This window comes from Pleurodeles waltl, chromosome 4_2, assembly GCF_031143425.1.
Source record: "Pleurodeles waltl isolate 20211129_DDA chromosome 4_2, aPleWal1.hap1.20221129, whole genome shotgun sequence".
In the NCBI taxonomy this organism is placed as follows: domain Eukaryota; kingdom Metazoa; phylum Chordata; class Amphibia; order Caudata; family Salamandridae; genus Pleurodeles; species Pleurodeles waltl.
The window spans coordinates 29204574-29276662 of record NC_090443.1 but is presented as its reverse complement, the minus strand read 5'-3'; the positions used below and the strand labels follow the sequence as shown (position 1 = coordinate 29276662).

General features: G+C 44.3%; 1 protein-coding gene across 2 annotated transcripts; it reads right to left on the bottom strand.

Moving 5' to 3' along the window:
- Positions 1–30235: 30235 nt before the first annotated feature.
- On the bottom strand, positions 30236–56162 carry RHEBL1 (RHEB like 1). Of its 2 annotated transcripts, none has more exons than XM_069230484.1 (8): positions 55924–56162; positions 53077–53148; positions 52549–52616; positions 50230–50312; positions 40206–40262; positions 39793–39840; positions 39621–39705; positions 30236–31528 (listed from the first exon to the last, which is right to left on the bottom strand). In XM_069230484.1, exons 1-8 carry the CDS (start codon positions 55967–55969, stop codon positions 31436–31438), a joined length of 552 nt encoding a protein of 183 aa, XP_069086585.1. In that variant the 5' UTR covers positions 55970–56162; the 3' UTR covers positions 30236–31435. The 2 variants fall into 2 exon arrangements, with proteins under 2 accessions (XP_069086585.1, XP_069086586.1); XM_069230485.1 differs by lacking the exon at positions 55924–56162 and adding an exon at positions 55860–55887.
- Between the last annotated feature and the right edge of the window lie 15927 nt (positions 56163–72089).

The following is a 72089-nucleotide window of genomic DNA, read 5'->3' as shown; positions in this document are numbered from 1 at the left end:
AAGGGACTGAAAGTCTAGCATAGGGTAGGGGTCCTTGTCCTTTTTGGGCAGCAGAAAGTAGAGGTTATAACAACCACGACCTACTTCTGGCACCCTTGCCCTAGAGAGCCGTAAACTCCTCACAGAGAAGTGCCAGGTGATCCTCTGTCATCCGATCGCAGGATGGTGGCAAGGAGGGAGGGGTAGTCTTGAAGGGAAGGTAGTAACCCCTTCTGACTATTTGCAAAACCTACCTGTCTGACATGATGGACTGCCAGAGGGGCAGGTGATGGCGAATCACGTGCCTGACTAGTCCCTGGTTTGGAAGAGTCAGACTAGGAAGGTTTGGAGGCTGCTGCGGGGGGTGGAGTGGCTAGACCGCTGGCTCCGTGATCCACTAGAACATTGGACCCCACGTCCTCAGTCACACAGACCCTGGGTAGCACGTACGGCACCGTGGCTGGAGGGGAACATATGTGGTTGGGCGCTCCTTCCGTAGCTACAAAAGGGGCAAAAAAGCAGCTGAGGGGGGCGAGGGGAAGCTTCGAGGCCCAAGGACCTGACTGTAGCCTGGGTCTCCTTAAAGTGCTCAAGCATCAAGCCTGCTTTGTCTCCGAAGAGATGGGTACCGTCAAAGAGCATATCCATAAGGGTAGATTGGACATCCCCCGAAAAGCCAGATGTCCTCAACCACGTGCAGCACCCTAAGGCCACCGTTGATGCAGCCGATCGTTCCAGTCGTATCCAGCCCACATCGTATTGTGTACTTTTCTGCATCGCTCCTATCAGCAACAGCTTGGGAGAAACTGTCCTAGGTCTCCTCTGGGACCCTGTGGAACACCTGCACAACATGTCCCATAAGGTATGGGTGTAACGGTCCAAAAGCTGTGCGGTGTTCACGAACCGCAATGCCAGGCTGGAGGAAGAAACATATTCTTCCCAAGCTGATCCGGCCCCTTGGATTTGTTAGTGTTATGGCATGAATCATGCTTGGGATCACTATGACCGGACCTATGTTCTCTGTAGGGTGTGTGCCTGCGTGCACACCCTTATCTTTCCCACTGCACAGGGCTTCTTCTGCAGCGTGCATCAAGGGAAAGTCTTCTGCAGCGCATCAAGGAAAAGACTTCCCGAGCTTTTAAAATCAGTAGTAGAAAGGAAGCTTTCTCTTGGTGCGCATGATACAGAGACAATTAAATGGTGCGCACACACACAGGGAAAGTATGTGACGTCAGGCCAGAGCTGCCGAATTTGAAACTGGGAACTCTGTGTGAGTCCTGACATCTAATTAACATACTGTGTTTCTGGGCAAATCAATGAATGTTCATATCCCCCAAAAAATGTCATCTCAATTTGTGCAATGTAACTAGTAAACCGCTCCAATGCCCTTGAGCCAAGTTTGTGCTTTATAAGCTACAAAAATAAAAAGAGGGAGCATTTTGAAGGACTTGAAAGAAAGATTTTAAGGGGCAGGCGATTAGAGGGGAGAGGTATGCGTGAACACAGGCCGTGTTGACACACAACATCAGGTTGGGGGTGCCACCTCTTAACTGAGTAACCAAAAATTATACTTGTGAGTTTTCTCTACAACATAACGTTCTATAGGCCACAACAGGACAGATGTTTGACTGAAACAAAGATGTATCCACATGGTGACACTTCTCAGATGAGGCTAGGACACACCAAGAATTTGCCAGTCATATTTTGAGAACGCACACCCACTCCTCCCCCACACACACTCTGGCGGTCATTCCGACCTTGGCGGGCGGCGGAGGCCGCCCGCCAAAGTCCCGCCGTCAGGTTACTGTTCCGCGGTCGAAAGACCGCGGCGGTAATTCTGACTTTCCCGCTGGGCTGGCGGGCGGTCGCCTTCAGACCGCCCGCCAGCCCAGCGGGAAAGAGGCTTCCACGATGAAGCCGGCTCGGAATCGAGCCGGCGGAGTGGAAGCTGTGCGACGGGTGCAGTTGCACCCGTCGCGTATTTCACTGCGCAGCAGACAGTGAAATACATGTAGGGGCCCTCTTACGGGGGCCCCTGCAATGCCCATGCCAGTGGCATGGGCACTGCAGGGGCCCCCAGGGGCCCCGCGACCCCCCCTACCGCCATCCGGATCCCGGCGGTCGGACCGCCGGGATCTGGATGGCGGTAGGGGGGGTCGGAATCCCCGCGGCGGTGCAGCAAGCTGCGCCGCCGTGGAGGATTCAATGGGGCGGCGGTACACTGGCGGGAGCCCGCCAGTGGTGCCGGTCCGACCGCGGCTTTACCGCCGCGGTCGGAATCCCCATTGGAGCACCGCCGGCCTGTCGGCGGTGCTCCCGCGGTCCTCCGCCCTGGCGGTCTTTGACCGCCAGGGTCAGAATGACCCCCTCTGTCTCTTACTCCATGTCACCCACACCACCTCCTCACCTAAAGCCTATATTTCAGCCTTGTGTGGCCCATCAACCTGGGGGCTCAAATTTAAGTTGGCAGCTAATCTTGCAAATTATTTCCTGTCCCAGAGGGAAAAAGGGCCTGCAGTAAGGCGCTCCCTCCTGCTTCACATTGGTGATAGTAAGCAATGTCTGAAACACCATGTGCACAATGCAGTGACAACTATGGTGTTCTAGTGGCTACACTGAGTAGCATTTTAGCCCTAAACTCAATAATAATAATGGTTATTTTGTGCCCTGGCAGGCTAAACGGTCTTACAAATCAGGATAAAAAAAAAACCAAAACTTACAAGCACAGGCAAACCACTGAATCTGGGAAAGCTACCATAGTGCAAGGAAGCAGAGGAGGCCCCTAGCTAATGTCTGAACTGTAAAATACAGCATAAATCAGGATTCAGGTGGTCGTGAAGGCCACTGGGCCCCCGTGGGGATGTTGTTTGTTGTCCAGAGTTGGTGCAACACACATTCAGTCTGCTCTGTCTTCGCTGGATACAGCAAAAGAACCCTCGGGCACTAAAGATTAAATTCCGCTGAAATCATCACATACCTATGATGATTGGTGTAAAGAACAAGATAATTAGGGTGTAGGGAATGCAAAGTCTGAATGTGGTTACTGTGGGAGTGAGTTCCCTACCCTGGATCTTACCAAATCAGGTGCCATGAGTATCTTTGTTTTGGGAAGTAAGTCACCCTGCCAGGATGCTCCAAACATTCATCTTGGCATTGTCTTCACTGGGGTCATGCCTAAACAGGAACACCTAAATGCACAAAATGGTGAAAAAAGAAACTAAAGAGTATTCCTTGAGATCAAATGACCTTGATGCAGAGAAGATCTTCAACATCTCTCTAACGTAGAAGGAAGGAAAAAAAGAGAAGGTCTCCAATGCCTCTCAGCATTAATCTTTAATATAAACTAGAAACAGACTGGAGGGACTACTATTGTTTAAAATAAAAATGGATTGTTATAGTGAAAAATATATAAACATTACAAACAGAAAACCCGACTTAGTGCAATAAGGAAAATGTTACTTATCCTGTGAGGATATATACATAACCTGTAGTGCTGTACATTCAAATGATCTGCATACTCCTGCAATCTCGTGTTGGACCCAGATGTTTGCAAGTTGTTTTTCTTTCAAGAAACTCCTTTGAGTCACCAGAGGCACTGTGACTCCTCCCTTAGTTGGTAATGTGCATGACCACTGACTCCATGTTAAATTGTTTCGTTTTTTTTCCACCTTCAAGTACGGACATATACTACGAGGTTTGACATGTGTTGTCAGACCTGTTTTTGGGCCAAATGGTACTTTTCGATTCAGATTCTTGGGGGAAAAACCTTTGTCATCTGCGTTTTCGCTGATGACAACCTCTGGAGACCAACTTAGTATCCACTTCCAACCGTTAGGGCCTTAGCCCTCTTCGGGGCTGAAATCTCCTTGTCTTTGGCAATTCCTTGTAAATAATGCACTCATGGTGATGGAACAGTCACCCTTTCGATACTGTTCTCAGTGCCATGCCAAATACCATGGCCTGATCACCAGAAGGTGCCTAACCATCTGCTCAAAGAAAACCCTCTCGTATTGATGCAGGGATGTGGAATTCCTATAGCCCGACGCCCAGGACATATTGTTTCGGGTCAAGGACAAGAAGTATTTTTTGTTTATTTTGCCCTTGGGACAAGTAGGCCCAGCTCCCTGCAGCACAAACTCTATGGCTGCCAGTTTACAGGGATCAGGAAAGAGCACTGTCTGCAATTAAGGTAATATTTGTGTCCATTTGTTAATGATGTTCAAACTTATATTTATGGTTCACTAATGCAAGGTCTTTATTATTAGGGTGAGCACTCTAAGAAAATGTTGTCAGCTCGGACTGCACTAGTGACAGTGGTCGCAGCATAAAATGCATACATACATATGCAACGTTTGATAGGCTATGTATAATGCTCCCAGCATGCTCTCTGGTTTGATGCAAATATTTGCAGGAGTTTGAAAGCAAGGTTGGTCATTCTTTACTTTAAAAATAAAATGTTCACGAAAAACTGCAACTAGGAAAACAAATGTTTTGCTAAAACAACTGGGAAATTTGTGTACCGCTTCTTTGAAGCATCGTTCAGTAAAATGTTGATGCATGCAAGTATTTCCAGAAAAATATTCAGAATGGAAAGATCAGGGTAACCAGTTCTAAAAAGGATTATGGGAAACATGAAAATAAACAAGCATTGGCAAAATAATAGATCTGACATTGGTGATTAGCCTTTTGGTTTTGTCAGTGAGTGTCTAGTTTTGACTTGATTATTGTGAATATTTATTGTTGTGGGATCTGGCAGGACCTCACTATTCATAACAAACATTGGCAAAAACAAAAAATATTTTTGGTCTCAAAAAGCACACCTTGCTACAGTAGTTCAGGCCACTGAACAAATCGACTTTATGTGCCAATATGCTCCTTGTGAAAGAGTAGAATTATGTCACTCAAACTGAACACAGCCAATAAATAGAGAAAGAGATTTTAATAAAAACAAAAAGTCTTGGATAACCATTTAGGGGTCCAGATCTTAAAGAAAATCACAAAAGTGCACACAGTATGTGTTCTTGCATTCGCACAGATTTACAGCACTCATGAATTCACATGTATTTACAGAAGTAGGCCAAGAAAACATATGCCTAGAAAATATATGTGAACTGTGTTTTAGCACGAGCAAATATGCATGTGTTTCCCTCCAACCACTTTTTCCAAACCCAGGAAGTAGTTTTACTTCTGCCCAGGAGTACATTTCCAACATTTCCCTGTATGGGAAATGATTACTGAAGAGTTGGTGAAAATCCCTAAAACATGCACATTATCGGGCTTTCACAGATTCAAAAGGGCATTCCAACCCTAGAACTATTGCTTACCCCCCCATCTCCAGCATCGGGATGTAGATATGCTGAAAGGTGCCAAAATAAAGGAACTACTAGTATTCAAACCCTACAATAGTATGAGCCCTGGCATAATCAAAGAGGCTATTATCGGAGCTCTTAAATAATAAAATTGCTGTCACAATTTGTTGCTGCACTACATGGCACCCAAGGGACAAGTGGATTTGTTTTACAGGACAAGTAGATTTATGAAGCAACCTGTCCCATGAACAAGTAGATATTTTATAAAATTCAACACCCCTGCGATGGAAAAAAAAGGTTGACCCATTGGAAAATGCTGCATCCAGCCTCTGACAACAACCCCAACATCTTCTGAGAGCAGGCCCTGCTTGATGTCGAGGAGGATCAGGATGCTGGCCTTTGAACATCCCACCCCATCAGTCGCTGCTCATTTCAGAGGCAACTCAGACCAGGAGTAGAACAATAACATGTGTATCTACAGCAACATATGCTATAAACAAGTTAGGGATGAGCAACTGGAACCTTATCAACAGTGCAGTGCTGTTCGATGGTGGACAAATTCATTTACTAGAAGAGTTTTCTCTTACATAATTAAGGAAAAGCATCACCAGGCGGGGAGCTCAAATAAATCACATTCAAATCAATTCACCCAACCTGTAGTGTCTCTGCCATGGACCCAAATGTTGGCAAATGTGCAGTTACAGCTATGTCCTTGAAAATATATTTTCTCAGGGGCCATGCACTAGTTCTAGCCTTTTATGACATACCTTTGTTATGGGACACAATGTGTTTTCCTATTCCTGGTAATGTTGGCTAACTTTATGAGCCAAGAGAAAACAGCATCAACCCGTATCTGAGCAGATCAAGGATGTTTAGTGGCAAACTGTGGCCATCAGTCAAAGGGGATAAAGATAATAATAGGATCTGTGATCCTGAGGCACAGTAGGCAGTGGGTCAGGGAGTGCGGGACTAAGCCAGAGATATAGAAAAAAGAACAAACTATTCTGCAACTATCTTGTTGGCCTTTTACCTATAGGTAACATTATATAAATATAATGCACACACCTTAAATAAAAATAAAAGTTAAACTAACCTTAGGGAAATGTATTGGTCTAGTAGGAAAACTCAGGTGTTTGTGTATGTAAACCGTTGGTCACTGATTCAAATCCAGGTTGGTGTAGCAAGTTGGCTCTGTATGTACTATTTCAAAGTAAGAAATAGTGTGCACAGAGTCCAAGGGTTCCCCTTAGAGGTAAGATAGTGGCAAAAAGAGATAATTCTAATGCTCTATTTTGTGGTAGTGTGGTCGAGCAGTAGGCTTATCAGAGGGTAGTGTTAAGCATTTGTTGTACACACACAGGCAATAAATGAGGAACACACACTCAAAGACAAATTCCAGGCCAATAGGTTTTTATATTGAAAAATATATTCTCTTAGTTTATTTTAAGAACCACAGGTTCAAGATTTACAAGTAATACTTCAAATGAAAGGTATTTCACTTAGGTACTCTAGGAACTTTGAATGAACACAATATCACGTACAGTTTTTGTAAAAAAGGCAATAAGCGATCTTAAAAGTGGACACAGTGCAAAAATCAACAGTTCCTGGGGGAGGTAAGTAAAGGTTAGTTTTGCAGGTAAGTAAAACACTTACAAGTCTCAAAGTTGGGGCATAGGTAGCCCCCCGCTGGGGGTTCAAGGCAACCCCAAAGTTACCACACCAGCAGCTCAGGGCCAGTCAGGTGCAGAGGTCGAAGAGGTGCCCAAAACACAGGCTTCAATGGAGAACAGGGGTGCCCCGGTTCCAGTCTGCCTGCAGGTAAGTATCCGCGTCCTCGGGGGGCAGACCAGGGGGGTTTTGTAGGGCACCGGGGGGGGGGGGCGGGGGAACACAAGAAGGCACAGAAAGTACACCCTCAGCGGCACAGGGGCGGCCGGGCACAGTATGCAAACAGGCAGCGGGTTCTAGATAGGAAGTAATGGAGGGACCAGGGGGTTACTTCAGCGATGCAGGTAGGCACAGGGGGGGCTCCTCGGGGTAGCCACCACCTGGGCTAGGCAGAGGGTTGTCTGGGGGTTGCTCCTGCACTGGAGTTCAGTTCCTTCAGGTCCTGGGGGCTGCGGGTGCAGTGTTGGTTCCAGGCGTCAGGTCTGTTACAGGCAGTCGCGGTCAGGGGGAGCCTCTGGATTTACTCTGCAGGCGTTGCTGTGGGGGTCGTCTCTGGCTACTCACGGGCTCGCAGTCGCTGGGGAGTCCTCCCTGAAGTGTTGGTTTTCCACAGGTCAAGCCGGGGGCGTCGGGTGCAGAGTGGCAAGTCTCACGCTTCTGGCGGGAAATGTGAAGTCTTTAAAGTTGTTTCTTTGTTGCAAGAAAGTTGCAGGTTGTTGAACAGTGCCACTGTTCACGGGAGTTTCTTGGTCCTTGGTTGCAGGGCAGTCCTCTGAGGCTTCAGAGGTCGCTGGTCCCTGTTGGATGCGTCGCTGTTGCAGTTTTCTTCAAAGCTGGAGACAGGCCGGTAGGGCTGGGGCCAAAGCAGTTGTCGTCTCCGTCTTCACTGCAGGGCTTCAGGCAGCAGTCCTTCTTCTTGTTAAGGTTGCAGGAATCTAGTTTCCTAGGTTCTGGGGAGCCCCTAAATACTGAATTTAGGGGTGTGTTTAGGTCTGAGAGGGCAGTAGACAATGGCTACTGTCCTTGAGGGTGGCTACACCCTCTTTGTGCCTCCTCCCTGTGGGGAGATGGGCACATCCCTAATCCGATTGGGGGAATCCTCCACTCACAAGATGGAGGATTAAAAGTAAGGGTCACCTCAGCTCAGGACACCTTAGGGGCTGTCCTGACTGGTGGGTGGCTCCTCCTTGTTTTTCTAATTATCTCCTCCATCCTTGCTACTAAAGGTAGGGGCAGTTGCCGGAGGGGCGGGCATCTCCACTAGCTGGGATGCCCTGTGGCGCTGTAACAAAAAGGGTGAGCCTTTGAGGCTCACTGACAGGTGTTACAGTTCCTGCCGGGGGAGGTGAGAAGCACCTCCACCCAGTAGGCTTTGTTCCTGGCCACAGAGTGACAAAGGCACTCTCCCCATGTTTGCCAACAACATGTCTGGTGTGTGGCAGGCTGGCTGGAACTGGTCAGCCTATACTGGGAGTTGGGTATGTTTTCAGGGGGCATCTATAAGATGCCCTCTTGGTGTATTTTACAATAAATTGCACACTGGCATCAGTGTGCATTTATTGTGCTGAGAAGTTTGATACCAAACTTCCCAGTTTTCAGTGTAGCCATTATGGAACTGTGGAGTTTGTCTGACAAACTCCCAGACCATATACTCTTATGGCTACCCTGCACTTACAATGTCTAAGGTTTTGCTTAGACACTGTAGGGGCATAGTGTTCATGCACATATGCCCTCACCTGTGGTATAGTGCACCCTGCCTTAGGGCTGTAAGGCCGGCTAGAGGGGTGACTTACCTATGCCACAGGCAGTGTGCGGTTGGCATGGCACTCTGAGGGGAGTGCCATGTCGACTTTGTCATTTTCTCCCCATCAGCACACACAAGCTGTGAGGCAGTGTGCATGTGCTGAGTGAGGGGTCCCCAGGGTGGCATAAGACATGCTGCAGCCCTTAGAGACCTTCCCTGGCATCAGGGCCCTTGGTACCAGGGGTACCAGTTACAAGGGACTTACCTGAGTGCCAGGGTTGTGCCAATTGTGGAGACAAAGGTAAAGTTTAGGGAAAGAACACTGGTGCTGGGGCCTGGTTAGCAGGGTCCCAGCACACTTTCAAGTCATAACTTGGCATCAGCAAAGGCAAAAAGTCAGGGGGTAACCATGCCAAGGAGGCATTTCCTTACGAACTAGAAATAGTGGCATGTGAATTTATAGTAATGGGAAGTGCCAGCCTATGAAAGAATGCATGGTCAATAAGTAGGTCATTAGATTAAAACATGTTATACACACCCAATAAGGCAGGCTGCTACAGTGTGAAAAAGGCAGTACACCACAAGACAGGCTGCACACAGTATATTTGACTGATGCAAAAAGTGGAAAAAGAGCTTGTTTAAGTTCTTACAGGACTGTCACCAGGATGCTTCAAATGATTTTAGATACCCTGGCTCCCAAGCAACCCATTAGATTTGCTGATTAACCGACTGCACACATTTTCATTTCTTTCAGGTAGCAAGGCACACTGAAGAGGCTTATTTTTCATTAAGCTGTCTGTACGTTTCTCCCTTCGTGGTACCAAAGACTCCCTTCTTCCTATTGAGCCCAAGGCAATTCAAGACTGGCTTTAACCATTTAGTAACAGTTGATTTTTTAACAAAATGTATTTGAACTTCCCTTGGTAATATTAAAAAAACACTGGGGAACATATTTCCCAAAAGATCTTGCTCACTTCATCCTCTGCCTGTGACGTTATGGGACAGTAAATCAAATTATATTTAACAAGAAACTACTTACCTGTGACAATAAATTTCCAGCCTGAAACTATCCTAGACTCTCATGCAATGCAATGCATTACTCCACCAACCAAGTAATTGGGTTCAGAAGTGTATTTGCCTGTAACAAAATTTTACCATTGGGCATAGACCGTAGGATGTCATAACTCACTATGGCATTTGTTTACAAGACCAATGCCCCATTATGTTACCACCATTTTTAAATTCTTCTATTTTTTATACCTGCCTACAAATGTGCTTTAAGCGGTCTGTTGTTGAAGACCTATTGTGGACAATACCAACACCTCCAGTGGCTTTGGGCCATTCCATTTTTTAACCACAGGTGAGCTTACTTGTAAGTCACATTTGGTAACTTTTTATTAGAACATTAAAATGTTTAGAGCTCCACCGAAGGCACTTGAGTGACTGGGAGCCAATAACAGCCAGTATATATCTCTTGTTCCAACATTCCAATGTTTGTCTTCCGGTCTCTCCTTTTTATTTCGAATATTCCACACTCTGTGAATAAAATGATTTAATCATTCTGCCTTGGGCTATACCTATTTTTTGAAGGCCTTTACCCTGTTTATAAGCCTTTGGTACAGCAGGTGTAGGGCCTATAACAACCAGTATAGCCCTCAGCTGTTTTCCTACCTCTTCTTGGTTTTGTCCCTCTCCTGGAGCATAGCTTCTATACCACCCTCTTGATTAGATGACTTGTATCCTTTCATCGCTTACACTCAGGGAATAACTTTTTTTTAGCACTCCTCTTCATTTCTCCTCCGATCGGCGCTGGAAGCTGAGCTTACAGCACGGAGGGGCAGGCCTCTGATGAGGTCAGCACGTGATCACGCGCTGACGTCATCAGACACCAAGGGGGAGTGGGGGGCAGGTGGTTTGGTGGGGTGGGGGTGGAAGGGGAAGCGATTCCCCTTCCATTTCTGCCCAGGGAAGGGGTTTGGGGTGCCAGGCCCCTAAGAGGAGCGCTAATGCTTCCCCCATGGGCCCATATCTGGACGGAACGGTTACGTCCTGGGCACCCAAGCGATGCTGCTCAGGACGTAACCGTCACGTCCAGAGCACCCAAGGGGTTAAACCTCACACAGTTACTCTGTATGTGTACAAGCGGATGTATTGTTTCCTAAAAGAAGTAAAGAAAGTAATATTTTCTTGAAGGCCAAAAGTTGCCACGAACGATATAGGTTTAAAAAATATGTTGGTGGGATGTTCTAAGCATCTCCCAAACTCAAAAAACACGAGAACAATTTTCTGTTGCAATTTCTGTCTGTTTCACCAGAAAGTAACTATTAAAAGTAGGAAAAATATGAACAAATTATACTGAAAACACACAGACGTAGATTATTAATATTTCACACGTAATAAAGTGTGATTAAATACATATAAATGCGTCCAGAGCTAGGATCGACTTAGGCGCACGATTCATGTGAACATAAACAAATAATCATTGTTTTCACAAATACCTTTTTCGCCCCTTATGAAGTTTATATTCACTAAAGATCTGCTCTACTCATGCACATAATTCACAACCCGGAAAGTAGACAATACTACCAAATCACGCTGTATGTGCGTTTTATAGATGCTCTACTTGCCAATCTGTATAACATGCTTTATGTAACCATTACTTTTTATGGTCGAGCGCAAAGTGCTCTGTCCCTGGTGTAATCTCTCTGTGTGCTTTTAACCACGCCCATGTCAAAACTATCAGTTTGGTTGGTTCGTGGGCTTGCCTTTTGAAATTAGCTTGATTTGATTAGTGAAAGGCATTTTCCGGTGTTTAGCCTGCCTGGAGCTCACCGGCCAACTACTGAAAACATACGAGGCTCCATCTTTATTTTGTATGCAGCACGATCTCGCTGAGCAGTAGTAGATGACATCGACCCGGTTACATGGATAATTGCACTTTTGCCAATATGTTTCACTGCGAGCAAACTTCTGTTTCCTCTTGTGTGCTTGCTTTGCGATTATGTCGGCTCGCTTATGGGAAACTGTTTTACTTTTTAGTTTATGTGGCAAGAAAAGTCTGTCAGCAGTTTTCAACGCTAATAGCTTTAACTTGAGTGAACGTGAGACTCACTGCATTGCAAATGCTTGTTTTAAATGTTGCCTTTCTTATCAATCTCATTTGCTTGCTTCGGAGATAACGACGTTCCTCACATTTCTGGTTTCCTCCGGAGCACAGCTTTGTTACCATGCTTTTGACTGAATGACTGGTATGCTTTCACTTCCTACATTGAGGGAACTTTTTTTTTCAGCACTCTCGCAGTTGTATGATGCTTACTTAAATTGTGCCCATGCTCTCTGTATTGCTGCCATCATCCAGTACCTCAGGGCCGGACTGGGAACCAAAAGCAGCACTGGCAAATTTTGTCGGAATAGTTCCCATACTGCAAATAGTGAGTGTGAGCAGCGAGCGAGACTAACAACTGTTAAAGGGGAGGCATCACTCTCAAAAGCTTTGGGAAAAACACTGCAAGTATGGTGCATTGTACAACACATTTTTCATTATCGAACTTAGTCCAATCATTGAATGAATGGACAGATACTAGAGATGGGCTGCATGGCACAATTCATGAATAGTTAAATGGTGGATGAATTAAAGAAAAATATGGATGAAAATTAATAAAGATGTTTAGCTATGGGGAGAAAATTATCGCAAAACACTTATCAAAGACGGGTGCTCTGGTTCTCATTTTATCTTCCACATTAAAACATCACCCTCTCTCAAACACTGCATAGCCTTGATTTAACAGTGCACCTAAAAAAAATTAACTGAAAGCATTAAGCTTTGATCTAAAACGGGAGAGAAAATGAGATAACCATATGAGGGCTCCTGAAGCACAGCTTGTTACGCCCAGCAACATCACCAAACCTCACAAGCAGTGCTATCCTGCCCGCCCACCAGGAAAACACCTGTGCCCAGTACCGCCAGCCCAGGCCTGTACCCACTTCTCCGCTGCTGCATACGTCCCACTAGATTTTTTTCCCTTTTTCACCACCCGAACACCTCACGTTTCTCTCTCCCCAGTGCGCTGGTCGCTTGAAGACATTTACTTTATGTTATGACACATTACACCATTGCAGCGTTGGTAAAGATTTGCAGTAAACCACCTTTTTTGCTCACCATGTGTGTTTCTACTGATGAATGCCATAACATCAGGATGCATGCTTATTTAGTCTTTTCATCTGTCCAGTACCTGTGCTACTGAATGCCTGTTTGTGCTTTATGTACAAATCACGGATTGATCTAATTTCCACTTACACAACAGGCATTACTTCTATATCCCACATCCTTATCCCAGTCATTACTATTAAGATGATTCCCACCTCATGACAGGAAAAACAAGTCAAGAAGTAGGAGAAACTGAGCCTAGTACCCGCTCATCCTAGGAGTGTCAATAAAGGCCTTGACTACCCCTAGTTCCTCCTGTTTTCTTTTTCCAGTCTCATGACCAGAAACCAGGATATAGGATGAGGTCTGTGCTGGGCTCAGATCTCCATTGAGACGCCATACTCAGATCCTGCTATGCCAGGCACAGCGGGATATATAGGAGCACAATGCATGGTTGGGGCGCCCTGAGGGAAAGCTGTTGGATTCCTGTGGCTCTGAGGCCCCATTGGAAATAGGCTCTCTCTGAAGGACCTCCCAAAGTTTTTTGCCTTTCTTCTCCTCTTTTTATGACCTCATTTTTGTTGGCCTTAGGACTCTGGACACTTTACCACTGCTAATCAGTGCTAAAGTGTATGCACTCTCTCCCTAAAAACATAGTAACATTTGCTAATACCCAATTGGCATATTTAATTTACTTCTAAGTCCCTAGTAAAGAACAATACATGTGCCCAGGGCCTGTAAATTAAATGATACTAGTGGGCCTGCAGCACCAATTGTGCCATCCACACCAGTAGCCCCTTAACCATGTCTCAGGCCTGCCATTGCAAGGTCTGTGTGTGCAGTTTCACTGCCAATTCGACTTGGCATTTAAAACTACTTGCCAAGCCTTAAACTCTCCCTTTTCTACATATGTCACCTCTAATGTAGACCCTAGGTAACCCATAGGGCAGGGTGCTATGTAAGTAAAAGGCAGGACATGTACCTATGTGTTTTACATATCCTGATAGTGAAAAGCTCATAAATTCGTTTTCCAATACTGTGAGGCCTGCTCCTCTCAGACTAGCATTAGAAATGCCCTCATATGCTTTTAAGTGGTAAATTCGGATCTGGAAAGATTAACCCTATCATGCTTAGTACAGCCAGAATGGTAAAAGAAAATTCTGCTTACTGGTGAGGTTGGATTTGATATTGCTATTTTAGATACGCCACTTTTAGAAAGAGGGCATGTCTCTGCACTTTTTGCCATCTGTGCCTTCCAGCTCTGTCTCCAATCCACGTCTAGGTTGCGCTGGCTGACAGCTCCCCTTGTGCATTCCACCCAGACAGCTATAAACACAGGACCCTCAGTAACATCTGCATACTGAATGGGTCTCCCTGAGCAGGAAGGGTGGAGGGGCTCTCTCTTACACTTCAAAGGCCATGACCTGCCCTCACACAAAGGACTGATAAACGTCCCCTACAGGGATCCTGGCAGACAGGACTGGGCTGAAAGGGGAACTTCTGCATTTCAAACCCACTCTTTGAAGTTTCCCCCACTTTAAAGGCACTTTTGAGTATATAAACTGAATCTGACCCTCACCAAATCAGACACTTTTGGACCTACACCTGGACTCTGTCAGAGACTGCCTGGCTGCCCAAAGGACTCATCTGGACTGCTTTGCTGAAGGACTGCTCTCCTGCTTGCTGCTCTGCTGCGCCTGACTCTGCTGGAAGGACTCTGCCTCCCTCCTAAAGTGCTCTCTACAGGCTTGGGTTGAGTTTGCCTCCTGTTTCTGAACTCTAAGGGCCAACAAAGACTTCACGCTTCAGGAAATCCTTGTGTCTGAAAATCAACCATCGCCTGCCTCACAGCTGAAATTTTGCCACAAGGCATACCGGATCGACACAGCGCCTGCTCCTATCAGCGCATCAAAGATTTTCAATGCACTGTCCCTTGGCGTATGAATATCCCCGCATCGCAGTGAGGAACCAAGGCTGCGCTCCTGGAAATTGACACATCACCTTGGAGCATGGAAAGAAACAACACATCCTCTGTGCCATGCCGAGAAAATCAGACGCATCACCTTATTTTTCCAATGCAGCTCCTCCTCTGATGCTCCCATGCATCGTTATTTTTGACGCATCCCAGGTACTGTGTGTCACAAAGGTATAACCACTGATTAAGGATTGAGACACATTTAATCCTTTAAAAAGTGATATCTTGACTTGTACATATTGGATTTATGTAGTTTTGATCTTATTTTATTCAGATACATATTATCTATTTTTCTAGACATGCGTGGTGTATTTTTGTGGTGTTTTCACTGAGTTACTGTAGGAGTTATTACACAAATACTTTACATATTGCCTTCTAGAGTTAAGCCTGCCTGCCTGCCTGCCTGCTCTGTGCCAAGCTGCCAGAGGTTGAGCCCAGGATAATTTGGGTTGTGTTGTCAGTTATCCTGATTTTTACTGTGGTCCCTATTTGGACATGGTGCATACCTCTGCCAACAAGAGACCCAATTTCTAAAAGTCCCTGTTGACTGTTGACTCAGGAGGTTGCCAGTTAGCAGGCATGAGCGGGGAGTTCCTTACCAGTGTACAGATGGTAATAGCCTTCTTCTCTGGAGATATCCTTTTGGGCCGACCACAGATGTTTTTTCAGATTCATTGCTTTTTAGACATGCACTGGTGTGAAACTTGTGTTGTCTCAGCACATGCACAGGTTACTTCCTGACTCGGCAGCATTTAAGCATTTGCTGAAACAGGTAAGGTACGTTTTTTTTCTTTCTCTTACTGTTTATCTGTAAGACAGGGAAAACACTAGGAAAGTGAAGCACTTGATGAGTTCACAGTTCTTATGAATCTCTGTCCAGATTTCCTTCTCCTATTTCACAGATCTGGGAATCTTCACAAGGGGCAGAAGGGTGAGAAATTTAAAGAAAGTTAAGAAGATTCTTTGGGAGGATTTCTCTTCAGCAATATCTAAAGATAAGTCCAGGAAAAAGACTGACTTACCTGACAATTCTCCAGACTCCCAGGATGAAGAACCTGTTTCCTTGGCAGAACAAACAGTCAAACACATTGGTATAGAACTCCTCCCTGAAATTGTATCAGGATTCAGTTCAATGTGGACTTTTCAGTAAAGGAGACTCCTTTATCTACTGAACCTTTTTTTATGTCAATTTCTCAAGTCAAGTGCTCCTTCCTTGCCTCTACATCAACGTGCCCTAGATGATATTCTATGTGAATGGAAGGATCTGAATAAGATTGTGGCTCATTTCATGTCAAATTTACAGTGGTTTGAGAAAAATTGACAAAAAGTCCCTGAGGCAGTTTCGGTTGATTCCTTGGTGGCCAGATCTTCCATTGCTGAAGAGAATATGCTAAAGGACTCTACTGACAAGAGTACATTCTGCTTTCAAGAAAGCCTATGCTGGGTCTAATATGACCAAGCAGGGGTGTATGGAGTCTATACTGCTTAGAGCCTTATCTCTGGTTTTAAGGAATTGTTTAACACCATTCAAGATGGTACGGAATATATAGAACTTCTAGAGACCCTAAAGAAACAGACGGAATTTGTCTCTGACATCTCCTATGATGTAGTTAGAGCAGCAGCTCTTTCAAAAGCTGCAATTGTGGCAGCCAGCAGCAGTATCTTTCTAAGAGATGTGCAAACTGCTTCAGCACAGAGGAACACAGCCTTGCGTCTTCTGTTTGAAAGTCTCGAACTATTTGGTGCAGAACTGGAAGTTAGACTCCGTAAGATTTTTAAGGAGAAGCATTTCTGTTCTTTCAGACAGTCACTGCCTACTTCTTCATCAAGCCCTTATACTTCTAGATATTCATTCAGACAACCTTCAGTGAGACAATCTATTTCCTTCTCTTTTTCCAGAAAGTAAATAAGGAAGAATTTCAAAAGTCAATCTGAACAGAAGTCATCTTTTTCTCCCAAATATTCTTAGAGGTCCTGGCTATGCCTGACATGCCACAGAGTGTTAGGTTAGGTGACAGATAAAACATTTCCTTCCTGCATGGGTAATGGGTAAAATCCATTTCAGTCTTTGGGTACAACTAATAATGCAAACTCTATCTGGTCTCCTTCTGTGACTAACACCTAATTCATCTGGGACCATTCCTAGACCAAGACCTCAAGACTGTTTGAAATGGAAAGCCATGAAATGTATTCCTAGATTCTCAAAGAAGCCATTATTAAAGTACCAAGAATCAAAAGGGCAAGGGAATTTACTCAAGGATCTTTCCAGACCAAAAGTCAATGGGAGGTTCAGATTAATAATAGATCTCAGGGACAAGAACAAGAGGACCAAAGCAATCCATTTCAAGATGAAAACAATGAATTGTTCCTCTAATTCAATCAGGAGCATATTTGATCACCCTAGATCTAATGGACACCCATTTTCACACACCTATATCAATGTACCATCAGAGGTTTCTAAGATTTGCCATTTTTGCAAAATATTACTAATTTCAAGTCTTGCCCCTTGGGATCCAATCTGCCCAGTTCTTTTAAAAAAAAAAAAAAAAAATGGTTTTCTTAAGCTCTCAATTACATCTTCACGGCTTGACTGTTTTCCCACACCTGGACGATTGGCTTCTGACAGTTCCATTGAAGGAAAGAGCTTTGGAAGGATCCAGGATAATGATACATTGTCTATCTTGGCATTAATTGGTGATGAATGTTGAAAAGTGTCATCCATTTACACAAAGAACCGCATTGGAAACCTTCTTCAATGACTTTCCAAACACTAATACCATTGACTCCTCACACTAGTGAACAACTTCAGTGGTGGCTAAAGATAGAATCTCTGCAGAGAGGATTTTTTCTTTCTCCACCTCCTCCACTAACTGTGATAGAGGTGAAAGCTTACTGGGATGGGAAGCCACTCTACAACATTGTTTAAGGAAAGTGGAATCTACAGACCTTTAACTGGAGAGAATTAATGGCCATATGGAAAGCACGGATTCATTTTCAGACAACTCTTCAGAACCATCCTGTTCTAATCCAGACCGGTAACCAGGTGGTGATGTACTATGTCAAAAGACCTTGGGAACAGTATCAAGATCCTCCTCCCTTTACTCTGTTGCTATCAAAATATGAGCCTGGTGGTCAGAGCAGCATTTCTTTCTCTAACTGCCAAATATATAAAAGGGAAGGGCAACATTGCCGCAGACTTCCTCAGTTGGATATTCTTATCCTCCCAAGAACTATGTTTAACCAGTCTGTATTTCAGGAGATTTGCCTCAGATCTTGGACTCCTCATATTGATCGTTTTGCCTTGCCTTATAATGCACAACTGGAGAGCTTCTGCTCTTGATTTCCAACACTGGTTACTTGGGGGAGTGGATGTTCTGTCTATTTCTTGACCTCCTCAGCTATATGCTCTTCCGTACTGCTCCTTTAATACCTCATCTTCTAACAAATATACACAGGGAGGTGACAGACATACTTGTGGTGGTGCCTTACTGTCCAGAAGATTATGATTACCTCTTCTCTCCATGCTGATAACTCCACATGGGAAAATTCCTTTGCCCAAAGACAGAACCGGAGATGGGAGTACTCTTCCACTTTGAAAGCTGTCTCAGTTGGAAAGGAAACTGAAAGGATGGAGTGGGTTACTGAATAAAGATATTCCTGCTCATCTAGCCTCTTCAGTTAAAACAGTCTAGACATCCTTCCACTATGAAGGAGTATTCTAAACATTGGAAACAGATTAAATCTTGACATTCGGATTATGAAATTACTGTGGCTCTTCAGTTTCTGTATGATGGGTTACACAAAGGGCTCTGTTCAACGCTGACAGCACAGTGGACAGTAGCCAGAATCTTTAGAGAACCATCTTCTCACAATATAAGGTTTAGGCTTTTAGACTTCTAAAGAGTTTTTTTGTTATCTAGATCTACAGTTCCTTCTTTTTTCCTGCTTGGGGTTTAAGTCATGTTCTTCAGGCTCTTCAAAAGTTCCCTTCTGAACCCCTCCGATCTAGTTTCGGGCCTTAAACATTGCATTTCTGGTTGCCATCACCTCCACACAGCAGGTTGGGTGCTCTCCTGTGCAAGGCAGTATCCACAAAATTAAAATAGCCCCCGCTTGTGCCATACCATAAATCATAGAGGACAAAAAGCAAGCATCTCTGACCCCGAATAAAGTTCCCTTCAGTTTTTCATTCTCCCTACATTCATTCATTTATCCATCTTTTACCCCTTTTATCTATTAATCAATTTGTCCAACAGACACTAACCTTTCCATTCACCCATCCTTTCACCCCCTACATGTAAACAGCTTTCCTTTCATTCAGTTACATATCAATACCTCTATGTATGCATCCTTTCAGCCACCCACCCTTTTACTCTTCTCTAGGTGTCTGTTCTTCATCCTTTGATGCATTCAGCCTTTTACTATTCCATCCACCCTTTCACCCCTCCATCCATTGCCACACTTCGTTTCACCCTTCCATGGAACCTTTTCTTCCTTATTCCAATCATATCTCCTTCATTTCTCCATATGTTCCTTCTTGCTACCCAATTTTTGCCTTTCACCTTTCTTTTGCTTTGCTTTCTCTTATGCTCTATTTTTTGTCTTTTTCTGTAATTTCGCCTATCGTCATCACTTCATTTTATCATTTTGTGCTCTCTTCTGCACATGTAAACCTACTTCTCACACTCCTCGGTCATTGTACTCCCTTGCAATATTGCTTATGAGCACTTTGTCTGCAAGCCTGCTGACAGAAAACACCCATAAATGTCTAATTAACGGTTTGTGGGACCCAAGTCAACCAGCTGATGGGGCCTGCAACAGCACCCGCTTTAGGCTTCTTAAGTGGGGGGAATCACTACACCGCAGCACCTGTGCAAACCCATTTTCTTGAGGATTTTAGAAGACAGGACAGTTTTAAGACCACATCCAATATTTTTACCTAAAATATTTTCTTTGAGTCACAGATCAGGACATATTTTTACCATCCTTCTCTCTTAATTTGGATTCCACACATTTCCCTTCTTAATATCCTTTATATGTTAAGAGCTCAGTCGTCATCTACTTGGAAAGAAGCTAATCTTTCTGGAAATCTGACCAGGTTCATCTCTTTTGGTTTCTCTAATCAGGGAAATAAAGCATCAAAAATGTTGATCAGTAGGTGGATCAAAGGCACTATTATGCCAGCTTATGATCTGGCCATGGTACCCTACCAAAATAAGTCACTGGAAAATTAGAGGTGTAGCCGCATCTTGAGTAGAACCGAATAGTTTCCCTGACAGACATATAGAGCAGGCACACTGACATCTTCACCTAGATTATGTAATGCTAGGTTGCAGGGATATAATTCTAAAGCAGGAGAGTTAGTGATCTATGAAATGAGGCGTCAGCCTTTTGCAGAATTACAATAAGAAAGATTAAGCAGAACATATGGGATAGGAGGGTATACTAAGACAAAGAAGGCATGCAGTGGATGGAAGGTAAAAAAAAGAGGGACAGGGCGAACAATCAAGCAGAAGCAAGTCAGGGTCAATTTTTCATGCACAGTTTAAAAGTACAGCGTGAGAAGGCTTTTTTTTTTAAAAAAAATAGCAAGCAATCTAAGGATGTAAGATATGAAAAGCAATCTTAGGTTGTAAGCTGCAGAAAAAAAATATATGTACATAATGTTCCATATCCAGGGCAGACAGCTTAAAACATGCAAATTTGAGTGTACACGTCACAAACAGTGAGAGCACTAGCCTGCTGTGTTGCTAAACTTAGGGCAATCCTGTTAAACAGTCTGGGGTATGACAATCTTGGTACAGGTTCTTTATGCTACACAAGAGTAGATGGTGCAAAAAAGAAAAAGGTCTCATTTAATGATCTTCCCCCTCACTATTCTGTTAAAGGTTTGTTTTTTTTCCCTCACTCGCTAAAAAAAATATGTTATTTGGCTGAGCATCTTGTCAAAATGCAGTCAAATATTACACTGGTTTTGTTACGTACTCCTATTCTATGTTGTTTCTACTGCACAGTAGAGCCAGCACTGATACGAAGGCACTTACAGCTAACATCCCAAGTGTATGTTGTAGATGTACATATGTGGCTAGTAATGCATATGCATTGTAAGCTAAGGGAAGCAAAGTAATAAAAGGCCTGCGGGTTCTACTTTGGAAATCCCTGACCTGTTCCTGTCCACAAGATGGAGGCGATTTGATTTAGGCGTTAGCTGGTTAGATTTGGTCTTTTTTTAGCCCTTTGATGTGTGTATTCTTGTCCACAGAGTGTGGTCTTTATTGTCTTCTTTTATTTACAGGACATATTAAAGATGGTGTCTTTTGCTGTATTAGGGGGAGATCAGGACATGGTGGCGGGAGACACTTGAGGTCCCTTGGGCATCTCTCAGGAGTTCTAGACAAGGGACACCAGTATCATGGGACCTGAAAGGGTAGGGTGCTTGCAGCATGTGTTAAAGATTCTGCAATTTAGCAGGGGTGAGTTGGTTGATTTCGGCAGCCCTTTAACCACCTTCACACTAGTGCAATCACGCTTTTGGACATTGTTCCTTTGCAGTTTGGAGAATGCAGTCTGCACCAAGGGATAGCCCGCTTTCGCCAGACTGACTCCCCAAAGATGTGAGGGTGACCGAGATAGGGTTGCTTTGGGGCGTGCAGGCCCCTTACATTAGTTTAGAAAAGAATGACCATCAAGGACCCCTCTTCAGAGCAATAGCTGCTCAAGTCTGGTTTAGTGCAAAGGGAGGACTCTTAAAAGTTCAGAGGTGCCAGGAAAACTGAGTTTGAGAGGCAAATCAAGAGCTCTCAGAATGTTCTGCCCTGGGAGGTAATGGGCTGTAGGTAACTCGATGTCTAGCGTAGTCTGTTAAGAAATGGGGATCTATGTTACAAATTGTTAATAGGCCCGACATGGGATAGCATTGAAGTGCAAAATGCTTGAAGTTATGCTTAAGAAATTAAATAGGGCCCGGGACTTGATAGCTCTTCCCAAAATAAAGCTGTGGATGTTTGTGCATTTATATTTTTGTGCTTTGTGAATATGAAGAATGTGGGCTTACACAAAAGTATACATTGATCGTGTTTTTTCCGACATCAAATGGGCCTCAATTAGGGCCTAGCGGCCATCTTTGACACAATGGATGTTTCCCTTTCGTCCCCCTACACTTTTCACTGTTTGTTATTTCTGCAGCACACCGTGATGCAGAATCACGTTTATTTCCATTGATCACGCTGTTCAATTAATATTCCTCAGCTCAGTCACAAAATTGTATCTCTACTTCAAGGTCCTTCAGTTAGCTCGCTGTACCCTATTCATTCTGAACGGTTTCTGTTACTTAATGAGCACAGAGTGGCCAGAAGCAATATACACGTGTTAGTGCTTAGGTGCTAAGGCAATATTACACTTAGTGAAACCGTGCTCTAATTTGCTGGGAATGCAACGTTTTCAATCACATCATAATAAATCTGCAGTTTCAATTTCACATGCAAGTATAATCTATAAAACCTCTCAATTCTGACTGAAAGACTTATCTGAAGACCTGAATGCTGCTAAGCATACGATCTGTTTCTCTTTTGATTTTGCCACCCACTTGGGACTTAGGGTATTACAGAGAAGTGCAAAAATCAAATATTTTATTTACTGAGAGTCTTCACGACACTGAAATAGCATTTCTTGTAACTTTTTGTAGTGAAATCTTTAAATTATTCCGCTGATACCGAACTAATTGAGCAGGCCTTTTTTAAATTAACGTACTTGTTATTTTGATATTTTCAGGTGTTGGAAGGTACCTTACCTCATGGACACATTGTCTCATGAACTTGAATTACCATGGTCTCCGAATCATTAAATTGTGGTTGTTCCATTGAAGTAAAATTTTGGGGTGGCAAAAGGAAAATGTCACTTACCCAGTGTACATCTGTTCGTGGCATTAGTCGCTGCAGATTCACATGCTGTGCATAGTCCGCCGTCTGGTGTTGGGTCGGAGTGTTACAAGTTGTTTTTCTTCGAAGAAGTCTTTTCGAGTCACGAGACCGAGGGACTCCTCCTACTTTGGTTCCATTGCGCATGGGCGTCGACTCCATCTTCGATTGTTTTCCCCGCAGAGGGTGAGGTAGGAGTTGTGTATGTTAGTAATAGTGCCCATGCAATGGAATGACTAAGTATGTACAAAATGAAGGTTAAAGTAATATATTTACAAATGTACAAATGTTGAAGATTACTTCCAAACGGCTACAGGCTCCCGGGGAGGCGGGTGGGCGCATGTGAATCTGCAGCGTCTCATGCCACGAACAGATGTACACTGGGTAAGTGACATTTTCAGTTCGATGGCATGTGTAGCTGCAGATACACATGCTGTGCATAGACTAGTAAGCAGTTATCTCCCCAAAAGCGGTGGTTCAGCCTGTAGGAGTGGAAGTAGTTTGAAATAAAGTTCTTAGTACAGCTTGACCTACTGTGGCTTGTTGTGCAGATAACACGTCTACACAGTAGTGCTTAGTAAATGTGTGAGGCGTAGACCATGTTGCTGCCTTACATATTTCGTTCATTGGAATATTTCCTAGAAATGGTAGCACCTTTCTTTCTGGTTGAGTGTTCCTTTGGTGTAATAGGCAGCTGTCTCCTTGCTTTAAGATAGCAGGTTTGGATGCACCTAACTATCCATCTAGCTATACCTTGTTTTGATATTGGATTTCCTGTATGAGGTTTTTTAAATGCAATAAATAGTTGTTTTGTTTTCCTAATTAGTTTTGTTCTGTCAATGTAGTACATTAGTGCTCTTTTGATGTCTAATGTATGTAGTGCTCTTTCAGCTATTGAGTCTGGCTGTGGAAAGAACACTGGCAATTCTACTGTTTGATTTAAGTGGAACGGTGAGATGACCTTTGGTAAGAATATTGGGTTGGTTCTTAGAACTACCTTATTTTTGTGTATTTGAATAAATGGTTCTTGTATAGTAAATGCCTGAATTTCACTTACTCTTCTTAGAGATGTAATGGCAATGAGAAATGCAACTTTCCACGTTAAGTATTGCATTTCACAAGAATGCATGGGTTCGAAAGGTGGACCCATGAGCCTTGTCAAGACAATGTTGAGGTTCCATGAAGGAACAGGTGGTGTCCTTGGTGGTATTATTCTCTTTAGGCCCTCCATAAACACTTTAATGATCGGTATTCTAAATAGGGAAGTTGAATGAGTAATCTGCAGGTAAGCAGATATTGCTGCGAGATGTATTTTTATGGAATTAAAAGCTAGATTTGATTTTTGTAGATGTAGTAAATATCCTACTACATCTTTTGGAGATGCATGCAATGGTTGGACTTGATTATTATGGCAGTAACAAACAAATCTTTTCCATTTACTTGCATAGCAGTGTCTAGTGGGTGGCCTTCTAACTTGTTTTATGACCTCCATACATTCTTGTGTGAGGTTCAAGTGTCCAAATTCTAGGATTTCAGGAGCCAAATTGCTAGATTCAGCGATGCTGGGTTTGGATGTCTGATCTGTTTGTGTTGTGTTAACAGATCTGGCCTGTTGGGTAGTTTGACATGATGTACTACTGACAGGTCTAGTAGTGTGGTATACCAAGGTTGTCTTGCCCATGTTGGTGCTATTAGTATGAGTTTGAGTTTGTTTTGACTCAATCTGTTTACTAGATATGGAAGGAGAGGGAGAGGGGGAAAAGCGTACGCAAATATCCCTGACCAATTCATCCATAGAGCATTGCCTTGAGATTGCCGGTGTGGGTACCTGAATGCGAAGTTTTGGCATTTTGCGTTTTCTTTTGTTGCAAATAGATCTATTTGAGGTGTTCCCCAAATTTGGAAGTAAGTGTTCAGGATTTGGGGGTGAATTTCCCATTCGTGGACCTGTTGGTGATCTCGAGAGAGATTGTCTGCTAGCTGGTTCTGGATCCCTGGAATAAACTGTGCTATTAGGCGAATATGGCTGTGAATTGCCCAATGCCATATTTTTTGTGTGAGGAGACACAACTGTGTCGAGTGTGTTCCCCCCTGTTTGTTTAAATAATACATTGTCGTCATGTTGTCTGTTTTGACAAGAATGTATTTGTGGGTTATCATTGGTTGGAATGCTTTCAACACTAGAAATACTGCTAACAATTCTAGGTGATTTATATGAAACTTTCTTTGATGTACGTCCCATTGTCCTTGGATGCTGTGTTGATTGAGGTGTGCTCCCCACCCTGTCATGGAAGCATCTGTTGTTATCACGTATTGTGGCACTGGGTCTTGGAAAGGCCGCCCTTTGTTTAAATTTGTACTGTTCCACCATAGAAGCGAGATGTATGTTTGGCGGTCTATCAACACCAGATCTAGAAGGTGACCCTGTGCATGTGACCATTGTGATGCTAGGCACTGTTGTAAGGGCCGCATGTGCAATCTTGCGTTTGGTACAATGGCTATGCATGAGGACATCATGCCTAGGAGTTTTAAGACCATCTTTGCGTGTATCTTTTGTGTTGGATACATAGCTTGTATCACCTTGTGAAATTTTTTAACCCTTTGTGGACTTGGAGTGGCTATCCCTTTTGTTGTGTTGATTGTCGCTCCTAAGTATTGCTGTGTTTGACACGGCAAAAGGTGTGACTTTGCATAGTTAATGGAGAAACCCAGTTTGAAAAGGGTTTGTATAACATAATCTGTGTGGTGTAAACACTTTGTTAGAGAGTTGGTTTTGATTAACCAATCGTCTAGGTACGGGAACACGTGTACTTGCTGCCTCCTGATATGTGCAGCTACTACTGCTAGACATTTTGTAAAGACTCTTGGTGCTGTCGTTATTCCGAATGGCAACACTTTGAATTGGTAATGTATTCCTTCGAATACGAACCTTAGGTATTTCCTGTGCGAGAATTGTATCGGTATATGGAAATACACGTCTTTTAGATCTAACGTTGTCATGTAGTCTTGCTGTTTCAGTAGTGGTATTACGTCTTGTAACGTGACCGTGTGAAAGTGGTCTGATTTGATGTAGGTGTTTAGTGTTCTGAGATCCAATATTGGTCTCAGACTTTTGTCCTTTTTCGGTATTAGAAAGTACAGTGAGTAAACTCCTGTGTTCTTTTGTGTTTTTGGTACTAATTCTATTGCGTCTTTTTGCAGTAATGCTTGAACTTCTAGTCCTAGAAGGTCTATATGCTGTTTGGACATCTTTTGTTTTTTCGGTGGGACGTTTGGAGGGAGTTGGAGAAATTCTATGCAATAACCATGTTGGATAATTGCTAAGACCCAAGTGTCTGTTGTTATCTCCTCCCAAGATTTGTAGAACTGGCTTAGTCTTCCCCCCACTGGTGTTGTGTGAAGGGGTTGAGTGACTTGTGAGTCACTGCTTGTTTTGAGGGGTTTTGGGCCCTTGACATTTTCCCCGGTTTCTTGGGAATTGGCCCACTCAGTATTGGCCCCGAAAGCCTCCTCTTTGATACTGTCCCTGGTAGGTAGACGGTGTTGTTTGTGAGGTGCTGGCTTGTGTGGCTTGACCTCGAAACCCTCCTCTGAAAGTAGTTTTGCGAAAAGTGCCAAATGTGCCTCTGTCCTGCGGGGAATAGAGTGCGCCCATGGCTTTAGCTGTGTCAGTGTCTTTCTTTAATTTTTCAATTGCAGTGTCCACTTCTGGTCCAAACAATTGTTGTTCCTTGAACGGCATATTGAGCACTGCCTGTTGTATCTCAGGTTTGAAGCCTGATGTGCGCAGCCATGCGTGCCTCCTTATCGTTACAGCAGTATTTATAGTTCTTGCAGCTGTATCTCCTGCATCCATAGAAGAACTGATTTGGTTGTTGGATATGTTTTGTCCCTCTTCAACCACTTGTTTTGCCTGTTTTTGGAATTCTTTGGGGAGGTGCTTGATGAGATGCTGCATCTCGTCCCAATGGGCTCGGTCATATCGCGCTAGGAGTGCCTGCGAGTTGGCGATGCGCCACTGATTTGCAGCTTGTACTGCAACCCTTTTCCCGGCTGCATCAAACTTTCGGCTCTCCTTGTCTGGAGGTGGTGCGTCGCCTGATGTGTGTGAGTTGGCTCTTTTACAAGCTGCTCCTACGACAACTGAATCTGGTGTCAGTTGTGATGTAATAAAAGCAGGGTCTGTGGGTGGTGCCTTGTATTTCTTCTCCACCCTTGGGGTTATTGCTCTGCTTTTAACTGGCTCCTTAAAGATTTGTTTAGCGTCCCTTAGCATTCCAGGGAGCATAGGAAGGCTTTGATAATTGCTATGGGTGGAGGACAGGGTGTTAAAAAAGAAGTCATCCTCGATAGGCTCTGAATGTAGCGATACGTTATGAAACTCTGCTGCCCTAGCTACCACCTGAGCATACGCTGTACTGTCCTCAGGTGGTGAGGGCTTAGTGGGGTACGACTCAGGGCTATTGTCCGATACTGGGGCGTCATAGAGATCCCATGCGTCCTGGTCATCTTGGCTCATGGTGGTATGAGCTGGTGATTGTGACGGAGTCTGTGCCGGTGATATAGGAGTTGCCGGTGGTGGAGTTACCTTCTTCACCACTTGTGCTTGTGGTGTTTTTTCTTGTTGTTGGAAATCTAGTTTCCTTTTTCTTCTGATTGGGGGAAGGGTGCTGATCTTCCCTGTACCACTTTGTATAAAGATCCGCTTTTGCGTGTGATCTACAGCTGTTGTTTGTAATTCCTCCTCAAACCTGTGTTTTTGAAGTTGGGAGGACAGTGATTGTTCCTCTGAGTAGGAACTGGCTTTTGGTTCGGTTGCTGGGCGTTTTGGCACCGAAACCGTGTGTTTTGTTGTTTTCGGCTCCGAAGAGATTTTCCTCTTTTTCAGTGTCGTACCTTCTTGGCGTCGACCATCTTCGGTGCCGCTATCCCTGTGCCGAGCAGCTTCGGTGCCGCTGTCGACCCTTTTCTGCGGCAGTATCTCGGTCCCAAGATTGCTGCGTGCCTGTGTCTCGACCTGAGTCGGACGATCTCGGCACCAGCTCGCCCTTTTTCGGTGCTGATGGGCGGTCACCTACTTTATGGGTTGAGCCATGGCCTGTCGGCAGTGGCGTCCCCTGGGCTTTGTCTGTTTTTCTGTGTGATGCTTGTTTCGACGTCTTACTCACGGTTTCTTCGACGTCGAATTCTTCGGAATCGGATTCGTGGATGGAGAATGTTTCTTCTTCTCCCTCTTCCTCGAACCGTTGTTGTCCTGTCGGCGTGGACGCCATCTGCAACCTTATGGCTCTTCGGTCTCGGAGCATTTTTCTTGACCGAAACGCTCGACAGGCCTCACACGTTTCTTCTTTGTGCTCGGGTGACAGGCAGAAGTTACAGACCAAATGTTGGTCTGTATAGGGATATTTACTTTGGCATTTAGGACAGAATCGGAACGGGGTCCGTTCCATCAGTCTCGATGTTGCACGCGGTCGGGCCGACCAGGCCCCGACGGGGGATCGAAATTACCCCGAAGGGCTACCGGAGCTCTTCAAGATTCGGTGTTGATTCCAATCTAACCCGATACCGAACGAAACAATACCGACGAATTTTCCGTTGATTCGGACTAACTTTCCGACCCGAAACACGGAGCGAAAAGGAACACGTCCGAACCCGATGGCGGAAAAAAAACAATCTAACATGGAGTCGACGCCCATGCGCAATGGAACCAAGTAGGAGGAGTCCCTCGGTCTCGTGACTCGAAAAGACTTCTTCGAAGAAAAACAACTTGTAACACTCCGACCCAACACCAGACGGCGGACTGTGCACAGCATGTGTATCTGCAGCTACACATGCCACCGAACATAGGAGTTTCCTGTACCCACAGTATCAGGCTGTTTTCTTAAAGGAGGGTTACTGGCTTTGGGACATTCAGGGTTTGACGGGCTGACAGCATTGACGTGTCCCCTTCCATACTGATTTTAGTATACGACAATGGAGAGATCAGAGCACTTTGCATTTTAGTGCATGGCCTGAAAGTCTCACTCATGGTCATAAAGCTAGTGAACTTTTGAGCTTGCAGGGGTAGCCCAGCCTTGCAGATTCAAAACCAAACATGTGAGTCCATCTGTATGACCTGAATCAGCAAAATGTGGTCTTACGGAATCCATGGAAACAAAACGACAGAGCTCCTCTTCAACATCTCTTCCGATGATGGATTTACAAGAAATCAGTTATATAAACCAGATCCGCTCTAGACTTGGGGAATTTTGGTGATGCACAGAACAACCAAAACATTGTGATTCCATGACAGAACATTCAAATCGCATGTGGGCCATAAAAGCACCGATTGTGCTTCGTTGGTGGCATTCCAGGCTGCAATACAACGAACCACTGGATTGGATAAGTCAAATGATCATATGCTATTGTAATCATGTTGTATGAACCTTTTCTGTTCAATTAAAGAAAAAAAAGAAAAAAAAAAAAAAAGAGGACTTGGTCACTATGCTGTTTTATAGGAAGTAAGTTTGTCTAGATTTGGATTACCATTGGTGACTAAGCCTTAAGCCAATTAAAAATATTTTATTCACACATAATTAACCCGTTGGAAGTCATTGACCTTAGTAGTAGACATAAGACCAGATGTACGAATTAAGGGTCTCAAAGAAACGGACCTCAAATTTGCAAAAAGTATTTTTGCGGCTAGTAAGAATTTGATGAACCGATGTAAGTACTAATAGGCTGGTTTATTAAATTCTGATTTGCAGTGGGGCGCAGATTGAGGGAGGTGGGAGACTGTATCCTTTGATCCCTTCCTTTGGAACCCCCTTCCCAACCCGCAGGGAATCTTTGCATCCCCTCTAGAATTTGAGTGTACTGCGATCAGGAGCGCCACTCAGAACCAGAATTCCATCTAAAACCCAGCTTTTAAGGAGAAATCATGAATCAAATATCTTCTCTGCATCCAAAGACAAGACGTCTTCCTTATCAGCCCATACAGCTATTGAGCCTGTAAAGCTTCAGTCTAGTGGATCTTCAGAGGATAATGCCCAATAATTACAATAAAACGTATAAGGGTTGTGATCAAGAGTATGGCCTATATTTTGGGCTCAACATGTAGGAGGGAAATTGCACAGCTGGATGATCATTCACTCACTTTTATACACTATTATGTACGTCAACATTCCAGGCAGTTTTTGCCGTGTCATACTTTAAGCGAACCAGTCTCAACCTGCCTCAAGAGTCTCCTGAACTGGATCTTACAACCTTAATCTGTGGCCACCAACAGATCTCAAGAGGTGGCGTTTTTATTTTTGGGCAATCACTAGTATGTCATCCTGAACTTGTGGAGACAGAGAGACACAGACACACAAAAAAAATACAGCTTTAAACAACCTACAATCTTCTTATAAAGTGTCTGATCCTTTAAAATGTGAAAAAAGCAAAAACGCTGGATGATACATTCCCCGCGGTCAATCTTACTAAGCTGCAGGAGTCCAGAGAAAGACAAAAATTAAGTTGAAACTGAGTAGTCATTTTATTTACAAAAAGCAGAAATACTCCAAAATAGATCAGTTTTGTCACTTGTGTAAAAACGTTCACACAATAAGATTTTCTTTGAAATATAGAACAAAAAAATACTTACAAAAAAATAATAATAACTAAAGTAAATAACACCCTGCAACCACCCCTAACAGCTTTAAGAAACATTATTTACTACAGGATTCTAAACCAAAGGCACAGATTTCTGAGAAAAGGGTCACCACCAGGTGAAGAAATGACTCGTTACTTGTGCACAACCATCTGCGCAACAAACATTCCCTCCTCTTCTCCTGTAAACCATCACTAAGTCTGTTTGTGCAACAGAGAGCCCAACTTTGCTACACCACAATCATACAATATACAAAAGAGCAGCATCAATAAGGTTTGTGGGGAATACACCACCTCGACACCTTGCTGTAACAGGTCTTGTCACGGAGGAACAGAAGGATTCTCGTGAGGCGCTGCACCTAGACAATGCATATATCCCATGCAAAGCTTCTGGAGCGAAACTTGGGGAAACTCAGCAGAAGCAGCCTTTGTACTGGACAGCTCGACTAAGGCGGCCTCCCTCAAATCTGAACAGTAGAGTCAAAAATGAGGAAGTTCAAAAACTGAGGTAGAACGGACACATTCACAGTATGAGGTGCCCCAACCAGCCATCCGAGACCTGTGGGAACACCTTTTGTAAACACCCACTCAAGGGCCCGACTGGACATAAATACATCAAAATCCTGCAAACATAAATTATATTCTGTAACACACCCTCTGCCAATCAAAATACTGAAGTAAGGGGCGAATGCTGAGGGAGGGGGTGGAAGAAGAGGAGGAATACACAATACATGCGCGAAAAAAAGAGAAGAAAAAAACAAAAACAAAAAAAAACGAGTTCCCATATTGCCTCCACCCCACCCAATCCTGGAGTGTGGAGTTATAGGCTCTGCCACTTTACACGCAGGTGGTGGAGCTACAGACTCCAACCTTTGCACCTTGTGAGGGTTCTTAATCAAACCATTAGAAGTATGGTGGTGCCACAGTGAACTGGATCAGTATAGAGATGAAGCGAAATTCAGGACAGAGGTACACATTAAATTTCACTTCCTGAAATCCCACATTGTGCATCTGCCAGTGGCATAGAGCATTCCCCTTCAGCAACAGCTCCAGCACAAGGTTAAGTGCTCACATCACAATGCACTTCTTTTCATCCTCACCGAAGGACCGCTCCACGCGATCAATCTCTTCGATGATCTTTGTGAAGATGATGCTGCTCTTCTGTGAAAAGAGAAGAAAGAAGATAAAGTTGCAGGTACAGAGCAAGGAATTCAACAAAGGGCTAGAATGCAACAGCATGGTGAATGCCGTCACCGAAATGGGTTAGTGTTACAACACAGCAAGCACAGTGACTGTGTCCAGTTCTCTTGGCAGTCAATGGTGCCAAATCTATGAACGTGTTACCTACCTTTCTAGTTGCTGGGCGAGCAAACTGTCCCAGCAGACGACTCACAGGCGCATGTAAGCCGATTCTTCCTAGGGTAATTTCAAGGTGGGAGGTAATGCCTTCCAACTAAGGGGTCACCAGTGGGCATTCAGAGACCATATAAAAGAACTGCAGCAGGTTGGGCACTTTGCAGGTATTGATCCTGAAATCTGAGTTTTTTTTTTGGAATGGTTAGGTAAGATCTGTGTTAACAACCGAGTGCATTTTAAACACACTTTGGATGATACTTCGCATGTGTACTGCAGAATCCGCACACCATTTATGGCCGCCATGAAAAGGTCAGTTTCCCAATCAATGTTTTGACTGCTAAGGTTTTACACTTTGGCTAAGTTCACAAATGCTCAGCAGAACCAAGTTCGGGGGAGTTGAATTCAGATAGCCATAGCCTGACGCCTAGGACAATATTTTTTGGAGTCAAGGACAACAAGTTTCCAGGTTTATTTTGTCCTTGGGACAAGTAGGCCTCACCCACTGCAGCACAAACCCTTTGGTTGGCTATTTAGAGTACTACGTTATGTAGCAGGGAAGGGAATTGTCTGCAGTTGAGGTACGGTTTGTGTCCACATGTTAATGCTGTTTGAACTTGGATTTATGGTTCATTAATGCAATTACTTTATTACTAGGGTGAGCACTCCAAATAAATGTACGCTTGGACTGCACTAGCGAAAGTGGTTCCAGAAAAAGAAAAAAAATACCCCCCCCAAATCTAGGAAAAAAGCGTTTTGCTAAACAACTGTTAAATTTTAGGTACCATTTCTTTGAAGCATTATTTTGTAAAATGTGTTGATGTATGCTATTTCCCAAAAATATTTATGATGGACAGTCAGTGTAACCAGTTTGAAAAAGATTATAGGAAACAAGAATATAAACAAGCAATGGCAAAGCAAATAGGTCCGACATTGGCTGGCAGTCTTTTGCTTTTGTCAATGTATGCCTTGGCTTTTGTAAAACTTTAGTTTTATGGGAGCTGTTGGACCCTCCCCATTTTAACGAATTATACCAAAAAGCAAAAATATTTTTGGTCACTACAAAACACACATTGCCACAGTAGTTCCTATGCCCCTTATGAAAGTGCTTACTGCAATCATTGTAATGTAAGGTGGATTTGTACAGCACAAAACTGGTCACCCTTGAGGGTATCTAGGTAATTAGTGGGTTCTGCAACTAGTAGCAGTCTCAGTGACGCCAGCTAATAAATGGATAAAGAGAATGATAGAATTTTCATTAAAAAAATTTAAAAAAAAGGTCTTGGTTAACTTCAGACTTAATTAGGGGCCCAATTCCTAAAGAAAGTCATTAATGTGCACCCATGATTTATGTCTTTGCATTAATGCAGATTTATATACTTCATGAAGTCATAAGAATTTACAGAAATAGATCAGAAAAATCGTACTCCTTGAAAATATTTGTGAACTGTATTTTAGCATGAGCAAATATGGATGTGTTGATTTTCTCCTGCAAAAATCTGTTGAGAGTTTACAAGTTCAATTTCTGTTTAACCACTCCCCCCCCCCCCCTCCCAACCAACCCTGGAAGTAGTTTTATTTTCTGACCCTTGTCAGGAGTACATTTCCAGCCACTCTCTGTATGGGAGATTACTAGAGAAGAGCTGTTGAAAACCCTTAAAGCATGCAAGCAGTAGGTTTGCACAGACTTAAGGCATTCCAACCCTGGAACTACTGCTTACTGTTACATCTAGCCCCACTATGCAGATCTGCGGAACAGTGGTAAAATAAGGAAACTGATAGTATTCAACCCCTACTGTAGTATTAGCTCTGGCATAATCAGAGAAGCTATTAGAGCTCCTATATAATGAGATTGCGGCCATAATTTTGCCGTACTACATGGCAAAGGGACAAGTAGATTTTTTTGTTTGCAGGACAAGTAGATTTATGAAGCAACCTGTTCTATCGACAAGTAGATATTGTTTTTTTTAATTCCAAACCCCTATTAGGTGCTTGCTGTGTATATACCATGTTGTAGATTAGTTGGGGGACCTCATATTGCTGAGACTCTGAATCAGTCTTAAACTGCTCTAAATGAGTTTAACAGCATGGTAGGTAAGAACTGCCCACTAACAGCGTGTCACTGTTGATCAGTTCTGAGTGTGTTAAGTCTACCTTACTCATAGCAGTCCCCGCTGTCTCAAACCCCAAACGTATCCTTGTATGCACCTGTGAAATAATCTGAAGCAACAGAGAATCCTGCAAACTGAGTCACTGGTGAGTACTTCAATGTCACCTTCACCAGCACAGATTTACAAATATGCACAACAGCTGGAAGGACCCTGGCCTATGTTTGGAAGAAGTAGTGCAGACAGCAGTTTAAACGTTAGCGGTTCTTCCTCTGCAGAAGCCTTGGTTAGTCTATACTCTGCCAGATTCCTTCCAATCGAACATGTGGAGATCACTGTATTTGCACAGTAGTACAATTACAAGTCTGGCAAACTTAACCCATCTTGGTTTTAGGACAATTTCCACTTGGTCAGAGCCACCTTGTGTCTCTTAACACTAAATGAAACCTGAAAGAATGGTTCTTTTAGTTTAAAAAGGGGGACCTGTTTTGGGAGTACACCGAAGTGATATAATAATCTACAGTACATGCATTCAGAGATTTCACTTTGTTGCCATCTCTCATGTCTTTCTCTGTGGTATATTTACACTCCCAGGTATGAGTGTGTGCTCCTCCACAATAACCCCTGCCTTGACAATACCTTCGGAGGGTGAAGTGCACCAGGCATAATAGGGAATGCGCAAGTCCTAATGCAGTTGACACATAGAGCTGACTGTTTATCAAATATTGCCACTGTGTCTGTCGCTACAGGTATACAGAAAGGACCATCTCAGGCAATAATGGATCACCTGTGTATAGTCAAATTTGGGGTGCTACATCCCAAAGCTTAATGCCTGCTGTGGAGGTAATCTGGTGTACTGCACCCATCAAGGGTTCCACTGCCAACACAAATGTCATCTGTGACAGAAGGCATCCATGGCAGGTCCCTCCAGGCTCCAAGAATGCACCCAACACTAATCTTCCATTGTCAATTCTGGCAGCGGGATTCAAACAGAGAAACTGAATCCATGCTACGATTTACCAACCAGATCCCATGCACTGTAATACAGGCATAAAACGCTGCCACTCAGGGGTACTGAGAGCTCTACATGGCCCCATTCATTATCCTTACTGCCTTTTAATGTTCAATTTGGTGTTTCTCCCAGGTATAAATCAGTTTTTTGATCCAGGAGTATGAGCAAAGGCAGCAGTCACTGTATTCTCTCTGGCAATATTTTGCTAAAAATGTTGTAATCAATCTTTAGCATAGCCAGTAGTCTACAGATGGCTTTGTGTGTGTTTTTTTTGGGGTGGGTGAGGAAATCACACCTGAGTTTTGACAGTGAGACTGTTAAAGCTACAGCCTTGGAAAATCTGCATGAGACGCAGCGCTAGGCTACACATGCATGTCTGATAAAATTCAATGAGTAACCCATCTGTGCCATGAACTTTACCTGCTGCCAGTTCATGTATGGCATCTTAGACTTCATTTTCGGCTACAGAAAGGCCTAAAGTCTCAATCAGTTCACAAGACAAGTGAGGCAAAGTGTGCAGGTAATCAGTTATGGCTACTGAGGAGTCACCGGCCGTGTTACTGTACAGCTCTGAGTGGTAAGTTAGGAACTCCCTCCTGATGCCCTCCAGTGTGTAAAGTCCTTTTCCGGTGCTGCTTTGGATTTCAGTTAGAGGGAGCTCTGGTTTTATTATCCAGGCTAACACGCTACCTTCTATGTACACCGGTTTAAACTTTGTTATAATCAAGGCAGTGGAGCCTAGCTACTAAATCTGATAATTTTTCCCTGGTCTACAGCAGTTGCCTCCGTCAGAAGACACGGCTATGCCAGCCTCCAGTGCATTAAGGGTGACGTCAAACTAGGTGACCTCCTTTGCTAGTGCCTTCCTAACTTCCAATACAAATCAATCTTCCCCACTCCAATCCAACTCACCCCAATATAATCAAATCCACCTCCACCAATCCATTCTACCCCACTCCTATCCAAAACAACCTGCCCCACTTTCATCCAAAACAAACTGCCCAACTCCCACCTACCAACTCCAATCGGCACAATTCCAATCCACAACAATCTGCCCACTCCAATCCAGTCCACCGCCCCCCCAATTTCCCATATCCCAATTCACCCCACTACAATCTACCCCACCAATCTAATCCATCCCAAGCTACACCATACCAAGCCACTCCAGTTCAGTTCAATCCACCTCACTCCAACCCACTCCAATCAAGTCCACCGCTACACAATCCACCTCACTCAAAGCCAATCCACTCAACACCACAGCCCACCCCACTCAATACGAAACTCTAATCCACCCCACACCAATCCACCCCAATCCAGCCCAGCACTCAATCCCCATCCCAATCCGCCCAGTCAATGCAGCCCACCCCATTTCACCTCAATGTAATCTGCCCACTCAATCCAATCCACCCCCCAGTCCATCCTAATACACTCTAATTTATTTCAATCCACCCCAATCCATTCCACCGCAGCCCACCACACCCCAATCCACACTATCTGTTTCAATCTACCCCACTCGAATCCACCCCAGATTAGTCCACCCCACTCCATTCCAGTCCACTCCCACAACAGCCCTATCACTCCAGTCCAAACCACTCACCCCACCCTAAACCAATTTACCCCACTCGAATCCACCCCAATCCAATCGACCTCACCTCATTCCATTCCATGTGCAGGTCAATCTGTGTTTTTTTTTTTGTTGTTTTTTGTTTTAAATGGAGGATATCTGTTGCACGGATTGGTTGAATGCAACCTGGGAAAATTAAAAGCTTACTGCACTATAACTCAGCTAACCTGGAAAAATGAATGAGAGGAGAAAAAAAAAGAAAACAAATTTTTAAATGATAAATCCCACTCACAGGCTCGTTGGCTTCAGAGTAGACATTTATCCACAACAGCGGTGTGGAATTCCTATAGCATGGCACCCAGGACATATTGTTTGCGGTCAGGGACAACAAGTTTTACTGTTTATTTTGTCCTTGGGACAAGTAGGCCCAACCCCCTGCAGCACTAACCGTTTGGCTGCAAGTTTACAGGAGCACATTATGGATCAGGGAAGGGCACTGTCTGCAGTTAAGGTGATATTTGTGCCCATATGCTATTCAAGCTTATATTTAAGGTTCATTAATGCAAAGCCTTTATTATTAGGGTGAGCACTCTAAGAAAACGTTGTAAGCTCGGACTGCACTACTGACCGTGGTTCCAGCATTAAACTGTGTATACACGTTTGCAAAGTTTAACAGTCAGAGGCTATGTATAATGCTCCCACAAGGCTCTCTGGGTAGAAGCAAAAATGTGCAGAAGCCTGAAAGCAAGAGTGATTCTTTGCTTTCAAAATAAAAATGTTCTTTTAAAAATGCAACTAGAAGAAAGAAAAAAAAAAAAAGAGAGAAGAAAAGAGTTTTGCTAAGCTATTGTGAAATTTTAGGTGCCATTTCTTCGAAGCATCTTTTTGTAAAATGTGTTGATCCATGTAAGTATTGAAAAAAAAAAAAAAAAAAAAAAAAAAAAAAAAACACAAACAAAACGTGTATCGAGTTTCAACAAGATTATGGGAAACATGAAAATAACAAGCATTGGAAATGCCTATAGGTCTGATATAGGTGGTCAGCCTTTTGGTTTTGTCAATGGGTGTCTTGTTTTGACATGGATTTTGTAAAACATTGTTGTGGGAGGCCCCTGGCCCTCACCATCAGAAACATTGGCAGAAAGCAGAAATATTTTGGTCTCAAAAAGCACACATTGCCACAGTAGTTGCTGGCACTGGATAAAACTACTTCATGTGTCAATATGCTGCTTGGGAAAGAGCAGAACGTGGTTGCTCACAATGAAGCCAGCTGATAAATAGAAAGAGATAGAATTTTAATAAAAACAAAAAGGTCTTGGATAGCAATCAGCAGCCCAATTCTTCAAGAAATTGGCAAAAGTGCACCCATGGTATATGTCCTTGCATTAATGGAGATTTAGGACTTTCATGAATTCACAGATGTAGATTAGTATATCGTACTCCGAGAACATTTGTGTACTACATTTTATCACAAGCAAATATGTGTGTGTAGATTTGCTCATGTGAACATTTGTTGAGCGTTTATAGGCTCACTATCCCTACAATCACTTTTTGCCAACCCTGGAAGAAGTTTTACTTCTGTCCACACGAGGAGTAAATGTCTAACCTTTCTCAGTATCAGAAAGGATTAGAGAAGGGCTGGTGAAAACCCCTAAAAACATGCAAGGGAGTGGGTTTGTACAGACTCAAAAAGGCATTTCAACCCTGGAACGATTGCTTATCCCTATCTCTAGCTCCAGTAGCAAAATAAGGGAATTGCTGGTATTCAAACCCTACAATAGTATGAGCCTTGGCATAATCAGAGTGGCTATTATACATACTCTTATAAAAAAAGGAGATTGCTGCCATACTTTGTTGCCGCACTACATGGCACCAACAGGAGAAGTAGAATTTTTACCGGACAAGTAGATATTTTATAAAATTACACAGCCCAGAACAAAAACAAAGGTTCTTTGTTGTCCACTCATTTCCAATTGACTTTCCACAGGATGCAGGATAAAAATAAAAAAATAAAAATTCTGTGGATTCTAAAATTCCCTGGGGGGGGGGGGGGGGGGGTGGAGAAATAGCGCTGTTATATTAACTCAGCCCCTGCCCCATCAGATGTACCAGACTGCCAGCAATCCGTCCATTCTACCACAGCAGTGCTCCCCACATTTTATTTAGAACCACAACCTGATTTTTTACAACAATACACTTTTGCAATCCACCTGCTTTTAAAATGGACAAGGTGGGCAATTTTTAATTTAAAGCATTGTGTGGTAGTACACGGTCATTCAAAGACAGCATATTTTCCACTGAAATATCACATAGCACACAAACAATATCGTGTGGGAATTCGGTTTCTAAAAATATCTATCTTGTGTAGTGGCTTGATTTCTTTTGATCCAGGATCCGTTTCCACCACACGTTATAATTGCAAAAAATAAATATATTTTTTTTGTTTGTTTTTTTAAAGTTACATTTCTGCTTTTGCATTTACAGGTATTTGTATTTGGTTAGGAGAAAAAAAAGAAAGAAAAAAAAAAAAAAAAAACACGTTGCCCTAAAGTATTCCCCCCCCACTCCCTATACATCAGCAAGATTGTCACGTAACTCACTTGAAAAGCTTCTATCACTTTGCAATCAGAGAAGGTAATGTAAACACCAAAATCCAAGTTAAAAGAATAAGCAGCAATTTGTCAGAAGGCATAACCTGACGTCTGTCTTTAATGCGACCTTTATTTACTGCTTGGACTTCCCCGACCCGTCAAAAAAAAAAAAAAAAAAAAACACAAAAAAACACAAAAAAATATAAAAAAAACACAGCTGACCCAGTTTGGGAAACGCTTCTCTATAGACCAGAGGTCTCTAAACTTTAATTGCCACCCCCCCCCCCCCCCCAAGCTTAAAAAAAAAATAATAATTGGGCCACCTCTGTAAAAATTTCACAATTATTGTATAAAGATGGCAATGTTTAAATATGTCAAGATATATTTAAACATTGTAGTTAAGTACTGTTACCTTTTTAGAGATGCAATAACATGCTTCTGCTTAAAACAAAGGCCTGTTATCTGTGTAATGCTTCTTTTGGTCAGAGTCTGGCGCCCCCCCACCTGTGATCACTTGAGGCCCCCCTAGGGGGGCCCGACCCCAGTTTGAAGACCTATGCTATAGACTAATCAGACGGCACCCACAGTTTACCCCCTGTTACCCACTCACCCCCCAAATACATACCTCAGGGTCTTTGGCAGAGGACTCCATAAAAGCTGCACCCCAGGCATCAGCCAACTTCTGCCCCTCTTCAACCTGGACCTCCCGACTGTGTAGGACAGAACAAAGAGGCAGCATTACTACACAGTGCACACAAGATCAGGGCACCAACATGAAACCCGAAAGGGTGACTTACCTGTGGGGAGGAAGATCCGTCTTGTTCCCGACTAGGACAATTGGCATCCTGACAGAGAGAAAGCAAAGGGATTTAGAGGAAACCTGAGTAATGGTGCTTAATGTCAAAAGTGGGGAACGCACAGGACGTTCCACAGCACAGAGGTGAGATTATTTATTAAAACAGAAGGATGCTTCCAGGATGTGCATTGTAACAAGAAACAGCAGGAAAAATGCAGCTGCTGGCGTCAACAGCCCAGAGCAACGAGTGGACGGATGCTTCCCAAGTCAACAGAAAGAGGGACAAATGGCTAAAGCAGAGGCAGATGGATGCGCCTCGAGTCTGAAAACCCCGTGGCAGGTACAAAGCGAGGAAAGGGCTGCACGAAGGGCGCTTACACCACACACTGGTGCCTTGCAGGCAGAGATACTTACAAACACTTTCCTCTCCGGTCCTGCAGCTTGGAGAAGATCGACTTAGCAATGATGAAGCTGTACGGAGAAAGAAATCAGACATTGCTGAATTGAACTAGCGCATCACACCGCCACAAATAGCCTTCTGTAGCACATCATGGAGTCACAGCACTGAGCAGCTCTGCACTTGGTATGGTTTCTACGGTACAGATAGATACCAGTGATCAGTTACAGCTAAAAAAAGGGGAACATTACTTTACCAAGGGATGGGGTTACTCCGGGTGAAGAGATATACGTTTATTTGAATGCTTGAAGAAAACTGGCCACAAAATGTAAATATCTTTTCTGAGCTACATATATAGAGGTGATCAATGCTTGAAGTCATGCCACTAGTAGTAATCTCCAGCCCCTTTAACAATAAGAAACTGTCACATATATCCTCACAAGGCAAAGAGGCATTTGGTTCCTCGTGGTATAGTTGTGTGAACGGTCTACAGTCATTCAGGGCCTGGAGAAATGTTGGCCTCAAGGCACTTCCATGCATACCATTTTAAATCCACCACAAGTAGAATACTAATGTGCACAGCGGTGCAGTAACACGTTTACGGCTTTAGAAGGGACGAGTACTTCACCGAGTTCTTGTAGTGGGTGCTCCTTCGTGAAAACCACCCCAGTGCTACCTGCTGTGGTAATATCACTTTACACAAAAGATGTGTGTAGGAAGTTGGCTCTGTATGTGCTATTTCAAAGTAAGGAATAGCATGCACAGAGTCCAAGGGTTCCCCTTAGAGGTAAAATAGTGGTAAAAATAGATAATACTAATGCTCTATTTTGTGGTAGTGTGGTCGAGCAGTAGGCTTATCCAAGGAGTAGTGTTAAGCATTTGTTGTACATACACATAGACAATAAATGAGGTACACACACTCAGAGACAAATCCAGCCAATAGGTTTTTATATAGAAAAATATCTTTTCTTAGTTTATTTTAAGAACCACAGGTTCAAATTTTACATGTAATATCTCATTCGAAAGGTATTGCAGGTAAGTACTTTAGGAACTTCAAATCATCAAAATTGCATGTATACTTTTCAAGTTATTCACAAATAGCTGTTTTAAAAGTGGACACAGTGCAATTTTCACAGTTCCTAGGGGAGGTAAGTATTTGTTAGGTTAACCAGGTAAGTAAGACACTTACAGGGCTTAGTTCTTGGTCCAAGGTAGCCCACCGTTGGGGGTTCAGAGCAACCCCAAAGTCACCACACCAGCAGCTCAGGGCCGGTCAGGTGCAGAGTTCAAAGTGGTGCCCAAAACACATAGGCTAGAATGGAGAGAAGGGGGTGCCCCGGTTCCGGTCTGCTTGCAGGTAAGTACCCGTGTCTTCGGAGGGCAGACCAGGGGGGGTTTGTAGGGCACCGGGGGGGGACACAAGCCCACACAGAAATTTCACCCTCAGCAGCGCGGGGGCGGCCGGGTGCAGTGTAGAAACAAGCGTCGGGTTTGTAATGGAAGTCAATGGGAGATCTAGGGATCTCTTCAGCGCTGCAGGCAGGCAAGGGGGGGGTTCCTCGGGGAAACCTCCACTTGGTCAAGGGAGAGGGACTCCTGGGGGTCACTCCTCCAGTGAAAGTCCGGTCCTTCAGGTCCTGGGGGCTGCAGGTGCAGGGTATCTCCCAGGTGTCGGGACTTAGGATTCAAAGAGTCGCGGTCAGGGGAAGCCTCGGGATTCCCTCTGCAGGCGGCGCTGTGGGGGCTCAGGGGGGACAGGTTTTTGTACTCACAGTCTTAGAGTAGTCCTGGGGTCCCTCCTGAGGTGTTGGATCGCCACCAGCCGAGTCGGGGTCGCCGGGTGCAGTGTTGCAAGTCTCACGCTTCTTGCGGGGAGCTTGCAGGGTTCTTTAAAGCTGCTGGAAACAAAGTTGCAGCTTTTCTTGGAGCAGGTCCGCTGTCCTCGGGAGTTTCTTGTCTTTTCGAAGCAGGGGCAGTCCTCAGAGGATGTCGAGGTCGCTGGTCCCTTTGGAAGGCGTCGCTGGAGCAGGATCTTTGGAAGGCAGGAGACAGGCCGGTGAGTTTCTGGAGCCAAGGCAGTTGTCGTCTTCTGGTCTTCCGCTGCAGGGGTTTTCAGCTAGGCAGTCCTTCTTCTTGTAGTTGCAGGAATCTAATTTTCTAGGGTTCAGGGTAGCCCTTAAATACTAAATTTAAGGGCGTGTTTAGGTCTGGGGGGTTAGTAGCCAATGGCTACTAGCCCTGAGGGTGGGTACACCCTCTTTGTGCCTCCTCCCAAGGGGAGGGGGTCACAATCCTAACCCTATTGGGGGAATCCTCCATCTGCAAGATGGAGGATTTCTAAAAGTCAGAGTCACCTCAGCTCAGGACACCTTAGGGGCTGTCCTGACTGGCCAGTGACTCCTCCTTGTTGCTTTCTTTGTTCCCTCCAGCCTTGCCGCCAAAAGTGGGGGCCGTGGCCGGAAGGGGCGGGCAACTCCACTAAGCTGGAGTGCCCTGCTGGGCTGTGACAAAGGGGTGAGCCTTTGAGGCTCACCGCCAGGTGTTACAGCTCCTGCCTGGGGGAGGTGTTAGCATCTCCACCCAGTGCAGGCTTTGTTACTGGCCTCAGAGTGACAAAGGCACTCTCCCCATGGGGCCAGCAACATGTCTCTGGTGTGGCAGGCTGCTGGAACTAGTCAGCCTACACAGACAGTCGGTTAAGTTTCAGGGGGCACGTCTAAGGTGCCCTCTGTGGTGTATTTTACAATAAAATGTACACTGGCATCAGTGTGCATTTATTGTGCTGAGAAGTTTGATACCAAACTTCCCAGTTTTCAGTGTAGCCATTATGGTGCTGTGGAGTTCGTGTTTGACAGACTCCCAGACCATATACTCTTATGGCTACCCTGCACTTACAATGTCTAAGGTTTTGTTTAGACACTGTAGGGGTACCATGCTCATGCACTGGTACCCTCACCTATGGTATAGTGCACCCTGCCTTAGGGCTGTAAGGCCTTCTAGAGGGGTGTCTTACCTATACTGCATAGGCAGTGAGAGGCTGGCATGGCACCCTGAGGGGAGTGCCATGTCGACTTACTCGTTTTGTCCTCACTAGCACACACAAGCTGGCAAGCAGTGTGTCTGTGCTGAGTGAGAGGTCTCCAGGGTGGCATAAGACATGCTGCAGCCCTTAGAGACCTTCCTTGGCATCAGGGCCCTTGGTACTAGAAGTACCAGTTACAAGGGACTTATCTGGATGCCAGGGTCTGCCAATTGTGGATACAAAAGTACAGGTTAGGGAAAGAACACTGGTGCTGGGCCTGGTTAGCAGGCCTCAGCACACTTTCAATTGTAAACATAGCATCAGCAAAGGCAAAAAGTCAGGGGGCAACCATGCCAAGGAGGCATTTCCTTACAATGTGCCTAGAGAGCAGCATGAGAACAACACTTAAATGGATCCTGATGTTTGAAAGAGTGGATCCGCAGCCGCCATGGGGAAACTGTGTATTACTAGTGGTATGCTAAACACGCTAGTTTTGTTCCAGTGCCACATTCTTCTGGAAGAGAGTGATTTGCAGAGCTGCTATGCAGCTAGGGCTGGTGTCTGCCTGACTCTGCGTCCAAGAGGTGTGGGGATCTAACCTAAAATCTGTATTTTCTTCTGGAGGAAGAGGGCAGCGAATCCTGCCTGCTGAGGTTACTAGTGTGCCTGGCTCTTCAGAAGACTCAAAGAGAAGCACAGTGTACTCCTGGTGTCTGGAGCACCCAGTGACAGCAGACCATATCAGAGCCACAAGCTTAACAAAGTGAACTGCGTAGCATTTACTTCTGATGCATGATAAAAGTACTTGCTTCTTTTAAAAGACAAGTACTGGATGGGGATCTATATATTTGGGAGATCAATTTACTACAGCTGATCCTAGCCCATGTGTTCTGAATTAGACAAAAGAGAATAGAGACCATGGGGAACTCGGTTAGTAAGGGCGGAGGCATTGAACGGTGGTGCACTGAGAATCACAAGCAGGAGTTTAGCCCTATCTTCCAATCCCTTAATTCTGCTATGTAATACTAAGTAACGCGTACTTTCTTGTACTCAAAAGATTAGCACTGGGCTGGAAAATACTTTACTGTGTCTGGTGTTTAGGTCACTGGTGACCAGAACTTGAAGAAACAAACAGCTCTTGCCTTACAGACCTCGTCTATGCCAATGTCTATTCTTCATAGTTTACACCAAAGCAGATGCTGCACAACAAACAAAAGACACAAATGTAAGAAAATAAGTATAGTGTCTATACCTGCGGTTTGTTCGGATGGGTCATTAACACCAAAACCCTTACCTACTATGGTAAGCTTCAAGACTACACTGAATAAAATACCCATCTACGGGCTTTAGCTCAGTGCAATAACCAGCTACATTTCAAGGCCAATAGTTTTCGCAGTAAGGCCTACTTGTTTTCTCATAACTTTTAATTGGAAACAGAGTACAATGAAGGAATATGACACAGTGTTTTCCAGTGAACCTATAAGGCTCCTAGCCTTTAACAATAGCTTGACATTATACACAAAACGCAAGCCTACTTAAGAGCAAGTAAGTTGGCGAAAACCGGGGGATACATTGCCAACTGTAGTTTATTTACATATTTGTAAATTAAAACATCCCTCTCAATAGGGCCAGACAAAAAAACAAAAAAACCCAAAAACATTCTACTCCAAGGTATGCCAGAGTGTCTAACTAACAAAAAATAGACCAGGCTTATAATCTGTGTCATAACTTTTCATAATAAACAAACCAGGCCTATGGTGCCTGGCATAATCTTTCACTGCATATCAAACAAGCCTACAGCTGCTATCATTGGCTTGTCATCATAATCAACTGAGGTCTGCTGTCCAGAGCATAAGCTTTCCCACAAGGCAGCAATCAGATATTCATAAAATGTGAACACAATTGTAATACTGTTATCTCCTATACTAGTCCCTTCTAACAGGGTTTTACAAGGATTCCCACATGCATATCTTCTATAACCATGGTTTGTTAGAGGGGTTTCAAACACCAAAATGCTTGCTTAGTACTGTAATCTGTGAAATTCCATGCAACCAAAAAAAAAAATAAACCTGCCTACAGGCTTGAGCACAGTGTAATAACAATTCACCCTTAACCCTTTTAGTGCAGCCGTCAAATACAGCAAAGTAGGTTGTCCCCTGGGGACCCAAACAAAATGAACCTAGTCCTCTGGAACACCAGGACTTGTTGCCGGTTTGACCCCTTTATCCTGGCAGACGGAGGCGCATGTTCAGTTTGCTGTATCATAAGTGCATTAGTCACCACACTGCACAAAAAGGTGGACGGAACATAGCCGACATTGTCATAGTACCCTGTGCAGCAAAACCTAAACCATTTAGTCATTTCTGTAGTGCTCTTTAGGAGACTTAGGGCAGTCCTCCCAGCATGATTACCTTATTTTCAAAGTTAGATATGCTCACTCAGTTCAAAGAATCTAGGCCTCAAGGCATCCTCGGACCACACACACAACTTGCATCCACGACCTGGTCAGAGTTGGATTTGGCACCGCAAGTGCACTAAAGGTGCATGAAAAACACATCTGCTTGAGCCTCTGGTGGCTGTCACAGAAGGCGTTAATAAAGGTTCACTTGGCAAAAATACAGGATTAGTCAGGACTCTGAAGAAGACAGACATCAACAGGTAGGAAAACCTCAGAATAGGTGTGCTTTTACAGGGGTACTACATAGGTTATAGGAAGATAGGCATGGTAGTAGAGATGCACATGCAGTCACTTAGTCTTCACCAGTAGGACTCCACCCATTGGCATCACACTCATGCAGATGCTCAATGCCGATCACTCAACTAACCAGATGACTCCAAACCATACAGAAGGCAGCAGCCAGACTCGCCCTCCCACCGAGCACACACATCGTCTTCCACCCCAAGGAGCTTCACTGGCCGCTCTTGAACAAGATAGCGGTCTTTAAACACCTCATTCACACATTCAAAGTCTTACACAACACTGGCCCAGTGTACCTCAACAACTGCCTCCGATATGAGAAACCTTCTAGACACCTCCACTCAGCTAGACTTCTACTTGCAACCATCCCATGCACATACAATACTAGGTCAGGCAATGCTGCCTTCCCCTTCCTTGTTCTGAAAGCTGGGAACGGCCTGCCACCACATATCTGTGCCACCGATTATTGAATTGTGCAAGAAGCTGAAGACTTGACTTTCAACTAGGCAGTGCCATGGATCTGCCAAGTCTGCCCCTATGTAAGCTGTAAGATACCCTATAACGTGATGGTGAGCTTTACAAATACATGTATCAGTACACAGAACTCTGCATCAACTACACAAAGGGCGTAGTTTCTTGTTTTAATTGATCGTTAAGTGGCAGCCACCATCTTAGATCAGTCAGTTAAAAAATGTAAGAAAATATTGCCCGTGTCATTCTGTAGGGGTGTCAACAGCGGCCACATCATGATGCCTCTTTTTCTTCCAGATACTTATCATCGGCAAAATGCACTCCTAAAGCCAGTTCCCCCAGTGTGTTTATGTTTTGACCTGCTGGAACCAGTTTAGATTCAACCAATTGCAACACATGGGGTGTAAGGAAATGCCTCCTTGGCATGGTTGCCCCCTGACTTTTTGCCTTTGCTGATGCTATGTTTACAATTGAAAGTGTGCTGAGGCCTGCTAACCAGGCCCCAGCACCAGTATTCTTTCCCTAACCTGTACTTTTGTATCCACAATTGGCAGACCCTGGCATCCAGATAAGTCCCTTGTAACTGGTACTTCTAGTACCAAGGGCCCGGATGCCAAGGAAGGTCTCTAAGGGCTGCAGCATGTCTTATGCCACCCTGGAGACCTCTCACTCAGCACAGACACACTGCTTGCCAGCTTGTGTGTGCTAGTGAGAACAAAACGAGTAAGTCGACATGGCACTCCCCTCAGGGTGCCATGCCAGCCTCTCACTGCCTATGCAAGTATAGGTCAGTCACCCCTCTAGCAGGCCTTACAGCCCTAAGGCAGGGTGCACTATACCATAGGTGAGGGTACCAGTGCATGAGCATGGTACCCCTACAGTGTCTAAACAAAACTTTAGACATTGTAAGTGCAGGGTAGCCATAAGAGTATATGGTCTGGGAGTCTGTTTTACACGAACTCCACAGCACCATAATGGCTACACTGAAAACTGGGAAGTTTGGTATCAAACTTCTCAGCACAATAAATGCACACTGATGCCAGTGTACATTTTATTGCAAAATACACCCCAGAGGGCACCTTAGAGGTGCCCCCTGAAACTTAACCGACTGTCTGTGTAGGCTGACTAGTTCCAGCAGCCTGCCACACTAGAGAAATGTTGCTGGCCCCATGGGGAGAGTGCCTTTGTCACTCTGAGGCCAGTAACAAAGCCTGCACTGGGTGGAGATGCTAACACCTCCCCCAGGCAGGAGCTGTAACACCTGGCGGTGAGCCTCAAAGGCTCACCCCTTTGTCACAGCACCGCAGGACACTCCAGCTAGTGGAGTTGCCCGCCCCCTCCGGCCCCGGCCCCCACTTTTGGCGGCAAGGCCGGAGAAAATAATGAGAATAACAAGGAGGAGTCACTGGCCAGTCAGGACAGCCCCTAAGGTGTCCTGAGCTGAGGTGACTAACTTTTAGAAATCCTCCATCTTGCAGATGGAGGATTCCCCCAATAGGGTTAGGATTGTGACCCCCTCCCCTTGGGAGGAGGCACAAAGAGGGTGTACCCACCCTCAGGGCTAGTAGCCATTGGCTACTAACCCCCCGGACCTAAACACACCCTTAAATTTAGTATTTAAGGGCTACCCTGAACCCTAGAAAATTAGATTACTGCAACTACAAGAAGAAGGACTGCCTAGCTGAAAACCCCTGCAGAGGAAGACCAGAAGACAACAACTGCCTTGGCTCCAGAAACTCACCGGCCTGTCTCCTGCCTTCCAAAGAACTCTGCTCCAGCGACGCCTTCCAAAGGGACCAGCGACCTCTGCATCCTCTGAGGACTGCCCTGCTTCGACGACGACAAGAAACTCCCGAGGACAGCGGACCTGCTCCAAAAAGACTGCAACTTTATCCAAAGGAGCAGCTTTAAAGAACCCTGCAATCTCCCCGCAAGAAGCGTGAGACTTGCAACACTGCACCCGGCGACCCCGACTCGGCTGGTGGAGAACCAACACCTCAGGGAGGACCCCCGGACTACTCTACGACTGTGAGTACCAAAACCTGTCCCCCCTGAGCCCCCACAGCGCCGCCTGCAGAGGGAATCCCGAGGCTTCCCCTGACCGCGACTCTCTGAAACCTAAGTCCCGACGCCTGGAAAAGACCCTGCACCCGCAGCCCCCAGGACCTGAAGGACCGGACTTTCACTGCAGAAGTGACCCCCAGGAGTCCCTCTCCCTTGCCCAAGTGGAGGTTTCCCCGAGGAAGCCCCCCCTTGCCTGCCTGCAGCGCTGAAGAGATCCCTTGATCTCTCATTGACTTCCATTGCGAACCCGACGCTTGTTCTAACACTGCACCCGGCCGCCCCCGCGCCGCTGAGGGTGAAATTTCTGTGTGGGCTTGTGTCCCCCCCGGTGCCCTACAAAACCCCCCTGGTCTGCCCTCCGAAGACGCGGGTACTTACCTGCTGGCAGACTGGAACCGGGGCACCCCCTTCTCTCCATTGAAGCCTATGCGTTTTGGGCACCACTTTGAACTCTGCACCTGTCCGGCCCTGAGCTGCTGGTGTGGTAACTTTGGGGTTGCTCTGAACCCCCAACGGTGGGCTACCTTGGACCAAGAACTGAACCCTGTAAGTGTCTTACTTACCTGGTAAAACTAACAAAAACTTACCTCCCCCAGGAACTGTGAAAATTGCACTAAGTGTCCACTTTTTAAATAGCTATTTGTGAATAACTTGAAAAGTATACATGCAAATGAAATGATTCAAAGTTCCTAATGTACTTACCTGCAATACCTTTCAAACAAGATATTACATGTTACATTTGAACCTGTGGTTCTTAAAATAAACTAAGAAAATATATTTTTCTATACAAAACCTATTGGCTGGATTTGTCTCCGAGTGTGTGTACCTCATTTATTGTCTATGTGTATGTACAACAAATGCTTAACACTACTCCTTGGATAAGCCTACTGCTCGACCACACTACCACAAAATAGAGCATTAGTATTATCTCTTTTTACCACTATTTTACCTCTAAGGGGAACCCTTGGACTCTGTGCATGCTATTCCTTACTTTGAAATAGCACATACAGAGCCAACTTCCTACATGGGGTATGGAGGAAATCTAGCTATTCTGGTTGCCACACACCCAGGAAGCATCCAACAAGTTTAGGGGCTGTAAACATATAGGATGCAGCAAAGAACCCTACCCTATCCACCTCAAGCACACACAATCTAGAGAACTGACAGAACCAAATCCTACGTGGAGTGCCAGAAGGCAGACAGAATTGTGCCACACAGAAAACAGTTCTGGGAGGTTGATGACAGATCGGGCACAGTGATTGCTTTTACCAGCTAAAGGACCCCCCCCCCCCCCAAATGTTGGCAGGCAAAGGTATCATTGTCGTACTGTGGAATGCAAACCTATGGGCGCGGTTATGCAAGTTTCCCCTCAGTAACTGATGCAAGCATCAGAACTTCTTCACCGGTCTGTATAAGCAGAGGGTGCTGATCACATGTCTGTGCAGGAATGGCCACCCCCCCCCCCCCCCTTCACCCAAATGTGACAAGAATGGGGGAGGGGCAATTGAGCAGATTGGGGGATGGATGTGGTGCATGAAGGAGATGGCAAGGAGTCACGGGGGAGAAGCACATCGATGAGAGCAACACGGAGCACACGGGAGAGAAGCACTCGAGGGAAGACATCTCCCTGCATGCGAGCAGTGGAAGGACCTCAAGTAAAGAGGCTGTCCTCTTGGGGAATGCCAAACACAAGATGGACAGGGCAAGAAATAGAATAAGAAGCAAGACATGGACAGCGACGAAACTGGCAAGAGCTTTGGTCTTGCTCACACTGGTAGGGACGTACCTCTTCTGCGAGGCAACAGAGTACACAACGACGTAGCCATGAATTCCCAGGACAAACGCAGGCGGTAGCAGACTGTACTCATCCTGAGAAATAAATAAAAGTTAAGTTATTACCAAACCACACCCCCAAACAAAATAATGCCAACACTCAATGTTTTCCAGCTTAAAATTCATGCAATATATTTGTAAACCTATGGGGCTTGCTTGTGCCAACTGGTACTGGCAACCAATCAACGCCCAATGTTCCCAAATGCTGATATGCCATTCTCTGTAGGAAACTAAACACCTTTACAAAAATGGATTTGCTGCTGGCAACGGGAGCAATATTTCAAAATAAAGACGAATGTTTCAATAACTTTTTAAATTGACATTTTAAGGAGTCTAAATGCAGCATGTACGTATTGAGACTATACGGTATATGAACTTTTGGAGGTATTACCAAAGCCCACACAAATAAGGTATAGTTCAGCAAGTGACAACCACTGTGTGCAGCGCATGTCACAAGTTTCTGCAAAAATTAAGGCACAACAGACATGTGCACCTAACCGCTCCCCCAACCCCCATAAAATTGTTAATCACCACTAAAGGAACTGTCCCTCACCAACTGCCCTTGGTTTCTACTAAGAAATTAGTACCAGAAGCAAGTGGCAGCATTAAGAATTGGAGCCACATGTATGAAGCCTTTTTGAGCTCGGAAACGGGCTGAGTCATAGAATCGACCCATTTGCAAAAGCGAAAAAGGCATTTTGACACGTACCAAACCCAATTAGTGATTCAGTAACCTGTTAACCGAACTGTAGTTTGGGGTTGCGATTCAGTATTAGGTAGGGGTGTGTTGAGGGCGCCCTATCCTAATACAGACTTGCAGTGGTATGTATGAATGTTTTGCCACCCAAATGTGGTTGCAAAGCATTCATCTTGCCATCAATCTGAAATTGGTGGTAACCCATTCGCAAATAGGAAGGAGTTCCCAAAGGACCTCTTCCCCTTTGTGGACGTATGTAAAATAATTTTTAAGAGTAGGCTCTGCCTAGTCTTAAAAAATAAAAAGACAACTTTCTATTTTCCTGCTTTTTTTTTTTTTTTAAATCGCATCTTATTTTCCTTTAGGGGAAATGAGCTGCATTTAAAACGAAAAAGACGTATTTATTTGAAAGCAGTCACAGACATGGTGATCTGCTGATCCAAGCAAGCCACTATCCCTGTGATTTTTGGACTTCCCAATGGGTCGTAAAGTAAAACCTCTCTCATTGTTATTCATGAGATAGGTCTATTTGCAACACATTGGTAATCACAAATGAAACTCAAAGTCGAATACATTTGAAATGGCCATTTCATAATTGAGATTTGCAGAAAATCACAATTAGGAACTCACTATTTCAAACTTTGGTACATGTGGTCCACAGTACTTAGCCTATTGTCCAGCGAAAACTACTACTAGGTCTGGGCAAGATGTCAATAATGCAGCGTAACTTTGGGGATTTTGCATTACGCTTGTTATAGAAAATTCCTAAAGCTAATCCATTTTGCATAATTGCGTGTGGAGGCAAATATTTTCAACAAACAGAATGCTAGTAGCTATTGTTTGTGGTGCTTTGTTCAAATGCACCCTTGCACCAAACATTATTTGCAAGGATGTATTTCACGTTAAAATACAGTGCAAAATGACATTTGCATATAATGTAAATTTGCAAAAGCAAATTCTGCATACACCCAACTAATCACAATAACTCTACAATAATTATGGTTCTCCGATGCATGTCCTGTGATTGGCTAACCCATCTTTTGCTATGTTTAGGCACTTCACAATCCATTCCCACACATTCTGAAATGGGTTCAAAGCACCTTCACATGACAAGAAAGCAGACACGAACAAGACAGACAAAAGTACAGAGGGTGTATTTCAGAGCGGCAGATAAGCATTGATTCTATGTGAAGACCAGAGTCAAAATGATTAGACTTTACAATACCATCACCGGCAGCAAAAACATTAAACATTTTAAATGTCGGAAAAAATATGTACCAGGCTAAGCTATTAAAGACACGTTAGTGCTTCTATCACTATGATGTCACAGACACCCCACGAATCCTACACGTCACATTTATTAAGACCTGAATGAACGTCACTCCTCCTTTGCTGCTCTAGGAGATTAGGACATTTTATTTTAATCGAAATACCCATTATACAGAGCAGCAACTACCACCGAGCTACATTTTGTCAAGGAAAGTGAAGAGAAAACAAAGCGGATGACAATGTGTTGCCAAATGAGCACCCCAATAAGAACTCATGTTACATATGCCTGTAATGTGCAGCCGTCACCTGCCCAGCTGTGTCCACCACTGTCATCTGAAACTCGTCTTCTCCAATTTTAAAGGTCTTGTTAAAGGCTACAATGCGCGGGGAGGGGAAACAAAAAGAGAAACTGACAGTCAGTATTCGAGTCATTATGAAGAAGAAAAAAAATTACATTTGTGTCTTCCAACCACCAACTTCCTGAACAAGAGTAACTGTCCCAGACAGGTGCTAAGAGCAAGACACCCAATGTTCAAAAACACGAACAAAAAAAAAAATCCCGTCGCCCAATTGCAAGGGATATGACATCACCATTCCAAATACATATTATAAACCCCGTGCTTCGTGTACAGACGTGCACAGGGTCAGACATACAGTGATCATACACTACGGATAGGTTTACCTCGTTTAAGACAAAACGTAAAAATGTTGCAGTTTAAGAAAGAGAGGACCTGGGCCAAGAGGGGCCTGAATGAATGCTGGAGAAGATTGAAAAGTATTGGTGGTAAGAGGAGACTTCCTCAAGCTCCTCATACACAACCATGGGATACCTACTGTTCTCAATAGTAGGTTCATAGTCCTCACAGAAGTTTCCCCGAATGAACTGCAGCGCCAGAGAGGACTTCCCTGTGGAGATTAAAAAAAACAAGATTAGCACCCACGGGTTCGAGAGACACAGGAACTATAGCCTCCAAGGGGAGATATTTACCAGGACTACCAACCGTTCCTTCATAATAGTTTATGCCCCAGCGTGATTCCCGAAGCACATCAGGGAATATCACAGTCGAACACATGCCTTCTCACGCCCAGAAGCCCTTAACTGCCGGACCTAAACACCTTCCTGCCACCAATTGTTCTGGGCATGGGTGTAAAAAATATTTACATATAGGTTTTTGTAATAACGCGCATAGCAGTCAACCTGGGCTTCACAGTGCTGTATAGCAAATAAGATCAGTAATTTGGCCAAACTTTATTTGACATGATAGAAAGCAGCGAATTACAATGGAAAGCAAAGCCCTGAGAGAAACCCTAAGTCTGATTTCTAGATAGAGGCGAAGGTTTTTTTGCCAACAAGGGGATGATTGCATTTTTTTTTTTTTTTTTTTTTTAAAGGTGCGAAGTTGAACAAATGGCCAGTCAAATGACACCAGCTTGTGTTCACTTTTGAAAGGCAAGTGCCGCCAGAGCACTAGATATTTAGGTGTGCTCTATTATAAGGAAAGCCTTTTAGGTTATGCGGGTAAATTTATTTTACATCTTTTCCCGGAAGGCGTCACTGTAGGTCATCTAGCACAAAGGTAATGTGATTATTACAGTCTTTTCAAGCAAGCGATCTTGCAGTGGCATTTAATACTGCTTTGCAAACGTGCCAGTCTGGATTTCGGCAGTCGGGACAGTAACTGTGAGTGCATTGCCATAATCAATTCTGGTTAGAACCAAGGACGGTAATACTAGTTTTAAATGATATGGATGAATGTGATGCCTTATATACTGTTCTCCCATCACAACATCCTGCATGTAAACAGAGTGCGAAGCAGACGGGGTGGCCATGTTTTTCAAAGAAAAGTTCACACTTTATGTTGAAAGGACAGCTATCACATTCATGTACAGCTAATCCAGACCGTGAGGTAACTTTTGCTATCAAATGGGTGGGGGTGAGAGCGAAAGAAGAGACAGGCCTTCTCACAAGGGTGCCTGCTACATAAAAGAAAAATAAATGTGTGCAATTGGTTGATCACCAAATATAAAGACTGCCTAGGAGCCAGTATGGCCTTGGTCACTTGAAGCTTCATGGCGACAAAGAATCATTCTTTCTGGAAAGGTAACACAAGGATTTTAATCAGCTGAGTTGTGCAATGCGGTCCTTTAATGGGCACATATACAAATATTGGTAATAAGTGCAGTCTGATTCGATAATACCCTCCACCCACATGGCACTCAAGATCACAGCTTCCACACTTTAAAAAAATACTTCAACAGCTTTATGAAAACAAAACAAGCGAAAGAAGTGAGTGAGTGCTTCTGGGCCATCTTCAACACTTGCTGAGATATCTACCCCGTGCACCCTCACCCTGACGCCAGTTACAGACAGGAGCGTACGTCCCAGTTTGCAGACCTCCGATCACGCCCGACGCCTTTAACTATATAACGCCGCTAAGCATTTTTTAGATAAATCACAGCAAATCAGTGTACAGTCTGTAAAAGAATAATGAGGGCCGTTCCTAAGCTCTGCGTGGAAACCCACGGCCGGTTAAATTAAATGTTGGTGCGCAGACTTAAACCACTTGTTGGCTATTCAATCCACTACGAGAACCTCTCTGTCCATTTCTCTCACTTGTTCGGGTCCCCGCTTTCACCGTTTGGGAGTTTTTGCACCTTTCTCTTCCTTCGGATTGGTTCGATTTCTCTCTCCATCTGGATAAGTCTGGTGCAGAAAAATACGTGCTGGCCTTCAAAAAGGAGTGCTGGTTCCAACACCCTGGCACAAATTAAGTGTTGCATACAACCTGGGCATACACTCATTCCTCCGCTCCCCTTTATAAACAAGATCAAACGACTAAGGGAACAAAATCTGTCAGCAGCTTAACCTATGTTCTTTTAACGCTAACATGCATACAAAAACATCATTTCCACATTTTCATAGAAATGTATGTTTTTGGCAAACTTAACTAGAAAATGGCCATAGTTTTAAACCTGCCAGAAACAGTAGAACATTTTAATTCATGTCTTCAAACGACAGTCCACAAATGAAGGACTCTGAAATCGCCTCAGAAGTAAACAACCACTACCAAAGTGTTTTAAATATTATTGTATATGGACGCACACAGATGCATAACCACATACCAACATCTGGAAAGAGGGAGCTTTTGACACGTAAATCGGAGGACTTGATTTCACCCACTGACCTCCGCTGAAATGAACGCTGTATTTAGGTGGGAGAAAACAAAATAAGCCATGTTGGCTTTGAAACTCGGAATCTCCCGTCTGAATTGAGTGTGTTGGCGTGTATGATGTTCACGTGTCTCACTGGCACTGCTCGCCTATCGCATTACATCGGTTAACGTACTTTGTGGAGTATTTTGTAACAGAAGGCAAACTACGATGGAGTACTCCACGTGGCAGAGGAGGGCAGCAGAGAGGTCTTTCAAACGCGGAAGGTGGCTATTAAGAGGCAAATAACCAAGAGTTCCTTAATAGAAAATAGAAACTTCACGGGGCAGAGAGCAGGAAACAAAAGGCAAGAAAAGAATGTTGAGAACATCAAGTTCTTTAAAACATAGACACTAAGTAACAAATTCCTCTGTCCGCTCAGCGCTGTGGTGCAGTTTTGTACTCGCCCTTCTCTTCCATCGGTCTACTGCTGCAAGCGCATGCGCAGCAGCACCACCGCCTTCCACTCACCAACCGATGGGTAGCCAAGAATGACTATTTTACGGAACTTCGGCATAGTGCGAGCCGAGCAAGGCGTTCAGGAGGATTCACGCTGCCAAATCACCAGCCGAACCGGAGCAGGAGCGTATAGATGCTGACTGCGATGGCGACTCGTACCACCAACACTCTCGCTTCTAACTCACAGACTGAGGATTCACAAAGATCAAGCGCTCCTGCTACATCCTTTCCGCTTCTAGCCCGCCATAAAGAACTCCCCGCCGGCCGTCCCGCCCCTAGGCTGTACATTCCGATGGCCCATTGGCTGGAGGAAAGAGACGTGGGCCGGAGGGAACATGCGCAGTGCGGCACGCGCAGACGGTTCATTCAAGAATTTTTTGGGTTACGCCTACCCTGGCTCTGGGGCGGTTCATCGGCCGAGTGATTGGCGGTTAACGCCCTAGTCGTGGACATAGTTGGCGGCAGAGGCTGCCCTGCACTGTTTGCAAACAAAGCCATGTGAGAGGGGGTAGGGCGGGTATCCGTGTTCGCTTGTCTCGTCAAACGAGGCGTAACAGGCTGCAGTCAGGCCTCGGGGGTGGCGTTTCTTCTTTTAAGAGCATGGGAAACGACACCAAAGGCCGATAGAAAACACCGCGAAATAAAAAAACATCCAAACCCACGATCCTAAGAAATTATTGAAATGGCGCTTACATTGTTAGATTTCCCGGGAAACAAACTAAACCTGTCATTGTTCAACGGGATGAAAATAACACAATTGAAAAGAATTGAATATGCACGTTAAAAACCTTGTATTCAACACCAAAAAACAAAAGGTAAGCTTTAACGGAAATAAGCCTTGGCAACGCCAATAAGTTGCGTGCGAGAGTTAGTGGCTTCGCCACAGCCCTGCCAAGATTCCCAAGTCTATGCCTGATGTGCTGCTCCATTTCATTTTTTTTCTCTTTAAATTCTGGGACTTGTGGTTTCGTTTTTTTCCATCATAAAACAGGTCTACAACTCACAGAATGCACAGAAAAAAACTGGAGCAGAGCTGTACATCACACTGGGACGTGGGAAACTTGGCAGATATGTTGTCAATGTGTTGTAGCCATGTTGTACACCAACGTGGGTGCTGTTCAGCTTGGCTAAAAGTATATACACAAAGAGGCGCAATTCAGGCTGGAAATTACTTCCGCTTAAATAAAAATCTATGGGGAGAATACCCTCTTCCGATTAAAATCTTCCACTTGCCTCTTCTAAAATATTGGTGTTAGACCTGGCATCCTTGGTGTGGATCCTCCTAACCTTTTGCCTTCGCACCTCCTGTTTTTGCTGACATAGTTTTTGCTGACCTTAGTATTCTGCACACTTGACTTCCTTTTTAGGTTTCCACTGCACAACGCTTGTGGATTCTCGTATAAGGAAAAAAAATCTTAAAAAGAGGATTAGATCCGGCCCTTTACTTACCATAGGCTGGCTCCCATATCATTCTAGTTTCTATGCTTCCTATTAGTCAACACTCCTCTTTGCCTCCAACTTACTCCTGGGTTTTGCACCTTTGTCCATGCTGTGGAGCTTGGACCAAGTACTGCTTTTGATGGCCAGTGCCCTTCTACTGGCCAAGTGCTCCTGGAGATACTAGTGCTTAGGCAGCGCATGTCCTGCCTCTGCGAGACATGCTTTGTTCAGTTTATGGACTTAAACCAAACCACCCTTGCCATTCGTTCTTTGTTGTGCTTCTCTTGAATGCTTCACTTTTACTGGTGGAGTGTGCTAAATGTCCCTCTTTTGTGTGCTAAGTTCCCATTCCTGAGAGCTTTCACTAAGAGAGCATTTTTGTTGGCCATCACACTATGTCATGCTTCCTCCTGTTACAGCATGTGATGGCCCCACCTCCATCCTCCCATCTGGTTTCGGTTTTGCCTTTCATCCCAGCCGCAATCCTTTCTCCTCGCAGCTGGTTTCAGCTTGGCAGCGGCGACGGGTGCAACTGGACGCAGAAGGCAGAAACTGACTTGTTTGTACTTCCTGCTCGCTTCTCGTGCAGTGTCTGTCCATCCTCCCTATATGCAGTTCTTATATCTCAGGAAGTGCCTGCCGCCTTCGCTCCCATGTGTGACTCTCCCAATCCCCATTTGCAGTCTGAATATCCACCCACAATGTGCACGGTCTGCCTTCCATGCCATGCCTGCACACTACCCCATTTGTTTCCAGTGCCTGGCTGTTCACTGCATGTTGTCCCCCTCACCCCCCAGTGTCTACAGGGCAGTGTCATCTTGTAGCCTAGAACCTGCCTCATCTCATTCACTGCTCATCCACTGCCCCTTTTGTCCACGGCATGACCCCTGGCCCGGCCCATGAGCAATGCTGCCTCTCTTCCTTGTGCAGTGCCATACCTGCTTCAGTACAGATGACACCCCCATCCCCTCGCACACAGTGTGCCCCTCTTCTCTCTGCAATGTCTGCCATCTCCGTCTGGTACTTACCTCTCAGCCCTGTAGGTTATTCTTTCTCCTTGTACTGTGCTTTTAGCTCCCATCTTCAGTGCTCTTTTCTTTTCTCAGGTTGTGCTCCTGACATTAATAACACAATTTCTCCTTCTCAGTATGTTGTTAATCCCCTCTTTTACCGTGTGTGCCTCACGCCTTCACTTTTCTCCCTATCTCTTCTTCTCCAGTTCCCATCAACCCATTGTCTCACACCTGATGGTGCGGAGCTGGATAAGCTCTTCGCGATGCCTGACCCTACGGTGGCTGACAACTATATGAAGGCGGTGAGCACCCTGTGCGACCTGGCGGACCGGAAGATCATGGTGATCATCAGCAGGGCCAAGAATGTCCCAGGTCGGAGCCTCAGCCACAGGAGTTGGTCCCTCACCTACCTACACCCTTTGGTTTCTGTGGACTTCTCTGTGCTCTCCTCACTGGCAGTCTCATTTCTGTGCCTGTCCCTCCTAGAAGAATTCTTAGCTGTCCTTTCCTCTTGCTCTCTCCCTTTCTTAACCCTTCTATCTGGGCTTTTCGGTGCACGGCGCCTCTATGCTGCCTTCACGTGGGCGTTCTTCTCCTGTGTCTTTACCCTGCGTGCTCTCCTCTTTACGCAGTTGCATCTTGCTCTGCCGTCTGCTGAAGCATAACTTTTTATATTCTCTCATACACTCTCCTGTGCCTTGTATTTTTATTTACACATTTACCTGTGAGTGTGTGGCTAGAAAAGACCAGCCCCTGTAAGCTTCTCATGCCAAATGCATTGAACGCATGAACACTGGGGTATGGGCATGGAGCAAGGAAACTCCAGCATATACTCTTAGCCACAAAATGCAGACACATGCCAAAAAAATAAGAGAAGCAGGTGAGCTGACTGCTCTGTCCAATTACAAGGCGACTGGAACAAATACTTATGAAGAGCTCATCGTTAGGAGAACCAAGCCTAGGAAAAAACTCCCAAGCTGAGACTCTGGAGAGTTGCATACCCTAAGGTTGCCACATTTCTCAGAAAAAAATCTCCATTTTGTTTTCTTAAGATATTCCTGAACGCCTAGGAGATGATACTTGACATCAATTTTGGATAACATCCTTTATTATTTTTAATTTCAGTTGAACCTCAGTTTGCTTTAATAATAGTGTAGGATAAGTTTAGACAACTGTAAAATACTTTAAAGTGATTTTTTCACACGTTTGCTATGTTAAGTTTGCGCTACCAAGGGGAACATACCAGCTTATGATAACTTTCTGATATATAAAAGTAAATATGTTTTGTACCTGGTAGTAGTTTGTATTTTAAGGGCCTTGTTTAAAAAATATTCCAGTAAGCCTATTAGCCCTTTATTTTTATGCAGGGCCACTGGAATTATGTTGCAGAAAGGACCACAATATACGGCATGGTTGACCAATTAATATGGCAAAAAAGTCCAGTTATGCATTTACAATGCTAAAAGTTCCAACTCAAGAAAATGCGTGACCTATTGCATTGCAAATGCTTATTTTTATTAATGTCCCCCATGCACTCTTTGGAAGTGCGTGGTCTGTAGCCCCTCTCCTTCACCCCACCATCCCCGCTGTCTGTGCTGTCCCTGGTTTGGTGTATCTGCATAGTCTTGCCCTGTTCAGTGACAGCATGGCCACTTCACATAGCACCCAAGTGGACTCAGCCATCTTTACACTCACGCCCATACTTTCACTGTCAGTTTGTGTGGCACCTAGGCACAGTGTCCCACCTTTACTTACACGCACGTCATGTGACACCCAGACAAGCACTATTGCATTTACCCACACAGCCGCTTCATGTTCTGTTTATTTTAAACATTCTTGAAACCGCCTAAACATCACTTAATCTTCCTGTCTTCTCTATGTTTGTAAGTTATACACAATTGTACACAGTTCAGTCACACACTCAAGTGTATGTTCCCTTTTAATTCCTGCCTTTTTGATGGACTTTGAAAAGGTTGGGATGAGAGGAGAGCATGTGGCATTATGGCCAGAGCTGCTGACTTTGGGACGGTGAAACTAGGTTTGAGTACCTGCATTGGCTCAACATCCTGTGATTCTGGGCAGAGCACATAATCCCCTGTGCCAGAAAAAAGAAAAACAAAATGAATGTGTCCTTGTTTTAATGTAAAGCGCTTCAGTACCTTTGTCGAGTTCACACTATTTAAAACTGAAAAAATAAAATAAAGCGAGTTGACGCAGTGTGTCCAGAATCTCTCTAATCCACTAGGTTCCCTATCTTCCAGTGTAATTGTGTATACTTTATTTACTAGCATTCATACCAAGTTCTTGACATGCAGCTATTTAATTTATGCCATGACTACGTAATGAATAAACTAAGACACATTCATGTTGATGGCTTGTAGGGCACAGCTTAGGTCTGTTTATTGTAAGTCGTGAAATAGAAAACAATGTTAGGTTTGAAATCACTAACTAAAAGAACACTTAGTTAAAATGTATTATAACTCTAATGTCCAGAGCTCTTTGAGCGGCATAACATGCCTAAGAGCACACTGCTTTTTGAAGAACTCTCACATTAAAGGTCTGCCAGTGCTGCATATGTATTTTGGTTGCTTGTATATGTTTTGTTTTTACATAGATCTGAAAGAAGGACACAGTTACTTCATGTGGCACCCAGGTAGGCTCTGCTGCCTTTACACAAGCACATGGTCATACAAGATTATAAGGAGCTAGTCAGAGATATGGTAAACAGGATATGCTCCACTGGCAGGACAAAGATGCTGGATGGCCTAAAACAAATAAAGCCAGCAAATAGAAAGCAAGCAAATGTGAGTTACAAACCACAAAGCCAATGGTAAGCAATGGGTGCAATGCATTCCTGGAGTCACTTTCAGAATTTACCAAGAAGTCTTTTGCAAACAGACAGTTGTGCCCTTAGGTAGGCTTTAACCTAATCAGCATGTCAGTACAACAATGCTCTGTCATCCCAGCTTCTGTCCCTGGAATTTCCAGTGCCAACATTCTAAGAAAGAATTAAAAAAGAATGGCAGTGGTGTCCTTTTCCTTCCCCTTGTGACATCAGACCCCACCCCGGAAGCCTGTTTGTTTGGTTGCCATCTTCAAATGACAGAGAAGCAGAAAATACATAATCGGAGATACCTATGACATCGGTTTCCATTGAAAAACCACATCAGGCAGAAACCAATCAACAATGAGGTCGGAGAATGAAGGTAAGGAATGAAGCACCTCCTATTTAGATTTTGCCTGAAGTGCCACCCCAAAGGAGAGGCACAAGGTCTTCATCCTCTGCCTCCCAAGGCGCAACACCAAGGGCTGTAGTGCATGTGTGGAGTTCCTTCCCAAGACTTTGAAAGTGTCAGCAAAATAGGTCCATTCAGGGGCAGCGTACCTCAGACAGGGTACCCGTTTTCTCTTTGGGCTCCAGACTACTGGCCCTTCAGTATCACTGTCGCTCTGGCCAGACTCCTCAGATTCTTCCAGAATAGCCTGTGGAATTTGCACTTCAGGCAGAATCTGTTCTCTTGACCACTGGTCTCCAAGCACAACTCGGTTTGCTACAGCAGTAGGTCCTTCTTCAGCATCTGAGTTTTGCGCAGTCAAGGTCTCTCTACTTGACCCTTCTGTACCAGCTTCACCTGTTGACTCACTCAGACCCCCCTCAGACCGATCATGTGCTATCCCAGTCATTTGCTCATCCCGGACAGCTTGACTAACCTGGTCCCATTGTCTCACTGCAACCGGCTCTTCCGGAACAGGGGATGTTATATCATCAAGGGGACACAGTACTCTACAAGTATGTGCTGCATGTATCCAATTAGGAAGAACTCCACACTTCACTACAGTTGTAGTGATCAAGATAACTGGGTAAGGCCCTTTCCATCGCGTCTCCAAGCACGACTTCCGAACGTGCTTCTTCACCATATCCAAGTTTCCAGGACTGAGGTCATGGGCTTGCTGTTACTGCAGTTGAGCTGTAGCCTCTCCAACCTTGTAAGACACAGAACAAATGACATCAGCCAGTCCTTTGCAGCAATCAAGAACCATGTCATATGTAATGTTCACAAGGGCATTTGCAGACACAGCTGGCAATCTCATGGCACGCCCCATTAGGATTTCATGGGGTGACAATCATTTTCTCGTATCTGGAGTACTTTGAATGCTCATCTACACAAGAGGCAAAACACCAGGCCATTTCAATGAAGTGGAAGCACACACTTTAGCCAATCTGGATGTCAGTGTTCCATTCACTTGCTTAACAAGACCAGAAACCTCTCTTCTGTAACTGCAGTATAGTCTTTGTTCAACTTATAATGATGCACACAATAACTTCAGGACTTCACTATTGAAGTGTGTCCCTCAATCCGACTCCAGAGAAGTTGGGAGTCCAAAACAGGGTATGAGCTCTCTTAACAACAACATGACTACTGTGAGCCTGTCATTTCCCCTAGTGGGGTAGGCTTCAACCAAAGAGAGAAAATGCATTCAATAAACACAACATAACTCAGTCCATTGCACACAAGAAGGCTAATAAAATCTAACTTCATCCAATTGAAGGGACCTCCTAATCTGCCTATGTGGCTCATTGTTACTTCAGTTTGTTTGCCTACATTTATCTGTTGACACATAACACATCTGTGACACAAATCTTCTGCCATCAGCCTAAATCTAGGATTAAACCATGTCTGTCTAAGCAAACTCACTATTGTGTCACGTCACACATGAGCTGGATTAAGTACTGTCTCACCATAGGTGGTAGCAAGCTATCTGGCAACACAGTTCTTACATCATTTGAAACCCAAATGTCACACTCATCTCTTTTGACACATCCTGCTCTAATCCGACCCTGCTGTTCTGTTTCGGACACTTCTTGCAATCTCTTGACTTCCTCCCATGTATCTGCTACAGTTAACAAGAGATTGTCATTTGTCTCATCTGTTCCCTCGTTCATATAGTCACCATTGAATGCACATGCATTTAAAGCACAGTATCTGGTGACTTAATCTGCATAATTATTTCAAACTGTTACATAGTCACTCCCTTTGTGGTGTGCAGAACACCTCACAACCGCAATTTGGGCTGGCAGTTGTAATGCCTTCAACAAATCATGAGCTCTCTCCATTACAGATGGGAGAGTCAGAGGAGGTTATAAACCCCTGCTGTGACCACAACTGTCCAAAGTCATGCACAACAGAAAAGCCATACTGACTATTGGTGAAAATGGTCACCTTCAGCTGGTCTGAAACAGAACATGCTCTTTTAAGGGCAATACATTTAATCACCTGTGCAGAAAAGACTCTTTGAAGCAAGAAAGCTTTGATCACACCTGAGACAGTACAAACTGAGTAGGCAGCTCTCAGGTTTCCTTCACAATATCTTAAGCAGGTGCCATCAACAAACATGACATGATCTGATTCAGAAAGAGGCATACCTTGTATGTCAGGGTTTGGCTTAGTGCACAGGTCAACGACATCTAGACAGTCATGCTCAATTCCATCCTCAACATTTGCCTCATTTACAGGTATGGGTGACAGATTTGCAAGATTTAATGGTGTACATTGTTTCACATTCACATTAGGAGCAGCTAAAATGGTCTGCTCATATCTGGTTAACCTTTTGTTTGTCAGGGGCTGGGTCTTGGTTCTGGTAAACAAAATCTCTACAGATTGGGGAACAAAAACATTCAGAGGTTGACCCATAACAATGCTGTTACACTGTTCTGTGCTGACACCTATAGCCACAACCCCTTTAAGGCAGCTGGCAATGCTGAAACTACTAGGTGAAGGGTATCAGAAAAATATGCAAGAGACCTGCAAGTGTTTCCGTGTAACTGAGCTAGCACCGAGAGAGCATATCCCTCCCTCTCACTGCAATACAAAGTAAAACATTTGTTGTATTCAGGCATTACCAGTGCTGGAGCACAGCAGAGATTTTCTCTCAGCTCTGAGAAGGCATGTATGCAAATATCATCAAATGGTACCAGATCTGACACATCCTCACATCCTTGTGTGTCAGCCTCTGTAAAGGTTTGGCCAAAAGGGAAAAGTTGGGAATCCACTGACGACAGTAGCCAACTGTTCCTAAGAACATCCCAACTTCTTTTTCAATGGTAGGCAGATTTATTTTCAAAATTGCTGAAATTCTCTCTTGTGATGCCTTCCTTGCCCCTTTCTCAATGTGATGTCCAAGGTATAAGACATCTTTCTTACAGTACTGAAATTCGGCCAGGGATATTTTATCTCCATTCTCTGCTAAATGATTCAAAAGGGAAATTGTGTCTCTTCTGCAAGCTTCTTGTGTATTTGTCGCCGTCGGTACATCATCAATATATTGAATCAGAGCTGAATGATGGGGTATCTCTGGAAACTTCAGATTTGTTTTCAAAATCTAGTTGAAGATTGACATACTGTCTGTGTACTCTTGTGGGACTTGGCACCATGCCAAAACATGACTGCCAAACCGAAATGCGAAGAGGAATTAGCTTCCTCATGCAAGGGTATGGAGAACAATGGTTAGCAAATGCCAATCACAGTGAACCACGTGGCTTCACATAGAATCTGAAACAAATTCACTGCTGGATTCGGTACCATGGGACAACAAGAAATCACAGTCTCATTTACCTTTCTCAAATCCTCTACAATGTCATGTTGTATTGTGGTATTCTCAGATACTCAGCATTGGGCTTTACAGTCATCTGTACAGGCCCACCACCTTTGATGAGACCCTTCTCTTTTCCTGAAAAGTCCCAGCCTTCAGATAACACTGAATCTCTCAAATCTGCAGGCAAGTCATTATTTGTCAGCAGTGGATAAAATGTAACACCTGGGGTTTGATTCACAATTTGGAATGTGACATCTTCATCATGAGTCTGTATCCTTATGCCTCTTGGAGTGCAGTAGATAGAACAGTTAACCCCTTGGGTGCCCTGCCCTGGACGTAATGGTTATGTCCAGGGACTGGTCCATTAGGGGGGGAGCACTAGCGCTCCCCGTGGGTCACCCACCCCGGTCAAGGATGGCAGGGGAAGTGCTTCCCCTGCCACCCCCGACCGCCACTCCCAGTGACGTCTAATGATGTCAGCATGTGATTGCGCGCTGAACTCATCAGAGGTTGCCCCACCGGAAGAGAAACTCTTTCGTTTCTCTTCTGATCGGGGAGGTGGGGGAGATCGTAGAGGCATGAAAGGAAAGGCTTTTCTTTTCCTTTCATGTCTCTCTGAGCATTCCTGCAGCACGATCGCATAGCGATCGAGCTGCAGGAATGCCCACTAGACACCAGGGAGTTTTTATATTTTTTTATATATAAACAATGAAGAGGAGCGACCCCCTGGGCAAGGGTTGCTCCCCTGGGGGACTTTTTTTTAAAGGCCTTTTCTGCCAGCCTATTTCAATTAGGCCGATGTGCCGTCCAGGGTGGCAGAAGACACTAGACACCAGGGATAATTTTATTTTATATTTTTTACATGTGGGAAGTGACCCCTTAGGAAAGGGTCGCTCCCCTGGGGGGGGCATATTTATTTTAGGCCATTTCTGTCCCCCTTTGGAGCAGATTGGCCTACTTTTATTAGGCCAATCTGCCCCCAAGGGGGGCAGAAACCACTAGACATTAGGGATTTTTTTTTTACTCCAATTTCATACAAGGGGAGCGACCCCTTAGGCAAGGGTCGCTCCCCTGGGGGGGGGCATTTTTTTAAGGTCTTTTCTGCCCCCCTTGAGGGCAGATCGGCCTATTTTATTTAGGCTGATCTGCCCCCAAGGGGGGCAGAAACTACTATGCACCAGGGATTTAAAAAAAATATTTTTTACAAATGGGGAGCTCACCCGTAAGCAAGGGTCGCTCCCCTGGGGGGCAATTTTATTTTGGGCCATTTCTGCCCACCTTGGGGGCAAATTGGCCTATTTGTATTAGACCAATCTGCTCTCAAGGGGGGCAAAAACCAATAGACACCAGGGATTTTCCTTTTGCACCAATTTCACGCAAGGGTTGTGACCCCTTAGGCAAGGGTCGCTCCCCTGGGGGGCAGTTTTAGTTTAGACCTTTCTGTCCCTCCTTGGTGGCAGATCAGCATACTTTTATTAGGCTAGTCCGCCGCCAAGTGAGGCAGAAACCACTAGACACCTGGGATTTTTTTTTCTTTATTATTTTATGTAAGAGGAGCGGCCCCATGGCAAGGGCTGTTCCCCATAGGGGCAAATTATTTTAGATCATTTCTGCCCCCTTGGGGACAAAATGGGGACAAAGCTTTTCTGCCCACCAGTCGGCAGATGGGACAATTACCCCTAGTCCACTCCCTGGGTGCAGAAATCCTACTAGATGCCAGGGAATTATAAAAAAAAATAGTGGGGTGGTGGGTACGAACTAGTATGGGCATGGTTATGCCCCCACCCCAACTGAAGGGGGTAACAGTCTTTCAGCTCTCCCCCCGTATACTAAAAGATCTTATCCCAACGGCAAACAAGAGAACATTTGTTTATTTTGAGTTTTGATTTTACATTTGGGCCATGAGAGCTTGGCTAACTCTCAAAATCGTCCCACTTCGAATGGTGAGGGCTGCACTTTTTGGACTTGGGGACGCTTCCATCTAGAAAAATCTACGAGACCTAGACACAGCTGAAAACTAAACATCTGGGTGAGTGCAGGGTGTTGTACTTCATACGCACCCGCACCATTTTCTTATCCACGATGCTCTGCAAACCTCCAACTTTGCTTGAAATCACTCAGTTTCCCCACATTTTTTGTTCCGGAATCTGCAGGAATCCACAAAACTCCTACCACCCAGCATTGTCACATCTATACCGATAAACATTCTGCCCCACTTATCAGCCTAAAAATGTTTTTTTTTAAACTGCCCTCTTGGACCCGCTTTGGTTCCCCCTCAATTTCGACATGTTTTTGGCTCTTCCATGTCACAGGCACTTGGCCCACCTACACACCTTAGGTATCATTTTTATAAGGAAACTAAGGGGAACATTGGCTGGTAGGACATTTGTGCGGTGATCCCATACACAAATGTGAGGAAAATTTGATTTTTTTGTTTGCTAAATTTGAGGTTTGCTGAGGATTCTGGGTAAGAAAACACTGGGGATCCACACAAGTCACACCTCCCTGGACTCCCTCGGGTGTCTAGTTTTCAGAAATGTCTGGGTCTGGTAGGTTTCTCTAGATGGTTGCTGAGCCCATGACCAAAAACACAGGTGTCCCCCCTTGCAAAAATAATTAGTTTTGTAATTGATAATTTTGATGTGTCCACGTTGTGTTTTGGGGCATTTCCTGTTGCAGGCACTTATCCTACCCACACAAGTGAGGTACCATTTTTATCGGGAGATGTGGGGGAATGCCAGGTAGAAGGGAGTTTGTGGCTCCCCTCAGATTACAGAACTTTGCAGCACTGAAATATGAGGAAAAAGTGTATTTTTTAACCAAATTTTGAGGTTTGCAAAGGATTCTGAGTAACAGAACCTGGTGAGAGCTTCACAGGTTACCCCATCCTGGGTTCCCCTAGATGTGTAGTTTTAAAAAAATGCACAGGTTTGGTAGGTTTTCCAAGGTGAACTAGAGGCCAAAATCCACAGCTAGTCACTTTCCAAAAAACACATTTGTTTTCAATGTAAAAATTTGATGTGTCCATGTTGCGTTTTGTGTTTCCTGTCGCGGGCTAAAGGCCTACCAACACAAGTGAGGTACCATTTTTATCAGGAGACTTAGGGGAATGCTGGTTGGGAGAAAGTGTGTTGCTCCTCTCAGATTCCAGAACTTTGCAGCACCAAAATGAGAGGGAAATATGTTTTTTAGATAGATTTTGAGGTTTGCAAAGGATTCTGCGTGCCAGAACCTGGTGAGAGCCCCATAAGTCACCCCATTCTGAATTTGCCTAGGTGTCTAGTTTAAAAAAATGTATAGGTTTGCTAGGGTTCCCTAGGTGCAGGCTGAGCTAGAAGCCAAAATCCACAGCTAGGCACTTTGCAAAATACAGGTCAGTTTTCTTTGGAAAAATGTGATGTGTCCACGTTGTGTTTTGGGGCATGTCCTGTCGCGGACACTCGGCCTACGCAAACCAGTAATGTACCACTTTTATCGGCGGTTTTAGAGGAATGCTGGGTAGAAGGAAGTTTGTGGCTACCCTCAGATTCCAGTACTTTGCAGCACCGAAATGTGAGGAAAACTTGTTTTTTTGTCAAATTTTGAGGTTTGCAAAGGATTCTGGGTAACAGAACATTGTGAGAGCATCACAAGTTACCCCATCCTGGGTTCCCCTAGGTGTCTAGTTTTCAGAAATGCCCAGGTTTCCCTAGGTGCTGGCTGAGCCAAAATCCACAGCTAGACACTTTTAAAAAATCATGTCAGATTTCAATGTAAAAATGTGATGTGTCCATGTTTTTTTGGGGGGGAGTTTCCTATCGTGGGTACTAGGCCCACCCACACAAGTGAGGTACTGTTTTTATCAGGAGACTTGGGGGAACACAGAATAGAAGAACAAGTGTTATTGCCCCTTGTCTTTCTCTACATTTTTTCCTTCCAAGTGTAAGGCAGTATATAAGAAAGAAGTGTATTTGAGAAATGCCCTTTAATTCACATGCTAGTATGGGGGCCCCCGAATTCAGAGATGTACAAATAACCACTGCTTCTCTACACCTGATCTTGTGCCCATTTTGGAAATACAAAGGGTTCCTTGATACCTATTTTTCACTCTTTATATTTCACCAAATGAATTGCTGTATACCCATTATACAATAAAAACCCATTGCAAGGTGGTAATTGGTCTGGCAGCGAATGGGTTACGTTTGCACAAGAGGTCACGTCCAAGCAGACTCAGAAGAGTCGAATAACACACCACAAATTGGTAATTCTCTTCAAAGGACCCTATTTTTACAGGTACAGCTTCTGTGATGGGGTTTGTCGATTGTTTAGTAGCAACTCTTTCAACTTGGATTCTTTTTCCCAAGAGGGTTAGGCTGGGAACCGCTGCTCTGCTCACAGTAGAGCAGATAGCACCTGTGTCCACCAAAAATGACACATGGTGGCCATTCACATTACCATCCACATATGGACCACCCTGGTCTACCTCTAAGGATGCGCCAAGTATGCACTCCTCCTCCCCTCTAAGGAAAGGTCTTTGGGATTGATCAGAACTGTAATCCTCATCCATCAGGATCATGTGGTACTGTTGGGATGTACTCTGATTCATAAAAGGGTTTGTGTTTGCATTTCGAAACTGATTAAGCCTAGGAACATTTGCATTTTGTTGGGGCATTGGGGCTTGTGGAACTTAAATTGTCTGACTTTGGGATGCATTCTCATTGGGTACTCGCTACCTCTGTACATGCTGTAACTGAGCCTGATTATTTCTCTGTGTCTGTACAAAGTCACCATTCTGCATCAGGTTCTCATTTGCCATATTATCTAAATTAAAACAACATTCCCTCTTCCAGTGGCCCAATTTGCTGCACACTTGACGCAGATTAGTCCTTTTCAAAGTCATCACATCCACTTCTGTACTCGGGTCAATTGGAACACCTTGTCCTCTACCTTGCTGTTGAAAGCCAGTACCGCTGGTACACTCCCTGTATTCCACCAGCATTCCCCACACATTGTGAGTTCTGACTTCTTTCTACAGCTTTCATCTGTGCTTCTATCATCTTCTCTTTCAACGTTTCAATTCCAGTTTGCTGGCACAGTGCTTGACAGATCTAGAGTTTCGTCAATCCACTTGTTCTGCCAACAAATCAAATGCTGCTGAATCACGTTATTCACTTCTGGTTTCAATCTATGTATAAATCTGAATACAAAATGTCCCATGTCTTTTGCCTCAATAGTCTCTGTACCACTGAAATGTTTAAAAGCCTATAACAATCTCTCATAAAAGGAATGTATTAGCTCTTTAGTTGTTCTGTCAATTCTGAGACCATCAATATCTTTAAGGGACACTGTTGTTTTTAAAAATGAAATCACCTTATGATACTTTTTCATCACAAGTGAAGACAGAGCGTTTGTCACTGGATGTCTCATAAGCTCCTTTTCAGGCCAGTCAATGGACAACTTGCATTCAGCCCACAAATCAATTGGAACAGCAGTGTCAAACAATGTGTTCAAATCTTCCCATAGAATTTTAGACACCTTCACAAATTGTTCAACCTACCCGTACCATTCCACAGGTTTCTCTCTTAATTTTGGGAAGTCATTTGTGAATGACACAATGTCACCTCTATTTCAGGGTACATCAACTTCTCTCATGGGAATCATGTGTATATCTTCCTCACTCTCATCTGTTCCAGCCAGAGGCAGGTCTGTCCTCACCTTTTGTGGTGACTCCTTCTTTACCCATCTTCCTTCCCATCTATCTAGTTCAACCTACTTTTGAATATAACCAATGAATTCCCTAATCTGCAGTTTCTTTCCTGGAGGTCTCATGTTTGTCAGATCTCTGTCACTGAAGCTCACGCGATAGCTTCCTTGTAGTGTTTTAGACTTGCTCAAATCAACTTCATATTTCCGGGCTGATTCAATCAGTCTCTCACAAGCTTGTCCTGCATGTCTGGCAATGTCCTTATATACAAATACTACCTCATCCTTTTGATATGTATCTATTTGGGACATGTCAGGTGTTCCTAATATAATTTAATTCAATTTCAACTTCAATTTAGATACATCTAGTGCCCTTTCTCTTTCTGGGCTTAAAATGTCCTCCCACTATATCCTGAACTTCTAGCATCATTTGAAGTGTTGATACTCTTAAGCCAATCATCTAATTCTTGAGCACTAAGACCTCATATTTCTGCTGATATTTGAATTATCTGGGGTATTTGCAACAGACATTGCGGAATCTGGAACATTTAAAGGTATTTTTCTATTAGGAATTTTACAGTCAGTGGCCATTTCTGCAGGGTTATCTCTAAACTTTTTCCCTTTCTCCTCCTATTTTTCTGACCCTCTTTTTGTTGGCTTAAGTACTCTGGGCACTTTACCACTGCTAATCAGTGCTAAAGTGCATATGCTCTCGCCCCTAAAACTCGGTATGATTGGCTTACACCTGTTTGGCTTATTTAATTTACATGTAAGTCCCTTGTAAATTGGTATACCATATAGGGCCAGTAAATTATATGCTACTAGTGGGCCTGCAGCACAGATTGTGCCACCACAGAAGTAGCCTTTCAAATCTGTCTAAGACCTGCCACTGCAGAGCTTGCGTGCACAATTTACTGCCACACTGACTTGGCAAGTCTAACTACTTGCCAAGGCCTATACTCCCTTTTTGCTACACCTAAGGCACCCCTAGGTTAGGGTGCTGTGTATGTAAAATATAGGACATATGTCTTTATGTATTGCATCAGCTAGGAGTGACAAACAGCCTATTTAGTTTCTCACTACTGTGAGTGCTGCTCCTCTCATATGATTGTATTGGAAAAGCCCTTACTAATGTCTAAGTGGTATCTTCTGATCTATAAGGTGTAGTGTCGGTATGTTTAGTATGTTTGGAATGGTAGAGAGGAATCCTGCTTACTGGTGTGGGTGGATTTTGCATTACTATTTTAGAAATGCCACTCCTAGAAAGTGGACATTTCTCTGTGCTTATAACTCTAGTGCTTTTGCAGCCTGACTCCAATCCACGTCTGGGGCTGAGTGACAGCTCCACTTGGTGCCATCACACAGGTGGCCATCACACAGGAAGGGCTGGGTGTGACAAAAGAGGCATCTGCATACTGATAGTCTTCCTTGTCTGGGGAGAGGAAGGAT

Bases quoted from the DNA above. Each gene is read 5' to 3' on its own strand.
- RHEBL1 (XM_069230484.1), bottom strand. From the start codon at position 55,969: ATGCCGAAGTTCCGTAAAATAGTCATTCTTGGCTACCCATCGGTTG. The intron at 50,313-52,548 runs GTGACGGCTGCA...TTTATTTCTCAG, and splicing joins TGGTGGACACAGCTGGGCAG to GATGAGTACAGTCTGCTACC. The intron at 40,263-50,229 runs GTACGTCCCTAC...TTCTCCGTACAG, and splicing joins TCTGTTGCCTCGCAGAAGAG to CTTCATCATTGCTAAGTCGA.